The following is a 72,089-nucleotide window of genomic DNA, read 5'->3' as shown; positions in this document are numbered from 1 at the left end:
TGGTCATCAAATACCTAAGGGCAGCATGGTCGGTGTGCACTATAACTTTGACCCCCATAAGGTAAGGTCGAAACTTTTCCATAGCAAACACAATAGCCAACAACTCTTTCTGGTGACTGTATAGTTCCTTTGAGCCTCATTCATGGTCTTGCTTGCGTAGTACACCGGATGAAACATCTTGTTGATTCTTTGGCCCAAAACAGCCCCACCGCAACGTCACTAGCATCACACATGAGCTCGAAAGGCAAGTTCCAATTTGGTGCGGTAATGATGGGGGTAGAAGTCAACTTGAGCTTGAGAAGCTCAAATTCTTGCATACAACTCTCGTCGAACAAGAACTTTGCATCTTTCTCTAGCAACTTGAACAAAGGGTGTACCACATTAGAAAAATCCTTTATGAACCTCCGGTAAAACCCCGTGTGCCCAAGAAAACTCCTCACCCCTTTGACAGAAATAGGGGGAGAAAGCCTTGAAATCACCTCTATCTTGGCTTTGTCAACTTCAATTCCTCGCTTCGAGATTTTGTGACCCAACACTATACCCTCTTTAACCATGAAATGACATTTTTCCAATTGAGTACGAGGTTTGTGTCTTCACACCGGGCCAATACTCTATCCAAATTTTTCAGACACTCATCAAAAGAATCCCCAACCACACTGAAATCATCCATGAAAAACTTCAAGATATCCTCCACCATGTCGGTGAAAATAGTCATCATGCAACGTTGGAAGGTTGCCGGAGCATTAAACAATCCGAATGGCATTCGAGAGAAGGCGAATGTGCCATAGGGACATGTAAAAGTTATCTTCTCTTGGTCCTCCGGGGCAATTAAAATTTGATTGTACACCAAGTAACCATCTAAGAAGCAATAGAAAGCACGCCCCGCAAGACGATCTAGCATTTGGTCAAGGAATGACAATGGGAAATGATCTTTTCGGGTCACCTTGTTTAGCTTCTGATAGTCCATACATACTCTCCACCCAGTGACCGTGCGAGTAGGAATGAGTTCATTGTTGTCATTGGCCACCACAGTCATACCACCCTTCTTCGACACAGATTGCACCGGAGAAGTCCAAGAACTGTCAGAAATAGGATAAACCACACCGGCGTCCAACCACTTGATAACCTCTTTCTTCACCACTTCTTGAATTGCCTCATTTAATCTTCTTTGATGCTCCAAGTAAGGCTTTGCATCCTCCTCCAAGATGATTTTGTGCATGCAAAATGCGGGGCTTATTTCTCGAATGTCAGCTAGAGTCCATCCAATTGCCCTTTTTTGCTTTTGAAGCACCGCCAAAGTGGACTCAACCTGCATGTTAGTAAGGCAAGAAGAAAGAATAACTGGTAAAGTAGAATTTGAACCCAAGAATTCATACCTGAGGTATGAAGGAAGTGGCTTCAACTCCAACACTGGTGGATCCTCAATGGATGGCTTCGTTGGTCGAGTTTTCCGGTTTTCAAGACCAAAGATAGCTTCCTCGGCTCATAAGAATAAGAGCCCATCCCATGTAGGGCATTGACACTTTCCACTCTACTAACATCATCATTGACATCCATGTTCAAGAGCACTGCTTCAAGCGGATCTTCCACGTTGATCATAGCACTGGTATCATCCACAATCACTGCTATGACAAGGTCTACAAATGAGCACACCCCGGTGCTATTGGGCTGCTTCATAGATTTGCAAACGTGGAAAAAGACCTTTTCGTCTCCCACTCGAAAAGTGAGCTCACCCGTTTCAACATCAACCAATGCCTTCCCCGTTGCAAGGAAAGGTCTGCCCAAGATAATAGGAACCTTATAGTCCACCTCACAATCCAAAATCACAAAGTCGGCCGGCAATATGAATTTGTCCACCCTGACAAGCACATTATCAATAATGCCCAAAGGTCGCTTCATCGATCGATCCGCCATTTGAAGTCTCATTGAAGTTGGCTTAGGTTGCCCAGTACCCAGAGTTTTGAAAACCGAGTAGGGCATCAAATTTATACTAGCTCCCAAGTCACAAAGAGCTTTAGCAAAATTCGCACTCCCAATGGTGCAAGGAATGATGAAAGCACCGGGATCTTCAAGCTTTGAGGTCATTGAATGCACTATAGCACTAACCTGGTGAGTCATCTGTATAGTTTCACAGTCCATAGAATGCTTCTTTGTAACCAAATCTTTCATGAATTTTGCATATCCTGGCATATGTTCAAGTGCCTCCACCAGAGGCACATTAATAGATAAGCTCTTCATCATGTCAATGAACTTTTTAAACTGATTGTCAATTTTCTGCTTTGCGAGCCTTTGAGGATAAGGTGGAGGTGGCCTTGGCAGAGGAACCTTGGCTTTTGGCACCACCGGCTCGGGCATGTCAATCACGTGTTCCCTAGACGGGTTCACGACATCATGGGTTTCTACCTTGGCCTCACCAGTATCAATCCTTACATCATTGTTCACATTCTCTTCAACCACATCTTCAACAATCAAAGGTACATCAATATCCCGCAACTCAACATCTTCATCCACGACTTGCTTTTGCTTTGAGGCATTCACATCACCGACTTTCCCACTTCTTGTTGTAACTGCCATCACATGATTGTTATTTCCACCCTTCGGGTTCACTACCGTATCACTTGGTAGAGCACTCTTCGGGCGAGTATTCAATGACTGAGATATTTGGCCTAATTGCACATCCAAGTTTCGGATAGAGGTGTTGTGGGAAGCCAATTGTGCATCGAAATCCGCATTCCTCTTCATCATCTACTCGAACATCATTTCAATTCTACCCATATCATTACTAAAATAACTAGGGCCCTGAGAAGAGAAAGGGAGTGGATTTTTCGGTTGTTGGTACATTGGGGGCCTTTGAAAGCCTTGCCCCATGTTGCCTTGGTTTCCATTGTTGTTCCACCCGCCTTCATTGTTGTTGCTGCCCCAGTTGTTGTTATTTCCATTCCAGTTGCCTTGGTTGTTGTTCTTATTATGCCAATTGTTGTTTTGGTTGTTATTCCAATTGCCACCACTTTGTTGTTGATTGCCCCAATTTCCTTGGGGTCTCCATTGTTGATTTGAAGAGTTGCCTCTATTGCCTTGACAGTTGTTGACATATTGTACCTCTTCACTTTGGTCATCATAACCATTATTTTGACACCCATCATATTCATCAACAAATTGCTCAGAATTTCCTTGATTTTGTTGCCTCCTTTGCCTTCTCTTGTTGACAAGCATACTAACACCCTCCATGGCATTCACTTGGCGAGGATTCTGAACTTGTTGCAACTGTACCTTAGCTAATTGATTCATCATGGTGGTAAGCTCAGCTATCGCTTGCCCGTGATCATGTAATTCCTTGTGTAAATGGATAACCGTAGGGTCACCTTGAGGCACATTTGCTCTACTCTACCATGCTGAAGATGTGTATGCCATTTCATCAAGTACATCACATGCCTCCTCATAAGAAAGTTTCATAAAATTGCCCCCGGCCAATTGGTTAATAATGCATTGATTTGTAGTATTTATGCCTCGGTAGAAGGTTTGTTAGATCATAGCCTCGGTCATATCATTATTTGGGCACTCCTTCACTATCGTTCTATATCGCTCCCAAATCTCATGCAAAGGTTATGTTGGTTCTTTCTTGAAGGCTAATATTTCATCTTGAAGTGCCCCCATATGACTAGGAGAGAAGAATTTGGCACTAAACTTATCCGCCAACTCATCCCAAGTTGTGATGGAATGGTTGGGGAGTCTCTCAAGCCAATCCAATGCCTTTCCCCGAAGTGAGAACGGGAAAAGTCTCAATCTCAACGCATCCTCGGACATATTCGTCTTTGTGCTCCCCCAGCATGTATCTACGACCTCCTTGAGATGTTTGTAGGTATTTTGATTTACAGCGCCGTGAAGTACCCACGCTGCTCAAGTAAGGTCAACATCACATTGGTTATCTGAAAGTTGCCCGCCCGGATTCGGGGTGGGACAATAGCACTTGCCTAGCCCTGGTTCGGTAATACTCTAGGAGCCACTCATGGGGGTGGCGGAGGAGGGTCTGGAATATTATCATTTGGATTAGCATTTGCATTGTCATTTTGGCCTCTCTGTTGTCCTTGAGGTGCAAGAGGCACCTCATCTTGCTCAAGATCTTCTACCTCCTCCCCCGCTATCACGTTTCCAAGAGGGTCATTTGCGTTGTTTAAAGCCATGTTGGTACTTGAGTAATATCAAAAACAAGTAAGTAACAAAGAAGGAAAGAAGAACAAAACTCAAAACTAACTAAATAGATAGCCGACACCGTTAGCTCCCCGGCAACGGCGCCAAAAAGTGATTGCTTCAAACTCCACACCACTAAAAAGTAGGAAGAGAGGGTCGTAATAGCTTTTACCCGATATGAGGGTCGGGATCGATTTCCACATGGAGCTAGTAATGGAGTTGAGTATCTATCTAGACTAAAAGTGTGTATTTGTTCCAAATGTCACTTCCATACATTTTTGGGTTTTTAGATTATAAAACTACTATTACCAAGCTATTAATTGAAACTAGATTGTGCTACGAGATAATTGTTAAGTTGTATCTAATGGGAAGAAGGGCACTAGGGTCGTGACATTACCTAGGTGGCTAATTGATGGGTAGAAGATATTAAAGTTCGATTGACATAATTGGGGCTTATGCTATAAACGTTGCACAATTTTATCCACTCTCACGCCTCTCGGTAGAGAGAGTGATTTCGCCCAATTGACCCTCTCAATACCAAATGGGTAGACAAATTAGATCAAGCAACTAGGGTTCAGGTAGGGTGATTACTCTCTCGAGGTTTAACCCATTAACTGGGACTATCAATTCTTTTGAGTCCATCCCAATTCCTTGTTGGGTCAATTTTGGAGACTTAGGCTCTCTTTCTCAAGAAGAGCCAAGTCAACTTAGCACAAACCAGTGTTTGCAACCACCAATTCATAGATTAAACCATAAAATTGACCCAAATAACAAACACCCATAGTCAATCTTACAATAGATGGCAACACCCATCAATTACCCACACTAGGGTTGAGCCACAACCCTAGCTAATGGGTTTAGCTACTCATGCTTGAAAAGAAAATAAAGAAATAGATGAAGAACAAGGCATATTAATTAAATGCTAATGTAAATACAGAGAATCTATCGTTAATTTGAAGCTAAGATGATAAAAATGGCTACAAATGATGTTCCCACGAGTGCAGCTCAGCTCTGATATATCTGATGACCTAAAAAAATGGTAAAATATTCTATTTATACTAGGCTAGAAAAACTAGACAAAAATACCCCTGTGCGGGCCGCATAAAATGGACTGCGGCCGCACTAGGCTTTTGGACTTCAATTCTGGGCTCTCTGAACTTGGGCTCTGCGGATCGCGTAGAATGGACCGCGGCCGCGGAGGCAGCTATCGCGGTTCGCACATCCATGACCGCAATTGGTATTTCCCATCTCTCTGAATATCTCTTCCGTAGACCGCACAAAAAGGTAGCACAGCCGCGGAGCCTTTACCGCGGACCGCGAAATATGTATCGCGGCCGCGTTACCTTAATCCAATTTTTGCCAACTCTATGAACCTCCTTCCGCGGACCGCAAAAAAAGGTAGCGCGGCCGTAGAGCCTTCACCGCGGACCGCAAAATGTGTATCGCGGCCGCAATTCCTGAAGCCTGTTTTTTTCTTCTCTGAATCACCTAGTGCGGCTGCATTCAACTTTGTGCGGTCCGCACTAGACTTGTTTGCCCTCAGTTTACTGTGTCTTTGATACTTGAGCAGGTTTTACTCCTTTTGAGCCCATCTTTGACATTTCGTCACTTTGTCGATCAAACCTGCAATCAAGCACAACTTATGAGCCTTTTGGGACAATTTTGTAACAATTTATAATCAAAGCATAGGCAAGAAGGAGCATGAAACTCGTTAAAATCCCTACTTATCAAATATCAGACATGTCAGTATAAGATAAGCAATACAGTTGAAAACTAACGATAAGAATTTAATACAGTAAAACAAGGAATTCAATAATTGAAACAGAGGCAAAAACAATCACAAGGAAATAACCGGGGATCTCTCAGTATTCCGAGAATCTCTTAGTACCCTCAATATATACCAGGGATCTCTTGGTATCCCGAGGATTTCTCAGTATATGCAATGTATGCTAGGGATCTCTTGGTATCCCGATGATCTCTCGGTATCCTCAATGTATGTTAGGGATCTCTTGGTATCCTCAATGTATGATAGGGATCTCTTGGTATCCCGAGGATCTCACGGTATCCTCAATATATACTAGGGATCTCTTTGTATCCCGAGGATCTCTTTGTATCCTCAATATACGTGTTGGGGATCTCTAGGTATCCAGCACTTCAGCTCAAATCATAAATGCGTACAGGGGATCTTCAAGGATGTCGTCCCATAGTCCCAAGGTAAAACACACAAAAATGGCACAAGGAATACTCAAATAAACTAAACTTCATAACAAGGTAAACACAGACAATTGTAACCTAGCATGCTTCACGTAATACAAATAAGGCAGTTAAAGCAAATAAAACAATTAAATCAATTAGACATACTTCTCTAACTAACAGCAGGTTTAAAGGTGCAAGTAGAATAAATAGAAAGGGAAAACACAATTAAATTTACTTAATGAAAACCGGATTTTCAACAATCAGCACAAGTACACACTCGTCACCTCACGTACAAGGCATTTCAATTATCACAATATCAATCCTAAGGGGAAAGTCCCCCACACAAGGTTAGACAAGTCACTTATCTCGAACCGGCTCAAAGTCAACCCGAAACCACGCTCTTGCCACGAGTACTCGACTCCAAATTGCCCGAATCTATTCAATTCAATTGCATAATGTAAATAACACTTCAAGTAACTGATTCTACAAAGAAATTCTAAGCTAATACGCGAAATTAGGTAAAATGACCAAAACACCCCTCGGGCCCACGTCTCGGAATCAGGTAAAATTTATATTTTCAGAATCCTCACGCTCTCACAAGTCTAACCGTATCAAAGTTATCCTAATCCAATGTCAAATCCCCAATCAAAACTCAATTTCTTGGTCTAAGAACCTTTCCTCCAATTTCCACCATAATTTCGAAATTAAAGGATGGATTTAAGTGTAGGTTCATGGAAATTAGTCTAAACCAAGTAGGAATCACTTACCCAAATCACCCAGGTGAAAATCTCTTCAAAAATCGCAATCTCCCGAGCTCCCAAGTCCAAAATATGAATTATGGCTCAAACCCTTGATTATGGGTTTTAAAAAAAATCTGCCCAGGTAATTCTTTAATCGCGATCGCGGAGGACCAGTTGCGATTGCGAAGAACAAAAACCACGCACCTCAGATTTACTCTACGAGAACGCTGAACCCCGTCTGTGAATATGATGCTTAGCTCCCTCGGACTTACGCGAACGCGGTTGGATTTACGCGACCGTGTAGAGAAACATTTAAGAATCCACTGCTACCTTATTTCTTCTAAGCGAACACGACCTAGTCCATGCGTTCGCGATTTAGCACTACCCAAGGTTACGCGTTCGCATTACTCTTCACACGAACTCGAAGAGCAAAGTTTCCATCTGCCTCATCTAATCCTTCGCGATCGCTATCCCCCTTACGCGATCGCGATGAAGAAAAGTCTGCAACATATACCAGCAAAATCTGATCCTTCTCCACGTCCAAAAAATGTCCGTTGAGCATCCGAAACACACCCGAGACCCTCGGGACCTCAAACAAACCTACCAATATATCCCATAACTTCATTCAAACTTGTTTCAACCTTTGAACGCTCAAAATAACATCAAAACACCTATTTTTCATCGGATTCAAGCCTAAAAATTCCAAAAACTCTAAAAATACGCTTTCGATCAAAAAGTCTATCAAACCTCGTCCAAATGACATGAAATTTTGCACACATGTCACGTTCAACACTACGGAGCTATTGCAACTTCCGGAATTCCATTCTGACCCTCAGATCAAAATCTCACTATCGAACCAGAAACTTCAAAAATTTGACTTTCAGCATTTCAAGCCTAAATTAGCTACGGACCTCCAAAACACAATCTGAACATGCTTCTAAGACCGAAATCACCCAACGGAGCTAACGGAACCATCAGAATTCTATTCCGAGGCCATCTTCAGACTGTTCTAACTACGACCAACTTTGCAACACTTAAGCTCACATTTAGGGACTAAGTGTCCCAAAACTGTCCGAAACTCAAAACCGAATATTCCGGCAAATCAAAATAGTAGAAATAAACTTGGGGAAAGCATTTAATAGGGGATCAGGGCATTAATTCTTAAGATGACCGGCTGGGTCGTCACATCCTCCTACACTTAAATATTCGTTCGTTCTCGAATGAGTATAAAGACATACCTGAAGTAGTGAAAAGATGAGGGTAACGGCTACGCATATCCTGCTCGGTCTCCCAAGTCTCCTCCTCGACCGGCTGGCCACGCCACTGAACCTTTACTGATGCAATGTTCTTTGACCTCAGCCTTCTAACCTGCCTGTCCAATATTGCCACTGGCTCCTCAACATAAGATAGATCCTTGTCCAACTGGACTGAACTAAAATCCTACACGTGCGACAGATGACCGTGACACCTCCGGAGCATCGACATGAAATACCTGGTGGACTCCTGCCAGGATGGGAGGTAAGGCGAGCTCATAAGCAACCTCCCCAGCATGCCTCAATATCTCAGAAGGGCTAATAAACCTCGGACTCAACTTCCCTTTCTTCCCAAATCTCATAACGCCCTTCATAGGCAAAACCAGAAGCATAACCCGCTCTCCAACCATATAGGAAACATCATGAACCTTCCGGTCCGCATAGCTCTTTTGTCTGGACTGGGCTGTACGGAGTCTATCTTGAATCACCTTGACCTTCTCCAAAGCATCCTGAACTAAGTCCGTGCCCAATTATCTAGCCTCACCTAGCTCAAACCAGCCCACCGGGGATCTACACCGCCTACCATTTAAAGCCTCATACGGTGCCATCTGAATGTTGGACTGATAACTATTGTTGTAAGCAAACTCCGCCAATGGCAAGAACTTATCCCAAGACCCTCCAAACTCAATCCCGCACGCATGGAGCATATCGTCAAGAATCTAAATAGTGTGTTCGGGCTGTCCGTCCATCTAAGGGTGAAATCATGTACTCAACTCCACCTGACTACCCAACTCATGCTGAACGGCCCTCCAAAACCGTGATGTGAACTGAGTACCTCTATCTGAAATGATGGACACTAGAATACAATGCAGACGAACAATCTCCCTGATATAAATCTCCGCCAACCGCTTGGAGGAATAAGTAGTACACACAGGAATAAAATGAGCGGACTTGGTCAGCCGATCCACAATTACCGAAATAGCATCAAACTTCCTCAAAGTCCGTGGGAGCCCAACTACAAAGTCATGGTGATCCGCTCCCACTTCCACTCCGGAATCTCTTTCTGCTAAAGCAACCCACCCGGTCTTTGGTGCTCATACTTCACCTGCTAACAGTTGAGACACCGAGCTACGTATCTAATTATATCTTTCTTCATCTGCCTCTACCAATAGTGCTATCTCAAATCCTGGTACATTTTCGCGGCACCCGGATGAATGGAATACCACGAACTATGGGCCTCCTCTAGAATCAACTCTCGAAGTCCATCAACATTGGGTACACAAATCTGACCCTACATTGCCAATACCCCATCATCACCAATAGTCACATCTCTAGCATCACCATGCTAAACCTTGTCCTTGAGGTCAAGCAAATGAAGGTCATCATACTGTCACTCCCTGATACGATCGAATAAGGAAGACCGAGAAACCATACAAGCTAGAACCCGACTGGGCTCTGAAAGATCCAATCTCACAAACTGGCTGGCTACGGCCTGAATGTCCATCACCATAGGCCTCTCTAATGCTGGTAAATAAGCCAAACTCCCCAAACTCTTTGCCGACGACTCAAAGCATTGGCCATCACATTGGCCTTGCCCGGGTGATACAAAATAGTGATATCATAGTCCTTTAGCTACTCTAACCACCTCCTCTAGCGTAAATTTAGATCCTTTTGCTTGAACAGGTGCTGCAAGCTCCGATGGTCATTATAAATCTAACAGGAAACCCCATATAAATAATGGCACCAAATCTTCAGAGCGTGAACAATGGCAGCTAACTCAAGGTTGTGAACATGGTAGTTCTTCTCATGTATCTTCATCTGTCTGGACGCATAGGCAATCACCCTATTGTCCTTCATCAACACCGCTCCGAGGCCAACCCTCGAGGCATTGCAATAGACCGTATAAGACCCCAAACCTGTAGTCAGTATCAAAATTGGGGATGTGGTCAAAGCTTTCTTGAGCTTCTAAAAGCTCGCCTCACACTCCTCCGTCCACTGGAACGGAGCACCCTTCCTGGTCATCGGGGCCGTAATCGATGAAAACCCCTCCACAAAACAACGGTAGTAGCCCGCCAAACCGAGAAAACTGCGGATCTCGATAGCTGAGGATAGTCTGGGCCAACTCTACACGGCCTTTATCTTCTTCGGATCCACCTGAATACCCTCACTTAATACCACGTGGCCTAAGAATGCCACTGAATCCAACCAAAACTCACACTTCGAGAACTTAGCATATAACTTCTTCTCTCTCAGAGTCTGAAGCACAGTCCTCAAGTGCTGCTCATGATCTTCCCGACTTTGGGAATACACCAGAATATCATCAATATAGACAATAATGAATGAGTCAAGATACGGCCGGAACACACTGTGCATCAATGCATAAAGGCTGCTTGGGCATTGGTCAGACCAAATGACATGACAAGGAACTCGTAATGACCATACCGAGTCCTGAAAGTAGTCTTCGGTATATCTGGCTCCCAAACCTTCAACTGATGGTAACCTGAGCGCAAATCAATCTTATAAAACACCTGTGCGCCCTAAAGTTGGTCAAACAGATCATCAATACGAGGAAAAGGATAATAGTTTTTCATTGTAACCTTGTTCAACTGGCAATAATCAATACACATACCCATAGAACCATCTTGTTTACTCACAAAAAGACAGAAGCACCCCAAGGTGATACACTGGGCCGAATAAAACCCTTATCAAGCAATTCCTGTAACTGATCCTTCAAATCCTTCAACTCAGGAGGAGCCATACGATACGGAGGAATTGAAATGGGCTAAGTGCCCGGCAACAGATCAATGCCAAAATCAATATCTCTATCAGGTGGCATGCCCGGAAGGTCAACTGGAAACACATCGGGATAATCCCGTACTACTGGAACCGAATCAACTGAAGGGGTATTAATATTGACATCTCTCACATAAGCTAAATACGCGTCATACCCCTTCTCAACCATATGCTGAGCTTTAAGAAAAGAAATAACTCTACTGGGAGTGTGATCTAAAGTACCCCTCCACTTAACACGCGGTATACTTGGCATAGCCAGCGTCACGGTTTTGGCATGACAATCAAGAATAGCATAATGGGGTGACAACCAGTCCATGCCTAAGATAATGTCAAAATCTACCATGCTGAGCAACAATAAATCATCTCTGGTCTCAAAACCTCTAAGAGCAACCAAACACGATCGATAAACGCAGTCTACAACAAGAGAATCTCCCACAGGAGTAGAAACATAAACAGGGGAACTCAAAGAATCTTGAGATACACCCAAATGCGGAGCAAAATAAGAAGACACACAAGAGTAAGTGGAGCCTGGATTGAATAGAACCGATGCAGCTCTGTGACAAACCAGTATAATACCTGTGATGACAAAATCGGAGGCAACAGCCTCGGTACGGGTAGGAAGGGCATAGTATCTGGCCCAACCTCCCCCTCTAGGGAAAAATCTCTACCTCCCCGACCTCTACCTCTGGCTGGCTGAGCAAGTGGGGTAGCAACTGGAGCTGTAACCATAGCCTGAGAACTCTGCAGGGCACGTTATGGCTGAGAAGTCTGTGGAGGTGAACTCCTCCCAAGTTTAGGGCAATCCCTCACCAGATGGCATGTGTCACCACACTTAAAACAAGCTCTGGGAGGACGTGGTAGTGGGAACTGCGTGGTACGGGTACTCCAAGACCCCTGAACACCTAAAACACTATGTGAAATCTGAGATGCCAACTAAGCTGGCTGACCCACAAAACCTCTACCATATCGTACTCTTCCTCCAAAATATGGACCAGTAGGTCTCTCCAGTCTACGAGGTCTCCTTACTTCCCTATACTCTCTCTCCTTACCTCGTCTGTCCCTTCTCTCCTGTGCCCACCTGTCCTCTACTCCGCGAGAGGTCCTCACCACCCGCTGAATTGGGACCACAGGCTATGTTGCCATGACACCTGGAACCTGAACAATGAGATCTCGCTGCTTTGGAGTGCAGGCGGTGGGAGTTTATACTCCTCCCCCGACCTGAGATGTAGCTGCAGCAAGGGGAAGCAACTCTGCCTGAGCCAAAGTGGTGTACATGCTCATGAACTATGATAAAGCCTCCTGAAGTGCTGGAATAGTAGTAGCAGTAGGCGTATCAGGTGCCTGGACTCCGTCTGGAACTGCTAATGGCACTTCGGTGGTAGCTCACACAACTGCTCTTGTTGCACCACGTGTGCGTCCTCGGCCTCTACTCTGGTCCCGACTTTTGGAGACTCTTGCAAGGCGCGGGTGCCTGATCATTTCAGGTAGCGCGTGTCCTCACCATCGATGAGAGAATAGAATATAGAAGTTCAGAATTCGTGATGTCAAAAATCTAGCATGATAGGGAAATCAAATGAAGTGGAATTTTTCCTAACAGTTGCATAGCCTCTCGTAGATAAGTACAGACGTCTCTGTACCGATCAGCGAGACTATAATAAACTGGCTTGTGATGTATGACTCCTATGAACCTAGAGCTTTGATACCAACTTGTCACGACCCCGGTTCGCCCTCCGTGAACCATCGTGACGACACCTAGTCCTCTACGACTAGGTAAGCCTAAATTATGGAAGATAACCAAAGTACGGAATAAAAACAAATTAAAACAGAATGAAGAGTGATAAAACAGTATTTTAAAGTGCCGCTCGGCATACACAATATTTAACTCTCAACCAATACATACTTCCAAAACCCAAAAACCCATGAATCACAAGCTAAGGATCACTACACAGTACTCTAACTCTGTAATATCTAACAAGGAAAAGAAATATAGAAGGACAATGTATAAAAGCTAGAATAGAAAGGGACTCCTCGGTCTGCGGACGCGGTAGATATACCTCGAAGTCACTAGAGCAGTCGCCTCGCCTCAAGGGTGATAGGACTGAGTCGTAGTACCTGGATCTGCACATGAAAAACATGCACAAAAGGAGCATGAGTACACCACAGCGGTACTCAGTAAGTGTCAAGCCTAACCTCAGTGGGGTAGTGACGAGGAAGGTCAGGGCCCTACTGAGATAACAATAAAGAATATCAGACATGTCAGTATAAGATAAGCAATACAGTTGAAAACTTACGATGAGAATTTAATACAGGAAAACAAGGAATTCAATAACTGAAACAGAGGCAAAAAAATCACAAGGAAATAACCGGGGATCTCTCAGTATCCCGAGGATCTCTTAGTACCCTCAATATATACCAAGGATCTCTTGGTATGTCGAGGATCTCTCTGTATCCTCAATGTTTTCTAGGGATCTCTTGGTATCCTCAATGTATGATAGGGATCTTTTGGTATCCCGTGGAACTCTCGGTATCCTCAATATATGCTAGGGATCTCTTGGTATCCCGAGGACCTCTTGGTATCCTCAATGTATGATAGAGATCTCTTGGTATCCCGAGGATCTCTCGGTATCCTCAACATATGCTAGGGATGTCTTGGTATCCCGAAGATCTCTTGATATCCTCAATATACGTGTTGGGGATCTTTCGGTATCCTGCACTTCAGCTCAAATCGTAAATGCATACAGGGGATCTCCCAAGATGTCGTCCCGTAGTCCCAAAGTAAAACACACAAAAATGGCACAAGGAATACTCAAATAAACTCAACTTCATAACAAGGTAAACACAGACAATTCTAACCTAGCATGCTTTATGTAATACAAATAAGGCAGTTAAAGCAAATAAAACAATTAAGTCAATTAGACATACTTCTCCAACTAACAACAGGTTTAAAGGTGCAAGTAGAATAAATAGAAAGGGAAAACACAATTAAATTTACTTAATGAAAACCAGATTTTCAACAATTAGCACAAGTACGCACTCGTCACCTCACGTACAAGGCATTTCAATTATCACAATACCAATCCTAAGGGGAAAAGTCCCCCAAACAAGGTTAGACAAGCCACTTACCTCGAACCGGCTCAAAGTCAACCCGAAACCACGCTCTTGCCACGCGTACTCGACTCTAAGTTGCCCAAATCTATTCAATTCAAGCGCATTATGTAAATAACACTTCAAGTAACTGATTCTAAAAAGAAATTCTAAGCTAATACACGAAATTAGGTAAAATGATCAAAACGCCCCTCGGGCCCACGTCTCGGAATCGGGTAAAATTTATATTTTCATAATCCTCACGCTCTCACGAGTCTAACCATATCAAAATTATCTCAATCCAATGTCAAATCCCCAATCAAAATTCAATTTCTTGGTCTAAGAACTTTTCCCCCAATTTCCACCATAATTTCGAAATTAAAGGATGAATTTAAGTGTAGGTTCATGGAAATTAGTCTAAACCGAGTAGGAATCACTTAACCAAATCGCCCAGGTGAAAATATCTTCAAAAATTGCAATCTCCCGTGCTCCCAAGTCCAAAATATGAATTATGGCTCAAACCCTCGATTTTGGGTTTTAAAAAAAATCTGCACAGGCAATTCCTTAATCGCGATCCAGAAGACCAGTCGCAATTGCGAAGAAAAAAAACCACGTGCCTCAGATTTACTCTACGCGAACGCGGAACCCCGTCCGTGAACGCGATGCTTAGCTCCCTCAGACTTATGCGAATGTGGTTGGCTTTACGCGACCGCATAGAGAAACATTTAAGAATCCACTGCCGCCTTATTTCTTCTACGCAAATGTGGCCTAGTCCACGCGTTCGCGATTCAGCACTGCCCAAGGCTACGCGTTTGCATTCCTCTTCACGCGAATGCGAAGACCAAAGTTTCCCTATGCCTCATCTAAGCCTTCGCGATCGCGATCCTCCTGACGTGATCGCGATGAAGAAAAGTCTGCAACACATACCAGCAAAATCTGATCCTTCTCCAAGTCCAAAAATGGTCTGTTGAGCATTCGAAATACACCCGGGGCCCCTGGGACCTCAACCAAACCTACCAATATATCCCATAACTTCATTCAAACTTGTTCCAACCTTCGGAATGCTCAAAACAACATCAAAACACCTATTTTTCATTGGATTTAAGCCTAAGAATTCCAAAAACTCTAAAAATATGCTTTCGATCAAAAAGTCTATCAAACCTCGTCCAAATGACCTGAAATTTTGCACACACGTCATATTCAACACTACGGAGCTACTTCAACTTCCGAAATTCCATTCCGATCCTCTTATCAAAATCTCACTATTGAACCGAAAACTTCAAAAATTCGACTTTCAGCATTTCAAGCCTAAATTAGCTACGGACCTACAAAACACAATCCGAACACGCTCCTAAACCCGAAATCACCCAACGGAGCTAACAGAACCATCAAAATTCCATTCTGAGGCCGTCTTTATACTGTTCCGACTACGGCCAACTTTCCAATACTTACGCTCTCATTTAGGGACTAAGTTTCCCAAAACTATTCAAAACTCAATAACGAACATCCCGACAAATCAAAATAGTAGAAATAAACTTGGGGAAAGCAGTTAATAGGGGATCTGGGCGTTAATTCTTAAGACGACCAGCCGGGTCGTCATATCCTCCTACACTTAAATATTCGTTTGTCCTCGAACGAGCATAAAGACATACCTGAAGTAGTGAAAAGATGAGGGTAATGGTTGCACATATCCTGCTCGGTCTCCCAGGTCGCCTCCTCCACCGACTGGCCCTGCCACTAAACCTTTACTGATGCAATGTTCTTTGACCTTAGCCTTTTAACCTGCCTGTCCAATATTGCCACTAGCTCCTCAACATAAGATAGATCCTTGTCCAACTGGACTGAACTGAAATCCAACACGTGCAACGGATCACCATGATACCTTCGGAGCATTGAAACATAAAATACCGGGTGGACTCCTGCCAGGCTGGGAGGTAAGGCGAGCTCATAAGCAACCTCCCCAACACGCCTCAATATCTCAGAAGGGTCAATAAACCTCAGAGTCAACTTTCCTTTCTTCCCAAATCTCATAACGCCATTCATAGGCGATACCCAAAGCAGAACCCGCTCTCCAACCATACAGGAAACATCACGAACCTTCCGGTCCATATAGCTCGTCACAGTGAATATGAGGTATTGGTTATTTTGTGTTTGTACTTATTGTTCCTTGACATTCTATGCGCTTTGTTTCCTTTTGTGCTAGGATTATAGAATTTCTTTGTGTTGATTTAATCATGTTAATGAGTTGATAATGGGAACGGGTAGTGCACCACAATAGTATCAAAATGAATTAATAATGGAAATGAGTTACACGCTGCTATAGATATTGATATAATATTGGGATCGGGTTGCACGTACCAACAAACATTATGATAAATATTAGGATCGGATTGTGCGCCGCAACGTAGTATGATGTGTTTTATGTTTGTAATTTTAAAGTTATATTCTAGTACCGTGGTATGAGGGTTTTGAGATGATGTTATTCTGGGGCCCTTTGTTAGTTCTCCTTCGGGTCCCGTTCTTACGATTTTATCTATTTCCTGTACATTTCTTGTTATTTTATTTATATTTGTATAGGTTTATCGTGAGTATCTTGTCATCGCCTCGTCTCTACTTCGTTGAGATTAGGCTCAACACATACAGAGTACATGGGGTTGGTGATACTCATTCTACACTTCGACACTTGTTGTGCAGATTCGGATGTTGGTCTTAGCGGCGCCTAGAGGAGATTACTCAGATTCGACTCACTCAAGAGACTTGAGGTAGAGCTGCAGGGCGTTCGTAGTCATTAAATTCCCCTTCTATCTTGTTTTTACTATTTATCTTGTTTCGAACAGATGTTCTTCATTCAGACCATATTTGTAGTATTCTAGTCACTCATGTGCTTGTGACTCCGAATTTTTGGGATTAGTATATACTGTGTACTTATGTATTATTCACATGTATTTTAGGGTATTTCAGTTGTTAAATTTTATTATTATGTTCTAAATTATTAAAATTGGTTAATTCTTTAGCTAACCTTGGCTTACCTAGAAAGTGAATGTTAGGCGCCATCACGGCCCCATGATTGGGATTTCTGGCCATGAAAAGTTGGTACCAAAGCACTAGGTTGCCTAGATCTCACGAGTCATGATCAAGCTTAGTAGAGTCTTGAGGATCGATACAGAGACGTTTGTACTTATCTTCTAGAGGCTATAAGGCTTTAGGAAATTTCACTTCTTTCTTTATCTATCATGCGAGTATATCATTGAGTTTAAATCATTCTATTCCTATTCTCTCACATATGGTGAGGACACGCACATCATCCACAATTGGTTAGGAGCCAGAGGCCCAGGTTGCTACCACTAACAGAAGTAGAGGCCGAGGTCGAGGCCTAGGCAAAGGTAGATCTCAACCTAGAGCACGTACATTAGCACCTATAGTAGAGCCTCATATCAAATAAGAGGAGGAGATCCCTATTCAAACTGCGCTAGTTGGACTAGCTCAGGTCATAGAGGGGTTCATTACCACCTCAGTACTTCAGGATGCCCTAGTTTCTTGGTGGGCCTTATGGAGAGTGTGTACTAGTGATCATATCCAATTAACACTTAATTAAGGAGTATGAAACGATTGTTACAATAATAAAACCTAACGCGAGTGGGGGTCGAATCCTCGGGGAGTTTAAGATGACGTTAAGGTAAACAATCAAGAAAGGAACTCGAAATAACTAAATTTAGCTTTCAAACAAAAGTGGGTAATTGTTATCTGAATTAGCTTCTAAGGGATTAACTAACTATTGAGCAAATAATGTTTGAAATATTTTTAATGTTTTTATCGAATGAAGAAAGACCTAGGGTTATAACCTTAACTTAGATGTAAACCTAATGGGTAGAGTAATTCTATTCTTGCTTGGTAGATTGGGGTTTGTTGTGACTCTCAATGCTCAAATACCCACTCTCTACCTCTCGGTTAAAGAGTGATTATGCTCAAATTGGCATTCTCAAGACCAAATGGTTAACAACCAAAACAATTGAATGTGAGTCCAAGTTGGATTATCCCTATCTCTAGTTCAAATCCTTTAATCAAACTAACCAAAACTTCAACTAGTTTAATTCTTGTTAGCTAAGTTTTCCTAAACTAAATCCCTCTTTCACACTTAAAAATTAAGTCACATGTGCATGAATCAATATTTGCAATGATTAATTATATTTATAAAGCATAAACAATACTAAATAACATCCACCCAATCAATAGCAAGCACTAATATTAAACACCCATAAGTTTTACACACTAGGGTTGGATCACAAAACTAGAGAAAATCTAGCTACTCATGGTAATTGACATAGAAAAATAATAAGAAGAAGTAATTACAGATATAAAACTAGAATTAAAGTGGAAAATTAATAGATCTTCTCTAATTGTAGTCATAAGTTGCCCAAAATAGCTAAAGATAACTGCTAGTTGTTGTTATAGTATGAAAGGTGCCCTAAAAAAGTGTTTCTCATCTATTTATAGGGCTATGAAATTTCTAAAAAAATGCCTTCGGAGGGTTCTGTGATCGTACAATTACATATGCGGTATGCATTTTGGTAGGTTTCTCTTGCAAGTGCTTTTAGTTGAAGAAGATCTACGGCCGCACATAAGCTTCTGCGGCAGCACAAAATTGTTGCAGACCATACTTTGAGGAGGCTTCAGACTTGTTCTTTTTCTTTTTCTCTGATCTTCCAGTCTTGACAGTGCGAACCACAAGTGCGACCACACTTTTTGATTTGTGGACCGCACTTCTACCAAAATCCTCTGAAGCTTCAGAACTTCTTCTGTGGCCCATGTCATTATTTGCGAGCTATATTTGCTTTTTCGGCTGTATATGTAATTCTGCGGAACACACTTTTCTTTGTAGTTCTCCTCCTGACTGATTTGAGCTGAAATATCTCATTTTTGAGTTAGATTTCTTCGTTAAGCTCACATTTCTCTAGCATACTTGCAATTCACCCATATTCATTAGATTTGGGACAAAAATATTCACTTTCAAACTGAAACTGGATCAAGAAGGTACTAATAAGTGGTTAAATTCACACTTATCAACTCCCCCAAATTTAAGTCTTTGCTTGTCCTCAAGAAATTAGATTAGTTCCCTCCTTCACTCAGTGTATGATCATTTCAAATAGCCCCCTACAAGTCATTTATACCCAGTTGGGACCAATAATTATCCACACTGCTCATGCATTTTAAATAGGGTGTCAAATTTTTCAAAGGTGCAACTTGCATGTAATTCTAGTATGACATTTGAGCCTCAAGAATTGACTTCATTAATCAAGGAATTCTTGTTCTTTCATGTAGATCATGGTGGACTCCAAAATCTTCCTCTTCTACCTTCTATTTACACGTTCACTTCAAATTTTAACACTCAATTTCTAGAGCAACAAAGGTTTCACTCTTCTCTCATAAAGGAATGTCCCAAGTAAAGCTTCAAGTACCATAGGCTTGCCCCTCATGTAAATTTCCACTAATGTAAGCGTACTTGGTTCGAAATTAAATAGGACTTCTTTCGGGTTGTAATGAAGGTTTTTGGATTGGAGTAGGATACTATATGGGATATAAGTGATTACACCCTTCCATAAGCACTTCATATCTCATTTCCTAGCTCACATTTTCCAAACCCTTAGAGGAATTTCTTTTTCCTTGGGGCTAGAGAGACTTGTCATAATTCTTTATTGGCAATTTCATTCTTTTCCTTCCTTGATGTTTACACTAGAGTTACTTGACTCATTCAATTTCATCAATCTCTCCTTTTGTCCTCTTTGTGGGTTTCTTTTTGCTCTCATCACTGTCTTTTCTTATCTTTCTCTTTCATGGAGATTATTTCTTTTCTCTCTTGAAATGCCTTGATATTTGTTTTTTGATTCCTCTACTTTCCCCCCAAACTTATGCTTTGAGCCACTTACCATATATTAGTGCTAAGGAGGGTTCGGGTGCCAAGAGAAGATTAAGTTCAAAATGGGTAAAGGCTTATAACATGGTTATCAACAGAGAAAGGCTAAAGGCTCAAAGGGGTTGACCAGGGATAATGATCATAGGGTGGCAATAGAAAGGTCAAACAGTCCAAGGAAATCCTACAATCATCTTTCAACTAACCAAACTTAGAATTTCGCCTTGAAGCACATTCGAGATAACTTCTAGACTATTCACTCAAATATCTAGACTAGCACAAAGTTTCATCTCACCTCTCATGAAACTAGACCGTAAAAGAGGGTAGAGTCTAGAACCCACAACAATCACAATCAAGTTGAAGATCACTATGGTACATTCAACCTCCTAATGATTATTAAAGACAACTCAAGAGCCTCAAATCACTACTACTAGAGTTACTTCTTTCAAAACATTGACTCAAACCATAAACATCTAGCTAAGTAATAGTGCCACATGAAGCATAAATAACTCATTTTCATAAACTAACTTGATTAGAGCTTTTATTCATTACTACCTACTACTATTATTACCTAAACATGAAAAAGACTCATTCTCTTAAGAAAGTTGTCATACCATCCATCCTCAGGAAGAGCCACCCAGTTCACACAAGAAACTACCTTTAGAAAGAACCATGCCATTAAGAAACCAAATGTTTATTATCAACAAAAAAAAGGAAAAACATAAAATTGATACTACGAAAACAATCAAATTAAAGATACTACTAAATGTAACAAACTACTAAAGATAAACAAAATAAAAACATCCAATTATTACATCCTAGTGTCATCAAATGTGCCAATTATCAAATATAGAATTCTCCACCCCATCCCCCAAATAAAAAGAAACATTGTCCCCAATGCTTAACAAAATAAGATCAAAGATCAGAGAGGGCGAAAAAACTCCCTAAGGGTCTCTGTCATCACTGTGTCATCAGTAGCATCAGTCCCAGATGGCTCAACTAACTAAATAATGCCATCATCCTTTGTGGGAGATGCCGGAGAGCTAAACATATCACGCACCGTAGCCGCAGTGCTAGATGTAAGGCAAGGCTCCTCAGCCTGAGCAGTGTGATCCTCATGAGAAAGTTGATCTAGGTGAGGTTGGGTGGGGTCTAGTAGCATGTTAAATGGCAAGTCGACGGCCTCAGCTATCCTAATCACCTCAGCTTTGAGTGAGTCAACTGACTTCTTGTTGGTTGTGTCTTTCTCATCTTCTTCACCTGCTTGTTCAATCGCTCGATCACTGCACCATGTTATACCAGTGCGTCCATAATTACCTTCAAGTTGTCCAAGACCTTGGTGAGCTTCATGTCAATATCAGAAGGGTCCAACTATGAAGAAATCTACCCTGCAACTGTACTAAAAATCTCGGACAACTTTGAAGTAATTGTTAAGGCTATCCGGTGTTTGAGAAACCCGCAAAGCAAATAATGGGCATGTAGGTAAAGGCACCGATCTCGGAGCTGGAGTAGGCAATAGAGCAGGGGTAAAGATGATGGCTCAGAAATAGTAGCTCCAGCACCGGTTTAAGGCTCAACTAAAGTAGAAGGGATCTCAGAGGGACCTAGGGCTACTACTACTAGCTCAACAGATTGGACATCAAAAGTAGGATGTTGAGTGCTCTTCTTCGGGTTCCTCGGGTCTTGAAACTTGTACAGATCAAATGGACCAGTTGGCTTGACCTTCGTATCAAACGTCCTGGACTCCACCTTGGAGTTAGTCAAGTACTCAGTGAAGATGCTAGGGAAAAGGTAGGAAGTGTTGCCCTACTATGCCACAAAAGAGATATTGGCCGACATCAGAGCACTCACATTGATTGGGTACCCGGCCATGGTAGAAGCTACCAGCACTGCTCTTGTCAATAGCAAGTTGTTCTCATTCAGGCATGGGCCAAGTCTGGTGCATACAAAAGTTTGCCATACTTTTGCCTCAAATCTTAGAGTCTGGCGAAGGATTGGCACTCCGGCACCTATCCAAAGGGGAGTAGGCCCAGGTGCAAGAATCTCATCAAGCCATGGTCTAACCTCCTCATTCTCCACCAACTTAGCCAAATACTCCTTTGGCTCTACATCTTCAAGACCAAAATATGTGTTCAAAGTGCGTTATTCAAATTTGACTTTAAGGTTGTGCACTTTTGTAACCTTTGTCCCTTTAACAATGTGCACCGTGTTGGTTTAGAATTCTTGGACAAGGTGTCCCTTGACATCCACCAGCTTCTCTGTAAACTGCATCCAACCTTTTCTCTTTATGAATTGCTCCAAGATTGCTGGATTGTATTTGTCTAAACCTTGATGAGGAATCGCCTCTTGTGGGTAAGAGACCTTTCCTTCCACCACATTCAGAAGTCTACATATGCTTGTAAGCTCAAAAATTGATCTTCCTAGACCACCTTCTTCTTAGTTCTTACTATGCCAGCTTTTGCACTTGTTCCCCCTTTTCCGTCATCTGGGGCATTATCGAAATTAGAGTCCTGAACAGCTGCTGACGAGCGCAAAAACAACAGAAAATTATTTCTCGCTAGTCAAAGATAGTATAGTTTAATTATTTTCTCCACATGAATTGGATTTAAATAATGTTCGAGTAATTTCTGGCTTATTTTCTATTCTAGATTATTAAAACTTTGATTTGGTGTGATTAATAACTACGATTAATGAAATAAACTAAATTATGACTAAGTGGACTTGATCACAAAGAATCAGAGAGTTGAACTAAATGGATTGCTATCAATATGAGAAATAAGGGACATGACAGGATAGGTGCCAGATAGTTATTTGAGATTTAACTCTATTTAAATTCACTTCTAATGTTCTAATGATTCTCACGAATTCACTCAATAATAGATTTAACGTAAGGTAAAGATTCATCTCTCGATTAATTCTGAACTCTACGAGATAAACTAATATGATTCACTGTGAAGATATGCAAGAATACTTTAGTGGACTAGTCTTTAGGAAAACGTCTCTCGAATATTCTCCTAACTTGGCTTAATATATTATTCAAGAAACTCTCTCGATTACTTAGAATCATTACTAAATTAAACCAAACTAAATAATAAAATGATAATCACCAAAATATTCCTTTTTCGATTAAATAAACCAATGATTAATTCAATGCTCTGTAAACGACTTCATGCAATTAAACAATAGTTAAAATCTACAAACAACACTCAAAACACCATATACATCAAAATCTCAGTGAAGAACTACTCCATAGATATGGAGAAAGTCATCACAAATAAGTTTAAGAACATGCAAAATATCTGAGACAAATTTACAATTCAAACTCTCGTTTTGCACCAATAGTTGGAAAATTGATGAAATCGTGTGTCTTCAAGTCGTGGTATCTCTCTGAAACTATCCTAGGTCGAATCCCCTTTCAAAAATCGTATTTATAGTGTATTTCTACCGAATACGGTAAAACCTGAAATAAAATACCTTCTTTGAGCCGAAATAGGATTAATTGGGCGAAATATTGCACAGGCGCGCCGGACTGGGCGAAGCACATGCCGCATTAATGTACTTTTTCAGAAACTTGGTTTTTATACTTCTACTCTTTCATTGCCTATCATAATTAGCCTGATGACCATTTGATTTTTCCATCATTAGGCATGATGTCAGTATGATGTATTAAGCCAACACTTTAGGAATTTGCAATTCAATTTCATTTGTTCTAAGGCACAACGGGCCTCACACCATCAGCCACGCAGTGATAGGCAAACTTTATGGCGTTGACAAATTTCTTCTATTTTTTATATATATACTCGGTTCTCGACCCCCAAACTCGATCTCGGCTTAACTCTCAAATTTTACTCAGACTTTAAAGTTCTCTTTTATTTATTTTAGCTCCAAAAATTCAATTTAGCCCAAAATCTCAACCTGCACTACAGAAAATGCGTAATGAGTAAGAAGTATCGATATTTTTGCTCTAACACAATTAAAGTGTATCAAATAATAGGTGCAAAGTAGCCAAAAATTCGTAGTTCTAGCCTACCATTAACATCCCACACTTAGACCATTGTTCTCTACACATTAAATTGGAACGACCTTATCATGCAACTCTCCTAACTTGTCATGCCAAAAAAATTTAAAGCAGACTAAGCACCATATCGTAACATTCTAGTCTCACGAATCAACTTACAAGCACCATATATTTTTCAAAAACCTACTCACGTACTCTAACACAAAAGCCAAAGATATTACTTTTCCTTCACATGTCATGTGTCGTCACATTGATGACTACCATAGGGCGAAGAATGACAAGCCCCAAGAATATCACTTTGTTCCTCCTCCGACACACATCTTCTAATTACCCCATATGTGCAAATCTGGAAAAGGTATGATTCATCCCAATATCAGTCTTAACAATCTCTCTTGAGCTTCTTTCTTTGGTTTGAAGAGAACTTATCCGAGATGATACCACTCACAAGGAAATTTGCCAAATTCGCGAACAATGGTACCTCTTTCATTGAAAGTACCAAAAGTTACTCGTCGGGGAAAGAGTCATTGATTTCAAGGCTATCATGTGGCCTCCCCTCCTCCTCCAAACGAGACAAGTGGTCCGCCACTTGATTTTCACTTCCCTTCTTGTCTTGGATATCAATATCAAACTCTTGTAACAAAAGTACCCATCTCATAAATCAAGCTTTAGATTCTTTTTTGCTCATAAGATAGCGAAGCGTCGCATGATCTGTGTGGACAATAACTTTGGCACCCATCAAGTGCAGGCGGAACTTCTCAATAGAAAATGTAATAGAAAGGAGCTATTTCTTTTTAATGGTATAATTGACTTGGGCACTATTCACTTATTAGCATAGCAAACCGGATGAAAACCTTTGCTGATACGTTGCCTTAAAACAGGCCCAACCGCTGCATCACTTGCATCATACATAAGCTCGAACGACAAACTCCAATTTGGAGATGAAATGATAGGAGTAGTTGTAAACTTGAGCTTCAATTGTTCAAAATCTCTTATACAATCATCATCAAAATAGATCTTAGCATCCTTCTCAAGGAGTTTTCACAAAGGGTTCACCACTTTAGAAAAATCTTTAATAAATCTCCGGTAGAATTCCGCATGGCCTAAAAAACTCCGCACACCCTTCACCAAGGTCTGGGATGGAAGCATAGAAATAACCTCAATCTTCACCTTATCCACTTCAATACCATTCTTTGAAATCTTATGGCCAAGGATAATGCCTTCTTCAACCATGAAATGACATTTCTCCCAATTGAGTACCAAATTTATTTCCCCACATCTAGCCAACACTTTGTCCAAATTAGCAAGACAAACATCAAATGAATCCCCAACTACCAAAAACTCATACATGAGGACCTCAAGGTAATCTTCCACCATGTCCATGAAGATAGCCATCATATGCCATTGAAAATTTTCCGGCGCATTGCATAACCCAAAAGACATCTGCTTGAAAGCAAAAGTACCATATGGACATGTAAACATGGGTTTCTCTTGATCCTCCGGGGCAATGAGAATTTGGTTGTAGCCCGAGTAACCATCAAGAAAGCAATAGAAGGCACGGACAACCAACCTATCAAGAATTTGATCCATGAAAGGGAGAGGAAAGTGATTCTTCCTTGTGACTTTGTTGAGCTTACGATAGTCCATACAAACTCTCCAATAGGTGATTGTTCTTGTAGGAATCAAATCATTCTTATCATTGGTAACAAGCGTCATGCCCCTTTTCTTTAGGACACATTGGACCGTTGAAGTCCAAGAACTATCAAAATGGGGTAGAAAACCCCGGCACCCAACCACTTGATAATCTCCATTTTGGCCACCTTTTGCATAGCTTCCTTGAGGCTTCTTTGATGTTCAATGGACGGTTTAGCACCATCCTCCAATTTGATCTTATGCATGCAAAATGGGAGGCTTATACCCCGAATATCCGCCAATGTCCACCCAATCACTTTCTTCCTCTTTTGCAACACCGCCAATGTGGAATTAACCTGCACGTTAGTCAAACAAAAGGAAAGAATGATTGTTAAGTAGAACAAGGGATAAGGAATTCATATCGAATGTGCGGTGGCAATGATTTCAACTCCAAGGTAGGTGGCTCTTCAATCGAAGGTTTTGTAGGAGGGGTCGTCCTATTCTCAAGATCAAATGACAACATTCAAGGTGCATATTTGTAAGACCCCATCCCTTGCAAAGAATTCACACATTCCATGAAACCATTCATCTCATCATCGTCAAAGTTGAGCTAAACGGATTCCGACATATCATCAACATTGATTGTAGCACTTGTGTCATCAATAATGACATCGGTCACTAAGTCCACAAACGAGCACACCTCACTACTATTCGGTTGTCACATGGATTTTCACACATGAAATATCACGTGTTCATGACCCACCCAGAAAGTGAGTTCTCTGGCTTCCACATCACAAAAGGGCCTTACCCATAGAAAGGAAAGGCCTTCCAAGAATGATAGGCACTTCATAATTAACCTCACAATCTAGAATCACAAAATCCGTCGGAAGAATATATATCAACTCGAACCAAAACATTCTCAATCATTTCCATTGGCCTCTTCATAGCACGATCGGTCATTTGCAACCTCATAGATGTGGGTCTTGGTTTGCCAATCCCCAAAGTTTTGAACACCGAGTAGGGAATAAAATTTATACTCACCCCAAGCTCACAAAGAGCTTTAGCAAAATCGGCACTTCCAATAGTACGAGGAATTGTAAAAGAACTGGGATCCTCCAACTTAGGAGCCATGGAATGAAAAATTGCACTCACTTGATGAGTGACCTTGATAGTTTCAAAGTTCATCGACCTCTTCTTGGTCAAAAGATCTTTCATAAACTTGACATAACCGGGAATTTATTCCAAAGCTTCCACCAATGGCATATTGATAAAGAGACCGTTCATCATTTGAATGAACTTCTTGAATTAATTCTCACTATTTTTCTTAGCAAGCCTTTGAGGATAGAGAGGTGGAGGCTTTGGCAAGGGTGCCTTATTCTTTTGCACTATCGGATCCGGTATGTCAATAATGTGTTCCCTAGACGGGTTCACCTCTTCTTGATCTCCTCCACACTATCATCAATATCAATCCAAATATCATCATGTATTTGGACATTATATCGGGGGATTTCCACCTCTTGGATCACTTGGTCATCTTCTACAAGTTGCTTTTCATTTGAGGTGGGTACATTCCCACCTCTTCTACTTCTTGTGATAACTTCCATAGCATACCCCATATTATTACCATCTTTTGGGTTCTCTACCATGTCACTTGGGAATGTACCCTTAGGACGAGTATTAAGAGCTTGAGAGATTTGCCCCATTTGAGCTTTAAGATTACGGATTGACATGGTATGTGAGGCGAGTTGGGCATCCGAATCCACATTCTTTTCCATCATTTACTTGAAAATGTTTTTGATACGACCCAATTCATTGTTTGAAGAGCTTGAACTGTGGGAAGGATAAGGAGGTGGGTTGCTCGGTTGTTGGTACATTGGGGACTTTTGAAAACCTAAACTTCAATTTGCATGATTATTATTGTTTCCCAATTTCCTTGAGTGTTGCATCCCTAATTCCCATGGTTATTGTTGTTATGTTATGCCAATTACCTTGGTTGTTAGAACTCCAATTCCCTTGGTTATTTTGAGACCGGCATTGATTTTGATTGGAGCCTTGAAAATTGCTATGTTGCCCTTGGTAATTGTTCACAAATTGTACCTCTTCTTCTTGTTCTTGATAAGAGTCATCTTGGTCATAGCTACCATCATCATGTGCATAATTCTCCACTTGGGATTGAAATTCGGGACCCAACGCCACCTGGGCACATGCCTCGCAAGCTAAACCCAATAAGAACAATGCGAATATGACTGAATATGGAAAGAGAAACACATAAAAGAACTATCAAACAAGTTCGACACCCCTATCAGTACCATACTACAAATCCATTCCACAAGGGACAATCAAACAGATGAACTAATCATAAAGATCTCATCCTAATATAACTCCATCACGGCACGTAGCCTAGTTCAAACATATCAAACCACACGAAAATGCAGATCCCATCCTCAGCTCTAAATCACAATTAAAATACACATTACACCAACCAAAACCTTTCACTAACTCAATTCCAAAACAAAATCACAACATGTAATGGACTTCCCATACCGGTAGAGAATCTAAATCACAAATTGTAACCAAACCATCCAGAAATCACATCAAAATCTACTGTAATGAGTAACAGAAAATTCATTCTACTCTCATAACCTTCAATAGTGGACAAACTGAAATGATAGACACAGGATACCACTGTAGAATTCTCTCAATAGAGGTAAACACATAAGTAGAGTACAAGAATCACAAAACTCACCCATATATGAGGCAGATAGGAGGACTCATACCGATAAACAAGACTGAATCAAAATAAGACTGATACTCATCTATGACAAATTGAAACCATACCCGTAACAATACCATTCGGTGCAGCAGCCTCAACCCTACCATGGAAAGCATATCAACGGGCCGGGCCACCCCCACTAGAGCGCTCTCTACCCACCTGTCCTCCACTCTTAGTTGGTTGTGCAGGTGGAGTAGCAACTGGAATGGAGCTCATAGCCTGAGAGTGCTCTGATGAAATCCACCTCTCCCGAGTCTAGGACAACATCTCATGATGTGCCTAGTATCACCACACTCATCACAACCCCTCTACGGGCATGGCTATTGGTACTAAGTCTGTGCCATGTAACTGGAATAACCACTGTAGGAACCTCGTGCAAGTGGTTCACTAAAAGATGACTTCTCCATATAAGTACCCTGATGTCCCTGACTAAATGGAGCACCACAAGTAGTATGAAGTACGGACAGGACTGGCCGGATGAAAAAATGCTTGAGCCTCCGCCGTGATTGGTCCTAGCTGAAGAGTAGAATCTATTGAATCCTACAGAACCTCGAAACCTCTTGGACTCCTTATCCTCCCTCTCCTCACATAGAATACTCTCTAACCTCCTGGAAATCTCCACAACCTGCTAAAATGGAGTATGAGTCTCCAACTCTGGAGCCATACTGAATCTATGACCATAACTGAGCCCCTCGATAAATCTGTGGACTCGCTCTCTAACTGTAGGAACCAAAGTAGGTACATGACGGGATAGTTCACTCAACCTGATGGCATACTCTGACACCGTCATAGTACCCTAACGTAGCTGCTCGAACTCTGTACGCCACGCATCCTGGAGGGTTTGGGGAACAAACACCCTCAAGAACATCTCTGAAAACTGAGTCCAAGTGAGGGGTGCAGCATCAATTGGCCTACCCTTCTCAAAAACCTGCGACCACTGATACGCTGCCCTTGAAAGTTGAAATGTAGTAAAAGCAACTCTGTTCACCTCCACAATACCCATGGTCCGGAGAATATAGTGACACTTCTCTAGGAAACCATGCGTATCCTCGGTAGCTATGCCACTAAAGGTAGGTGGACCATACTTCTTGAACCTCTCAAGCCTCTTCTGCTCCTCTTATGATGCCCATGGCCTGACCTCAGGCTGAACTACAATAACAGGTTGCAATGGCACCACACCCGGAGTATGACCAACATGAGCCTGCTGCTTTGGGGTATGGGTGGCAGGAGTCTAAGCTCCTCCCCCAATATGCGAAGTAGATGGTGTAACTGGCATCAATCCCACCTAAGCCAATGTACCAAACATGCTCAGGAACTACGCTAAAGTCTCTTAAAGTCTATAAGTAACAACAGGCTACTCCGGTGCCTGTCCCCAACCGGAGCTACTGATGGCTCCTCAACTGTTGCTCTGGCAGGTGATCTAGCTGCGGAATGTGCCCCTCCTCGTCCTTTACCCTAGCCCCGGCCCCCATCTCTCGCGGCCCTAGCAGGGGGCGTGTATGTCTACTTGGATAATCCGATGGTGCGTTTCCTCAACTTCTATGAGAAAATAAAGTTACAAAGGTTATAACTTCGAAATCAACAACCCGCATGACAAGAATGGAAAAAGTGGATATTTTTTAATAGTTCTGTAGCCTCTCAAAGATAAGTACAGACGCCTCCGTACCGATCCGCAAGACTCTACAAAACTTGCTCATGACTCGTAGAACCTATGAACTTAGAGCTCTGATACCAACTTGTCATAAACCAAAATCTAGCCTTAGGCGTCATGATAGCACCTAGTCTCTAAGACTAGGTAAGCCGATTACTTACAATAATTAAGCCAATTTAACAATGATATTTTAAATCAGAGATTTATATAAATACCAAAATAAATGTGAAATAAGCCTACGTGGAAATAATCATTACAACCTCCCAGGACTAGATAATACAGAATCACGAACTCTAGCTGAATACATAAATAGATCTCAAAAATCAAAATAAAATATTGTTTGTATAACAAGCTGACAGTACAATAAAAGGAAAGGACTCCAAGGGACTACGATGACCAAACAGCTCTACCTTGAATCCTCGCGATCAATAAGCTAACTCTGCCTAAGTCTAATATCTCCAATACTTAGATCTGCACAAAAATGTGCAGAAGTGTAGTATGAGTACACCACTGTTGGTACCCAATAAGTATCAAGACTAACCTCGGTGGAGTAGTGACGAGGTATAAGTCAAGAATCCTACAAGTCAAAATAATTTGTGCAATATAGAAGTATAAAGCTAATAATGAAAACAGGAATCAATAAATGACAACAAGAATCAACATGTGATATAAACAGTAAAGTAATTAGAATACTGTTAAAGTACTAGTGAAACCAAACAAGGAAGTAAAATGACAACCAATTAATCAAGCCGTTCTAACACAAGTCTCACAACGAATTACTTCGAGATACATTATCTCATAATCACAAGTCATGAGTCCCAAATCACGAATCATATGCTCATGGCACCTTGTGCCAACATTACTAATCATAACCGCACAGACAAATCACGTGCAAATATCTCAATCTGCCCAGCATGATTAGAGTCTCACAATCACAATATTCCCGGTGTGGTCATAAGCTCACTATCACAATCCGCCTGGCATGGTCACAAGCTCAATATCACAATGAAAGTAGATAATACAAGAAAACATGGGCTTGATCAATAAATGTCACGTTTCTTACTCATGAACTATTATAAGTGGCATGCTACGTTGTATGTTTGTGCGAGTGTCCTATTACAACCCATGTCAATAGTAATATCAAAGGCATTGAGTAACTCATTGAAAGAAACACAACAAGTCACGTAAGGTGTATGACACACACAAGGAAACTCACACCATCACACGAATATCATCAACATGATGCCCCCAGGTCATCACACATCATCCCTGACATTGCCACCTTATCTCTCCATATTGATAACATCATAATATCATGCCGCCCACACATTTACACATTAGCCACTCGTATTACTCTGATAGCAACCCATATTACTCTGATAGCCACCCGTATCACTCTGCCCTAATAATAATACAATAGTCACCCGTATCGCTCTGCACAAACATCAACAATGAAATGCCACCCTTATGCTTCGCATAAAAACAACATTGAGATGCCACTCTTATGCTCCGCATAACAACAGTCAATCTACACAACAAATTTATATGTGCTAACATCACAACAACATGACATATCAAATCGTACTACAAGTGCCCATTGGCCACAACCTCTTAATAACAACAATACCAATATCACTACATCACATAGCCCACAACTCAAACACAATGTGTAAAAAAATATCAATAACAACAAAATGAACGGGAAAAGTAACTCAATAATGAACAATACCTCATTAAACAACAACTTCAACTAAAAAAGATTAATGACTTTCAATAACTTCAAATAAAGCATGTGAGAGTAATAATGACATGTGCTAACAACTTCAAATAAAGCATGTGAGAGTAATAATGACAAATAAAGATATAACATGTGCCACAATTTCAAATAAATACATAAAAGAAGCATAGGAGTCTAAATCTATCAATTTTTACATATAAGCCCGGGTAAGCACTTGTCACCTCGCGTACACGTCTTTCACATAATTCAAATAACATAATCAACCCAAATCTTATGGGGTAGTTCCCCCACACAAGGTTAGGCAAAATACTTAACTTAAAGAAGCTAAATCAATACTCTAAAATGACCTTCTCATGTTAAACAACCTCCGGACGACTCGAATTTAGCCAAAATAACTTAATATCATATACAAAAACCATAGGAAATAATTCTGGATAATAAGGCTTCGATCATTAATGAAAACTAAAAAATCAACCCAAAAAGTCAACCTCGGGCTCGTACCTCAGAATCTGAAAAAACTCACAAAATCCGAATACTCATTCTGAAACGAGTCCAACTGTACCAAAATTATCTAATTCCGACATCCAATCGACCTTCAAATCATCTTTTTACATTTTTGAAAGTTTTTACGAAAATCCTTATTTTCTCCAATTCAAATCGCTAATTTAATGATAAAAACAAAGATGGAATCATGAAATATAATCAAATCCGGGTCAAAAACACTTACCCCAATCCAACACGTGAAAATTCCCTCCAAATCGCCCAAATCAGAGCTTTCTAACTCAAAAAGTGATAAAATAACCAAAACCCTCGAAATAGAGTAATATAAGTTAGCCTATGCATTTATACACCGCGATAATGGAACAACACACGCGATCGTGAAGAAGAAACAACATTTCTCCCACAAAAGCACTACGCGAACGCAAAACCAGGGACGCGAGCGCCATTAACCACTACCTCAGCTTTCGTGATCGCGGAAATCTATATGTGAATGCGAAGAACAAAGCACCGGCCTCCTCAGCATGGTCGCCCACTACACGATCGCGCAGACCCTGCCACGAACACGCTGAATCAACACCCACAAGTTCGTGATTGTGGAATTCGCTATGTGAACACAAAGAAGGAAACAATGGACAGCCACCATACAGCCTACGCGATCGCGGCTTACTCTTCGCGATCATGAAGAAGGACATCAGATACCAGAAATCAGCAGTCCAAAACATGGAGAAATGGCCTGTAGCCTATCCGAAATACACCCGGGGCCCCCAGAACCCCGTTCGAACATACCAACAAGTTCCATAACATATTGTGGACCTTCTCGAGGCCGCAAATCATATTAAACAACATCAAATCTATGAATTACACATCAATTCAAGCCGAATGAACTAATGAACCTTCAACTTCTACAACTCGCGCCGAATCATATCAAATCAATCCAGAATGGCGTCAAATTTTGTATGCAAGTCCCAAATGACACAACGGAGCTATTCTAACTCCCAGAATTGCAATCCAAACCTAATGTCAACAAAGTCAACTTCTGATCAAACCTCTTAACCTTTAAAACCTCCAACTTTCTAACTTTTGACAAAATATATCAAAACGGCCTACGGACCTCCAAGTCCAAATCCGGACATACGCCTAAGTCCAAAATAACCATATGAAGATATTGGAATCATCAAAGCACCATTCCGGAGTCATCTCTACAAAATTCAAACTCCGACCAACTCTTATCGCTTAAGCTTCTATAACAAGAATCATTCTTCCAAATCAATCATGAATCATCCGAAAACTGAACCCAATCACACACACAAGTCATAATACATAATACGAATCTTCTCAAGACCTTAAACGACCGAACATAAATAATAATGCTCAAAACGACCGGTCGGGTCGTTACACGTGGGTAGTTCTAAAGCTTGTATTGGATTATTTGATTGATAATTGACTAGATTCGGTTTGTTTGGAGGCTTGTTCAAAAGTCAAAGAAGTGATTGATTGTTGACTTGATTCCGGAAAGAGGTAAGTGTCGTGTTTAACTTTGACTTGAGGGAATTAGGACTTCTTTGGTCTATTTGCTACGTGAACTAAGTGTGGGGATGGTGTATATGCGAGGTGACGAGTGTATATGCGTTGTCATAGGCTAAAGCATGTGGGTTGGGCTATTTACTTTTATGTAGTCATTTATTCCATGTTATATCTCGTTACAATCTTTGATTGCTACATGTCCTTACTTTTTATTCATGTCGTTCTTGTTATTTGTCACATAGTTGTTACCTGTTTCAATTTTATTCATTTCTCGATCAATATCTGCTTACCTGCTATATGTTCCTACCTGTATTAGTTGTATATCTTCATTGATTCTTGTCCCTACTTGCCTTTATTGCCTTTAACTTATTTGTTGCACTTTATTATGTTATCTCAAATTGTGTGAGTCCTTTAGCTATTCTTGTATTAATGAATTGTCAAGGTTTGTGAATATGACGTGTTTGTTATTCTCTATTTTGTACTGGTTGTTCCTTGATGTTCTATACATTTTATTTCATTTTGTGCTAAGATTATGGAATTTGGTTGTGTTGAGTTGTTCATGTTAATGAGTTGATATTGGAAATAGGTTGCGTACCGCAACAATATTGAAATAAATTGATAATGGGAACGGGTTGTACGCCACAACAGATATGGATATGATAATTGGGATCAGGTTGCATGTCGTAACAGATATTAGGATTGGGTTGCGCGCCGTAAGAGAGTATGATGCGTTGTATATTTGTAGCTCTAATGTTATATTCTAATATCGTGGTATGAGTATTTTGAGATGATGTCATTCTGGGGCGCTCTAATAGTTGACCGTCGGGTCCCGTTCTTACGAGTTTATACGTTTGCTCTATATTTCTGTTGTCTTTTATTGATTATTCCTATAGATTTATCATGAGTGTCTTGTCATAGCTTCATTACTACTTTCGTCAAGGTTAGTCTCGACACTTATAGAGTACATGACGTCAGTTGAACTCATACTACACTTCTTGTGCAGATTCCGATGTTGGTCCTAGCGGCGCCTAGAGATTGCTCAGATCCGACTCATTCAGGATACTTGAGGTAGAGCTGCACGACATTGGCAGTCCTTGAAGTCCCTTTCTATCTTGTTTTTACTATTTTTCTTGTTTCAAACAGATGTACTTCATTAAAACCATATTTGTAGTATTCTAGTCGATCATGTTCTTGTGACTCCGGTTTTTTGGGATTAGTATAGACTGCGTACTTATGTATTATTCTCATGTATTTCAAGGTATTTTAGTTGTTAAAATTTATAATTCTGTTTTAAATTGTTAAAACTAGTTATTTCTTTAGCTAACATTGACTTGCCTAACAAGTGAATATTATGCGTCATCACGGTCCCGTAATTGAAATTTCATGACGTAATATTTTGTCCCACCCCTTTATTAACCTCAAAATAATAAAGTTACTACTCCATTTACTCACTCTTAACTAAAGGATAAAAACTTTATCTAGTTATTTCAATAAAGTTGACAAGACGCAGAAGATTTGAATAGATTAAGGTTCGCATTTAAAGAATACATTTTACTGGCTTCCATTTAATTAATAGATTGTGTTATTTGGAAGATGACTATTTAATATAAAATATGGCTTTGTAATATTTATTGAAAAATGCCAACAACTAAATAATAGTATAGTAATTATTATTTTTATTTTTTAAAGGACAATAAATTGCTAGAAAATCCTAATATTTGAAAAATCAGACAATTATCAATAGATTATTTTGAAATTTAGAAAAAAAATGCGCAAAATAGTAGTATTTAACTAATTGCAATAAAACGATAAAATTCTTATAATCTATAAAAACAAGAATTATTATCAATTAATACATTAAAGTTAAAAGTGTGTAGAAATGCTATATTTTACAATTAATGACTCGGAAGCCTACTGAGGTTATTTTTAAATATGGAGGCCCTAAAATGAGTGTCAAAATGAGGTTTGTGGCACAGATACGGGTCTACAGCTACGGTTACGTATGCGCATGTGCGCCTGGCAGACCCTTATATTTCGAGGTTTAACTTATTTTTTACTATTTTAAGTTTTGGAGCTCGAAAAGAGATGATTTTGAGGGTAAGTGATTTCTACCTATATTTGATTATATTTCTTGTTTTTTCATGGACTTACACATTTAGAACATGGATTTTTTTAAAGAAAAATTTGGGATTGTTATCTACAACTTAAGAGGGTGTATTTTGGGGATTTGATGGCTGATTAGACTCGATTTTGGAATGTAACTACAAATTTAGACTCGTAGGGTTATGGGTAATCGGGATCTACCCCTAGACACTCGGGTTTTGACCATGTGGGGTTTTATTGACTTTTGGAAATTTGATTAAAGATTGACGCTTTATTTTTTGGAATTGATTCCTATAGCTTTTTTTGACGTTATTGAGTTATTTTTACTAGATTCAAGTCATCTGAAGTTGGATTTGAAAGGAAAGTTGGTTGTTGATTGATTAAAGCTTACCGGGTGGAGGTAAGTCTCTTGTCTATCCTTGTAAGAGGAAATTCTCCCATAGATAATTTATTTGCTAATCTATATATTTATATAATTGAGGGACTTTGCCCGGTGACGTGGCATGTTTTATTGACTAAGAATTGCCTTTATCTTTTATCTCCCTTTTTTAGCAATCCACTAGCCCTAGGCATGCCTAGGGTCCCTAGGGTTAGCTTGCTGGGTATTGGACTTAATGGGCTAATCTGAATTGAGCCAAAAATTGGGCTCTAAAACTCCTAAAATTGTGATCCACCATCTTAATTGACTCCTTTTAAAATAGGGATTTTTACCTTCCTATACCATATATGAAACCTTATTACCCTCAATGTTTAAGGTTTGTGTTTATTACATTTCAGCATACCAAATTACCATTTATATACCATAATTAATTTAGAGGTATAATTAATTGGCAGTTTCTTACTCCTTAATTAAAGGTGTCCATATATCCCACGTTTCTCTCTCCCCTTAATTACTAAGATCTGACCAGCCCGTTTTCCCCCTCCCATTTCTTTCTCTTCTCCGTTTCTATTTCTCATTTCTTTCTTATTCTACTCTGTTTTGCTTTTTAATCCATTTTTATAAACATAAAAAAAGTATACTAAATAAGTTGTTGGCTAGGTGATGAATCTCATTTTACCTAGTAATTCATGTAATAATTGCTAAAATTGTAGTAGCTAAATGAAGCTATTTTGCCAGCATAAGTTGACGGAAGCTGTGTTGATTTGATAGCTATACACAGTACACTTGTGGGTGGTTCTTCAATTACCGGAAAAAATATCGAAGAGTACATGGTCAGCACCACCGTCGCTACTCCTTTTTACCATCGCTATTGGAGATTTCAGAAGGTGTGTTGCTTGTGGTAGACTTGTATGTAGTCGTCCGATTGCCAGAAAAGTTGCCGGAGTCGGAAAAGTTCAATATACCAATCCAATAAATGGTGACGATTTTTGTAGATGAAGAGCAAATTTTGTTGTCAATATTTTTTTTCACGTAAGATTGTAGTTTAATTGTAGTATAAATGTAGTAATTTTGTAGAAATTGTAGATAAATTGTAGAAAAATTAGAAAAATTATAGATAAATTGTAGACTGTTTTTTGCAGAAGATTTTGTAGAAGCTTTAGTCGTTTTGGATTTGTGAAAACAGAAAACAATGCATCTACAATCAGAATACAAATAATCTACAATTTATCTACAAGATATCTACAAACTGGATACATTGAATTTTAATATCCCAATTCTCATTTCAATTGTAGCATAATTGACATTTTCGACATAATTGTAGAAGATTTGTAGAAGTTTTAGTCTTCTCAATCTACTATTTATCTACACTTTATCTACAATTGATCTACAATTCTACAATTTATCTACAATTTCTGGAAATATGTCTTCTTCTTCTTCTTCTTCTTCTTCTTCTTCTTCTTCTTCTTCTTCTTCTTCTTCTTCTTCGAGTTTCAATCTGAAATTCAGTCAAAACCAAGTCTAATCTTCACCAAAACCCCTCAAAATTGAGATATAAACTCCTAAACATATTCCGAATTATTTACAACAACACCCAATCCAAACAAATAATGATTTTTGAAAACCCAAATTTGATTCAAAGCTTTCAAGCTTTTTAATGGCTATCAATGGTGGAAAATATATGGAAGAACAGATTTTTTCAACTTTGAGTTGTTGAAACACGAAAATTTGAATTGTTCGTTCTTTTTTTTTTGAGAATTTGAATTGTAGTTCTGGAGAAAAATACACATATGAGAAATCTCCTTTCCCTTTTTAAAAATTAAATTTAATGTAGAGCAATTAACACCAAGATTCTCTCCTTAATTTTAGCACGTTTTTAGGGAATATTCTGCCCTTTCAATGCCTAATAGTCGAATGGTATATAAATTGTAGTTAAAGTGTGGACTGGGCGGATAATTAACAAACTATGCACATTTAGGGTGATAAGGTTTCATATATAGTATAGTTAGGAAAAAATCCCTAAAAAATATGGCGTCATGAGATCCTAAATATGAAAGAAATAAACTTTGCATTCTACATGTAGTCTATTATCAAAGCTGAGTAAAATACTCAACATTGATTACACATAAGATCTAATGTAGATACTAAAAATAAAACAGGAGAAATTCAAAAATAGCCAGATTTACAACTGGTCGTTCAAAAATAGCCCAGTTTCAAAAGTAATCAAAATTTAGCCACTTTTCATGTAAAGATAAATCTGAGCGAAAACACTGTTCAAAACCCGGAAAATACTCCAGTATAATATACTGGAGTTCCAGCATAAGTATGCTTGAACTCCAACATATTATACTGGAGTTCCAGGATAAGTATGCTGGAACTCCAGCATAATTTCCAGCATAAGACACTAGAACTCCAGCATAATATACTGGAGTTCCAGCAAGTATAATTGTCCAGTATAATATACTGGAGTTTGGAGCACCGATGCTCCAGTCTCCAGTATATTATACTGGAGTCAGCAAAGTATACCGGTCCAACATAATATGTTGGAGTTCATACACAGGTGCACCGAACTCCAGTATATTATGCTGGACAGGTCTCTGTTGCAGCAAAATAGTGGCTATTTTTCATTGACTTCGTAAACGCTAGCTATTTTTGAATGACCAGTCCGAAAACTGGCTATACCGTGCTATTTTTACAAATAAAACTAGCCATTGAAGCCCATAAATATAAATGTCAAGATTTGCATTACGCTTCATGTCGATATAAGCCCATTTTATTTGCACTGTCCAGTTCCATTGATTGCATGAATAGCCCAAAGTGACTATAATCCACTGCTTGCACATATAGCCCAGTTCCATTGTAATTCCAGTCCTGCTCCGCTGATTGCGTACTCAGCCCCCTTTTTTCTTGCAAAATTAGCACTGCCCATATGATGTTGATGTTAAAATCCATTTGATGATCTTTTGGTTCCATTCCTAGTGCCATACCAATCCAAGTATCCAATGTGTCCTCCCAGTACCAATTGCATAAATACGAATGATCCGAGCTGGTCATACTTTTGATAGGAAGCACTGCCCAGAAATGTTTACTTACAATGTTTTTGCATTCATTTTTGCATGAACTCATTCTGTATATTATTGAAGTCTTTGGATGGAATCCCTCCTGGTTATCCTAATATTATGTCGCATTGAGATATACACCCATTTTGTCATTTAATAAGCCCAAACTATGTTGCCAAAAATGGTCTATCGATTGCCATGTCCAGTAATGCTCCACCATGCTGTTTTTGTATCGCATTTCGTGTGCATTTCTTGTGTATTTGCGTGAACCTTTTGCATGATCTGATCTCTGGATTGTTGCATTAAAGTGCTGCATTGAGATTATGCACCTCATCACAGCCATTTTACCCAAAATTCTTCGCCAACTCCAGCAGTTTGAATGATCTTTCATGTGACTAACCTGGGCAACAAATATGCCCCTTCCTGTCCTTATTACTATGCTTGTGCTCATCCATGATTCCCCTTCAATGGAATGAGTATAAAGTACTAATACCACCAATTGAAGGTTCGTCAGTAGATAAGGCATAGTTACAGTAACGTTCCCTGCAAAAAAGAAAACCATGTTAGTTAAAAACTTCATCTCCATGTTCTCCCCCATAAGGATTTGAACATGGCAAATGACTGTGAAATCTTCCACATAACCAAGATGTTCTTCATTGCATTTTACCCGGCTCCCTCTATATTCAGATGGCCTATTAGAGTGATTTTCCATTTTGATCAATAAACCATCAATTCCACACGCATTCTTAAAAAATTCCTTTGTGCACCAGTGTTGTATGCAACTTAACCAGGATATTTCTCTGAAGTTTGCGTGTGTTTTCCACATTTTATCTGAGTGAATTCTTATGCAGCTCATTTCCTGTGCCTTTGAGGTGTTTATCAGTGTTTGAATATCATCCCATAACACCCCATTTGTTCCCAGGTTTGGTTGCCAAAAGCACCTGCATACCACATAATTTCTGGGCAGCAGTGTGCTCCTCCTTGCTTCTATGCTTGTGCCTATCTTCAATTCCCTTCCAGTAGAATGAGTACTAGGTACTAATACCACCAACTGGGAGTTCCTCAAAGAATAAGGCATAGTTACAGTAGCTTTTCCTGCAAAAAGGAAAACAATGTTAGTGAAAAAATTCATCACCATGCTCTCCTCCATCAGGATTTGAGCATGGCTACTGAGTGTGTGAGCTCCAGCATCCTCTTCTTCTACTCTTACTCCTTCACCTCCTACTTCTTTGCAACTTTTACTCTTAAATATGGACATTGCATATTATCTTCATTCACTATGCTTATTCCTTGCGAGTCTAGCTGCCAAAAATCTTGGCATTCAATATTTTCAACATCAAGAGCATAGTTTGCAAGATGATCAGCCAATTTGTTCCCCTCTCTGAAAATATGTGACACCTTGACATTACACCCTTCCATTAGTTGCCTAATCTCATCGACATGTTCAACAATACACCAAGGTGGCTTCTATGATCCCTCAATTATGTTCTTCATTAACATTGAATCAGTTTGAAGCCATATTTGTGTGTGATTCTGTGATCTACACAGCCTCAATGCTTCCACAATTGCTACTGCCTCTGCTTCATTATTTGAGCCTTCAGTGATCTCCCTTCCTAGTGCATACCTCAAGTCTCCAGCTTCATCCCTCACACAAAAACCAATAGCACTTCTCCCCGAATTTCCCCTAGATGTTCCATCTGTGTTAACTTTGATCCACCCTTCCAATGGAAATTCCCAGGTGACTTTCTCAAACTTCAGTCGTGGAGTATAGTTTTCCAGCATGAACAACAAGTCATGCCATCTGTGGGGTACATGAAGACCTAGTTTTCTCACCTTGACCAAAGATTGCAATGTTGTTGAAACTTGGTAGATAACTCTGCTTACTGAGACTGCCTCTCCATATTTAAGGATATTCCTTCTCTTCCATAATTACCACACAATACACAAAGGTAAAGCCTGCATTATTGGCTTAATTCTAGGCAACACCTTAGCAGTCCAGCATTTGGTAATGGCTTGGCGCAAAGACAATCCCTCCATTGCTATTCCTGCTCTTTGAATAAAATACCTCCACACTGTAGTAGCAGTTGTTGATGTGAAGAACAAGTGAACTAGTGTTTCCTCCTTAGGTTCAGCACAACACCAACACCTATATGGCATAAAGTATCCCAACCTTCGCATAAAATCATCAAGGGGCAGTTTAGCTTTCCATACCTTACACATAAAAAATGCTATTTTGAATGGTAAACCTTTTACCCAAATCATCCTACATGCACTCCTAGGATCTTCTCTCCTCCTTAAGTACTCCCAAGCTGATTTAACACTGAAATGGCCCCTAGTTTCAAGCATCCAGTAAGGAGTATCAAGGACATTGTCCATCACTAGAGGTCTAATTTTCTGCACTATGTGCAATGCAAATTTTTCAGGCAGTACCTCCAGTAATCTATCAGCATTCCACCCTCCTCCTTTCACCACATCATGCACATTATGAATGTTTTCATCCATTCCAAAATCTGGAGGAGAAGGAAATACAAAGCTCCCAAACCTGTCCAGTTATCAAACCAAAAGAGTGAGGATCCCATCTTTGGATGCCAAGTGATATGATGCTCGATTATATCTCTGCATTCCAATATTTTCCTCCACACATGTGATCCATTTCTCCATGGAACTACTACTGCATTGAGTTTCTTGCAGTACTTTTGACTCATAAAAAAGCTCCAAAGACTTGGTTTTATTCTGAAATTCAACCATAATTTGCAGAAAAGTGCCTTAGATACATCATGCAAAGATCTGAATCCAATTCTCCCTTCATCACATGGCATACATAGGGTGTTACATGAAGCCCAATGCCTATTGTTACCTCCCACAGAGCTGCTCCAAAAGAATTTAGCAAAAATTTTGTGGAGCTTATTTATAACATAACTAGGCTTGATCACAAAGGTGTTAAACAATTGCAGACTTACTTGTCTTATGTTATAAATAAGCTAGATACACTTACTTCCATCACTAGCCTTAAGGAAGTTGCATCAGAAGATGAAAAAATAATTGTGTCGTTTGCATATGCTAGATGGTTTATTTTTGGGCTCCATTTTGGCAAAGCAAAGCCACAAAAATATAAATTCAGATGTAGGGCATTCAAGCCTCCTGAAAGACCTTCAACAGCTAGTATGAATAATGTAGGTGAGAGAGGATCACCTTGCTTGACACCCCTTGATAATTTGAAAAAACAATGAGGTTGTCCATTGACGAGCACTAAATACCAGTTATTTCCCACTATATCAAACACCAGGCCAATAAATCTCTCACAAAATCCAAACTTCCTTAGCATCTTGGTCAGGAATAGCCATGAAAACCTATCATAGGCTTTTGTCATGTCGAGCTTAATCACAACATTAGGACCAACTTTAGTTCTAAGACTAATATCTGTGATAATCTCCTGTGTTAATAGCACATTCTCAACTATGCTTCTACCTTTTACAAAACCAGCTTGTTCTTTTGATATCAAGTTAGGAAGAAACTTCACCAATCTTTCATGAATTACTCTTGAAATTTTTTTGTTGATGAAGTTACTAATGCTTATGGGCCTCAAATCAGAAAATGTAGTAACCTCCTTCTTTGGCAGCAGGACCAGATTTGTGTGTGTCATAAATTTGGGACGTTGTTGGCCACTGAAGAAAGCCAAACCCATTGCATATATATCCTCTCCAATAATCTCCCAACATGAATGATAGAAGGCACATGTAAAACCATCTGGCCCTCCTGCAGATTCCCCATTCAATCCTAACACTGTAAGTTTAACCTCTTCTCTTGTAGGCATGCTGATCAGCTTTCATTCTGCTCCATATTAACCAAACAAGGCACATAATCAATAATGTGAAATGCAGTAGGGACTATATTTTCACAAAATTGATCTTTGAAAAAATTGACTGCTTCTGCTGCAATTTGTTCTTCCTCATCAATCCAGTTACCACTGTTGTTTTGAATCCTCTTGAGCTTCAATATTTTTCTTCGGCCATTGACTTGATCATGAAAGAACTTTGTGTTCCTGTTACCATCCTTAAACCATGTCATTCCAGATTTTTTTTTCCAGAACTCCTCCTCAATTGCAAGGTATCTGATCATTTCAGCTTGAACCTTATGCAGCCTTGCTCTATTAAACTGAGTAGTATATGCTTCGAATTGCCTTTCATGTACTAAGACAACTTCTTCCAGGCTTGCGATCTTCTGAAAAATGTCTCCATATGTTGCTCTACTCCAAGTAGACAATGTTTTCTTTAACTTCTTTAATTTGTGATTGAAGAGGATAAAAGGACTAGAACTTAAATCAGCACTCCAGTTCTCCCTCACCACATCCTTAAATGTATCATGCTCAACCCAAAAATTCAGAAACCTGAAAGATTTATTGATAGGAGCAGCTTTGATGTCACACTTCAATAGCATAAGTCTATGATCAGATCCTATTTTGGAAATATGTGTAACCTCCAAACCTGGGAAAGTTTGTTGTAGTTCCATATTTCCTAAGCAACGACCAAGCCTTTTGAATATTCAATCCTCCTCTGATCTTCAATTCCACCAGGTAAAAATACACCCCTTAAAGACTAGATCTGATAATTTGCAGGTGTTGATGTAGTGTCTAAAATCATCAACTTCATGTAGAAACACTGGTAGCCCACCAAACTTCTCTTCCTCATCCCAAATCACATTAAAATCACCTCCCACAAGCCATGGAACAGTCATATCAGTAGTCATTGCATACAAAGAATCCCACAACTCTATCCTCTCAATAGCATTACATTTGGCATACACCAATGTGAGTATGAGTTCAACATAAATTTCAATGTGGACTAGCTTCAAAGTCAATTGATGAACCATATTATACAGGATTGTAACCTCAAACACTTCATCAATGAAAGACCATATTTTGTTTGACACATTTACCACTGCCTGTGCCAACCCTATTCTCCTTCTATATCTCTCTATCTTACTGGACTATTGCATAGGTTCAAGAATCCTAATAAATTCAAAATGGTGACGTCTGTGCATTGTGATCAGCCTCTCCAAAGTTTGCATCGTATTTACTGATCTCACATTCCAAATTATTGCATCCATTACTGATTCTGGGATTTAGTAAGTGTTCTTCTCATTTGTACTCCACCTGTTGGGGCGGTGGAGGTCTCCTTTACTTGCTTCTTTCTTCCTTTGGCATCCGATTTAACTTGATCAATGTGCCTTGGAGAAAGATCACCCTACTTAGCTATATTGAGGAAATTCTAGGCAGTCGACTCATCATCCATATCCTTAGCTGCATGTTCTGAACGAACTGCTACTTCTTTATCACCCAATGAAGCCATAATATTGGAATTCTTTGGAATGGATATTGTAGACACATGATTTTTGACCCTCCCCAAGATTTTTTATATTTTAGCATGTAAATATTTAATTTAGGCCTAATATAGCTATTTCAACTAATTTTTACTCTTTTACTTTATTTTATTACAAAAAAAATAAAAATTACAAAAAATAGTTTCATTAATATTTTGTAGTCATTTTTAATCTTGAAAAATACCAAAAAGAAAACAGTTTCATTTATGGTTTATCTTTAATAGTTTATTTTAATTAATTGGGAGTAGTCTTACATTTTTTAAATGCTTTATACTATTTTAAATAAGGAAAACTTAGGTCCTTAGTTAATGAAATCCAGATCTTCTAAGGAGCCCAATTATTAGTTAATTTAAGACAATTTTAGCTCAATTTTGGGCAAGAAAATGGCCCAATTTCGGACTAGCCCTTTAGCAATCCCCATTGCCCCAAAATTAACCCTTAGCCCAACGCCCCTACCCTTTAATTAAAGGGATTTTTACCTATCTATACCATATATCAAACCTTATTACCCTCAATGTTTAAGGTTTGTGTTTATTACATTTAAGCATACCAAATTGTAAGCACGTAATTTTTGCCCAATATGAGAATTACTCCCAAAAATCCAAAAATAAAATGATTTTTCTTTGGTGTGCAATTTTGTGATATTTTGTGATATTTTGAATAATTATTTGTATTTTTCTGTGCGTGTTTATTTGCTAAATTAATAAAAAATACAAAAATATGTCGCTTTTTGCATGTAGGATTTAATTCTAAAATTGTTAGTAATTAAATTTGTTTTACAAAAATTAAAAATTACAAAAATAGGCATCGTTTGCATTTTTAGCATTTAATGTCCAAATATACAATTTTATGCTTAATTATTACTTAATTGTGCATTAATTGTTATTGGGAGTTAATTTGCGCTTTTATAACTTAATTTAATTCTTAATAATAGTTTAAGTATTTTTATAAATTAGTTTTAGAAGAAATAAAAGAAGAAAAGAGAGCGAAAATATAAAGAAAGTCGGAATTAGGCATCTTCTTCAATTTCAAGCCACAGGCCCAAAAATGGCCCAATCTTCCCTACGACCCAGTCCATTTCGAACTGGGTCGACCCAGTCCATAACCCAAAAGACCCAAACCCATTTTGTCTTACATTTTACAAAAAAAACAAAACAAAACAAAATGAAGAAAACCCTAAAAATTGCAAAATCATCCGCCACCCTCCTATCTTCTTCTTCTTCCTCAAGTTCCAAGTTGCCCTCCCATGTCCGCCCGTCGACCACCCTTCGTCCAACAGTTGACGCAGCAACGAAGCTGCTCTCCGACCACCCATGACTACATCGTCTTCATCTCCTTCTTCTTCGTCCGAATTCCCTAGCCCTATCCGCCATTGACGAGGCTCGTCGAGCTCAAGCTTGAGCTCGACGTCCATGGCTGACCATGCTGCTTCTTTTCCTCCTTCCGAGCACGTCGAGCTGCTGCTGTGGTTGCTTAGATCTTTTCCGTCCAAACACCACCTCCGAACGACCCCAGCCACGCCGGAACAACACAAAACGAACCAAGATGCCATGGCTGTCCGCTCACGCATCTGCTACTGCTGCTAAGCAGCTGCTAGTGCTTCCCGTCGTCCTCCTCGATGGACTGCTGCTTCTATGGTTGTCGTTGATGCTGCTATCACTGCTTGGACGCTGCTGCTGGGTCGTCGCCGCTGCTGCTTTGTCGCGGCAGTGGCTTCAGCTGCCCTCGACGCTGCCGCCTCACCTTCGTCCTCTTCACTTCGGCCTCGCGTACACGGATGAGTTTTGGTCGATGTCGTTCGTCGTTGGTTAGTCATTCGTTGTTTCAATCCGGTTAGTAGTTTTTGAATTTTATTTTGTCCGTATTTTGCTTTGATATTTTTCGAATCTAAAATCGGCGAATGTTTGTTTTATTCATGTCTATGGTTAGATATTTGATTTTTGGTTTTGTTCATGTTCATGTTGTTTGTTAAATTAATTTTCAGATTTCAAAATAGAAGTTTAATTAGTTGTTTTCATATTCATTTCATGTTTGTATTATTGTTTAAATGAATATTTGTTAGTTTGATGTTTGTTAGATTCAAATTGAAATTTAATTAACTATTTCTTCAATTTGTTTCATGTGTTTATGTATTGTTAGAAATTGTTAATATTGTTAAGTTCAAGTTTAAGTTCATAATTGTTTCTTCGTCGATCTTGTTATTTGTTTAAAGAATTTAGTTGTGTTAAAGGAATATATTGTTTTAATAGTTTAATCCGTCATGTTTGTTGTGTTAAAATAGATTCATTCATGTTCATACTTTGTTTGGATGATCTTGAATCCGAATTTTGTATAGTTTGATTTCTTGTTTACCATTTATGATTATTGCTTGAATTGTTCTCATAATCTTGTTTAAAGTTTAATATAAGAATTGTTTGTTGTAATGTTGTTAGAGTTGATTTTAAGTTCAATATGATTGAAGTTAGAAATCTAAATATACTTGTTTGTTGTTGTTGTTAAATCCGAAAATAGGTTTGTTGTTGCTAAAAATATTGTTCAATCAAAATTTAGTTGTTCTTGGTTGTTCAATTTGTGTTCATATGATTTGTGGTTGAAATCATGTTCATGTGATTTGTTATTGAAATGTTGAAGAAATCATGTTCATGAAATTTGTTGTTTGAACATTGTTAGAAATTAACCATATTGCCTATATTTTGGTTAAGTTTGATTAATTGATGTGTTATAGCTGATGGGTAGTTTGGTAATTTGTAGTACATTCAGGGGTAGTTTGGTAATTTTCAGTAAGGTCGGAGGGGTAGTTTAGGAATTGTACATTTTGTAATTGTTTATATGAAGCATGGGGGACAAAATAAAATGGGGTGGTTTGTGATATGGTTATTTAATATAAAGAGGGGACAAGATTTAATTTAAAGGCGGAATCTTGCATTATTTTATGTTAGGCAAGGGGGACAAAATGAAATGGGGTGGTGTGATATGTTTATTTAATGTAATGGGGATGAGTGGGAAGATAATGGGTTGGGTAGAGAAAAAGTATTGATTTTAATTAATTGAAAGGTTTATGGGATGGGTTATAAGATGAAGTCTTGAACACAAGACAAGATAGACAATACAGAGAGAAAAAATAGAGAGAGATAGAGAAAAATACACAGATACGAGAGAGAGAAACAAATCTGAAAATAAGAGAGAGAAAATGGCTGAACATTTAAGAGATAGAAAATTTCGAAAAATATTTAAGCTTTCAAATAAAACAAAAAAACCTAAGAAAAAATATTCTGCTTTCTTTTGTTGTTTGAAATTAGAATTAATTGTTGTTTCATCAAAGCTGGAAGCTTTTGTTTTTTTGGGATTACTACTCCACCGGTCTGTTACTGGGTTGTTACTGTTGCTGGGCTATTGTTGCTGTGTTGTATTGATTTTACTGCTGCTGCTGATTCTCATATTCATTTTCTTTTGCTTCCAATATCAGGTACACAACTGAAAAGCTGGTTATTGTAATCCGAAATATGAAGCGTGAATACATATGAAGAATGAAAATTTGAAGTTTTAATTTCGTTTTTTTCTTTGTTCCTTTTGTTGATTGTATTTAAGCTATTTCATGAATTACTAAATAATGACTGGAATAAGAAAATAATATCATAAGTTAGTCTGTAATAAATCGGTTCGGCAAAATAGGTTAATTCACTAGTTATGAAGGCTTCAAGATTATAGGTTGATCATGAACAAGTAGCTAAATTTAGCTAATACACGAATTTAAATTAAACATCGTAAATTAGGCATTAAGGCATGACTTGAGCTTAAGCAAGATTAGAAGAACGTTTAAGTCTAATAAATTTTCTAATAAGCTTTAGTAATTATGGTTAAATTTAGTTTCAAATGATTGTGAATAATTAATCTCAATAATATTTTTTTAAAAAAATAACAATGCTGAGTTTTAATCTAGCTATATTTGTTTATTTTGAATATTAGTTGTTGAATTTTTATTTAATTTATAATTTTCGAAATTAAGAATAAAATTCCTTTTTCATCAATATTTGTATGAATCAAGCAATTAGCGTGTCATGTTTTCTTAAATAATAATAATAATAAAAAAACGTAATTAATTAAGATTTTCTTTATTCATTTTAGAGACTAATTTTAAATAGCAAAATGTAGTCGCTTTAAGATTTATCCATTTAGGAAAATAAATGAGATGAGTCTCGCTTAATAAAATGTATAGATTGCGGGGCCCTCAATAAATGTACATTTAATTGCTTAGAATTAAGAAGGAGTCGTTTAGCAAATTTCACGACCCTACCCCAAAGTAATAAATCGCTAATTGCTTTAGGCGCGATATAATAATAATACATTCTTAAACACGGGTATGCATTTATGCGACCCAAATCCAAATCCCAAAACATTGAATAAAAATATGTTCCGGATAGTGGATGCATTTTATGTGACCCAATCCAAAGACATGTTTTTAAACGATGTTCACATTCTTTAAAAAATATAATAATGAAAGCGGTAAAAAGATAAAACTTGCACATGAGTCCATATTTGTATAAAATCAGATAATCAAGCCAAATATAACAGTTGAGCGACCGTGCTAGAACCACGGAACTCGGGAATGCCTAACACCTTCTCCCGGGTTAACAGAATTCCTTATCCGGATTTCTGGTGCGCAGACTGTAATACAGAGTCATTCTTTTCCTCGATTCGGGATTAAAATAGGTGACTTGGGACACCCTAAATCCCCCAAGTGGCGACTCTGAAATAAAGAAATAAATCCCGTTTCGACTGTCCTTTAATTGGAGAAAACTCCCCACACACCCTCGCGGGCGCGGAAAAAGGAGGTGTGACACAAATTACCATTTCTATACCATAATTCAAATTAGGGATATAATTAAGGGTTCATTTATATTAGGCATAATTATAGGATTGTATCTTCCCACTTTCTCTTTCCTTTCATCTCAACTATTCATAACACACACACAACTCATGATGCTCCTATGCTTCCTCTCGTTGATCATCCCCAACTGCCCACCACCGTCGAAGAATATCATATTTTCAGATTCACACGAAAATTTTAAATTCTTTGATCAAACCGCTTGAATTCCCACTGGAAATAATAATGGCAGAGAGTTCGAAATTCTTTGACCTCTTTTTTTTTTGGGCAGTGGTTGAAGGTTACTGGTTAACACAGTCGATTGAAACTCGAAGAAGAAGAAGAAGAAGAAGACATATTTCCAGAATTTGTAGATATTTTGTAGTCAAATTAGAAAAATTGTAGATAAATTGTAGAAGATTTATAGAAGTTTTAGTCTTCCCAATCTACAATTCATCTACAATTTATCTACAATATATCTACAATTCTACACTTTAACTACAATTTAACTACAATTTCTGGAAATACGTCTTCTTCTTCTTCTTCTTCTTCTTCTTCTTCTTCTTCTTCTTCTTCTTCTTCTTCTTCGAGTTTCAGTCTAAAATTCAGTCAAAACCAAGTCTAATATTCACCAAAACCCCTCAAAATTGAGATATAAACTCCTAAACATATTCCGAATTATTTACAACAACACCCAATCCAAACAAATAATGATTTTTGAAAACCCAAATTTGAATTCAAAGCTTTCAAGCTTTTTAATGGCTATCAATGGTGGAAAATATATGGAAGAACAAATGAAGATGAAGATGAAGATGAAGAACATAAATCTCCTCAGAATCACACGCAGATCTGATGCCTTCATTTTAGCGCGTTTTTATAGCAAAATCTACCTATTTTTGGATTGGTATATAATTTGTAGTAAAAGTGTGGACTACACGGGTAAATAACAAATTAACGGCAAGTCTTATTTAACAGTTATTTTACTTAAGTAGGACTAATTAATAAATTAGATTGTATTTTAGTCTTGTTCACGGGATAATAATAAAACTTGGGCTCGAGCAATTTATTTTTAGGTCTAATTTTGGACCTAGCCCATAATTCCTAGGCTCATACCGCTTAACCTAAGAAACTCTACAAATACCTAACGCCTATGGCATAAGGAAAGGAGTCGTAGTAACAAAAATGAGACCACCACCCACGCCGTTCTTCTTCATTTTGATAACCTAAGAGCATATTTGTTCTTCTTCAACACCAACGTTCTGCTTCTGACGCCTGCTTCTTCATTTCTTTGTAACGACGCCTGCTTCAAACTCACTACACACACACACACAAAAGTCAGGATTCTTCTGAAAAATCAGATTTGGAATTCTAAGTTACAAAGAAAACCGCACAACTCCGAAAGATCTGTAAACCAGGAAAAGATTTCTAGAAAATCTAGATTTCCAAAGGGGTTTTTGAGGTCAAAATTTGCTGCCTGGTTGCTAAAGTTTTCCGGTTTCGTGCAATTTCAGTCGAAGTTTCTGGTTCGAGGTTCCAATTTGGCTCGCGGCCCCTGTTCGAATTTGTTGCTGCAGTTTGTTTCATCTTCCTTTCGAGTTCAATTGTGGGAATTCTCGTTAGATTGTAATCGTCGAAGATTCAAAAATATCGAAAGCAGTTCAGTTTCATTTGTCCTCCTCTTCTCTGTTATTTGATATGTTACTTTCGTGGTTGCGATTGAAATATGTTGCTGGCCTATCCTATTCGTTGTTTGCTATTTTCATATGAGTTCATCAAGTTTATTATGCGAATCAGTTCTAGTTTGGAGACTAGTTCGTCAAGTTTTTAACTCTTCTTTCTGGGTGATTTCATTTCATTGTTAGAAGACTATAGTTAATTAAGGGTCCATTATACTAATGTCAAATTGTTGGTATATCTGATTGTGGGCATTCATTGCTTTGTCTTTATCTCTATTTAAACTTTAGTATTTTCTAAGTGGAATTTGCTTTCGTTGCCTTTACTAGACGTTTTAGCATCAATACATAACACTGCTATTGCGATAATTGGTATTATATTGCAAAGGAAGCTAAGGTAATTCCAGTTTTAAGAGGCTTATAGGATGGAGTTTCAGGATTGCGATACTTGGGTTAATAATTTCCATTTTTTTGCATTTTGGAAACATATTTCACAAAGCCAAGGGAGTAGTTTTTGGTTCATAAATTGTTTAGCTTATGTCCTATTTGTGTAGATTGATCTTACTGTTATAAGAAGTTATTATTGGCATGTGAAAGATATTAAATTTGTGTTATGACTGCAAGTGCTTAATAGTGGCTTGGCAGTGACATAATTGAATCGAATAGCGAGGAAATAGGTAAGTTTTACAGAAAAGAGATATGGTGTAAGAATGCATAGCTCTTTGCTTGCAAAAAATTAAAAAATAAAAAATCTTGTTTTTATTCCTACGGATGTTCGATCTTGTGCAGTAGTTTATTCAGTATGTATTTCTGTTTTACATTCACTGATGCATCAAATGTCCATTGTGCACGACGTTAGAGCATTTGTTTGGCATCAATCACGTAGGGACTTTGATTTGTGTTGCTGCTTTTATGTTATGTAGATGGGTTATGATTGTCTTTGGATGTGCTAGTCTATAAAAGAGCTTGCACAAACATGTCGTGAATCTCATTCGGGTGTGCATTTCATGTGACCCGGCCACAATTTAATCTTGTTAATAAAATAAACATGTTGTGGATCGTGGGTACGGTTCCCGTGACATGATTCACAACGTATAATCAAATAATTAGTTGTATAACAATTGGATTACTAAAAGTGGTTTAAAAGGAATAAATGCACATAAAAATGTTTTAAAATCAGATAATTATGCCAATAATAACAGTTGAGCGACCGTGCTAAAACCACAAAACTCGGGAATGCCTAACACTTTCTCCCGGGTTAACAGAATTCCTTACCCGGATTTCTGTGTTCGCGGACTATAAAACAGAGTCAATATTTTCTCGATTCGGGATTTTAAACCGGTGACTTGGGACACCATAAATTATCCCAAGTGGCGACTCTGAATCTAATAATTAATCCCGTTTCGATTGTCACTTAAATTGGAAAAAACTCCCTTACACCCTTCCGGGGGTAGGAAACAAATATCACAACCTGATCCCCACGATTGTTCTTAGCCTGCAGTTGTGTGAGCTTCAATCGAATTGTGATTCCAGCTGCATCCTAAACTATAGGTTTAGTCATCTATTTTTTTGCTACTTTGGCACTGTCTTTTGATTTAGAATTAGCAACGATATCAATTGTTACATCCTCTCTAGTCCCTCCTGGATCTACAACATTTATATCAACACCTTTAGCAATCACAGCTTCAGCATTTTTTCCAGCATTGATGTTCTGATCCACATTGATGGTTTCCTGCTCTTTGGGGTCAATCTCTTTATTGGTTAAACTCTAATCTTTAGTGCTCCTTGAAACATTGTCATTACCAATTACACTTTGCTCCTCCTCTACTATTGTATCACCACCAGTTTCCCCATCACTTTGCATCTCATCTGGAATTTCACCTTCCTCTGAGTCCTCTTTAGTTTGATCAGCCCATAACCTTCCTCCAGTCCATTTTATCCTCTCATTGCTCCTAAACTTCTCAAACTCTGCATCAACAGTTAGTTCTTTGTCATTATTCTTTGCCAAATCTCCTTCCACTCTAGTATCCTGTGATTGAATATCTTGACATGAGGTGTTATTTGCAACTGCATTGCCATTGAAAGTTCTTTATGTACCCATTGTGCTGTGGTCTCCTTGCTTGGTTGTTCAGCTGTCTTTTTCCCTTTAGGCCTTGATTCTTCACGATTGTTTTGTACAACCACCTCTGCTGGAATAGGAGTAGTAGTTGGAGCCGCAGAGTTGACACTTTTCCAAGTTCCAGTTGGATTCCTATTGGTCATTTTGCTTGTATTTTCAATCCCAGGAACTCTAGGATTAAAAACAAGTGCTGATAGATTTAAAATCCCAGTTTCCTTAGGATTAGGAGCCCTCCTTTGTGCATAATTTTCTTTCGCCAACACTATCTGATTATTTTCACTAACATCACTATTCTCCACCTCCAAAATTTCAAGCTTATTAGTTGTTTGCACCTATTGAGCCTTCACACCAGTCTGCGTCTTTACTGGCACAATTTCCTGCCCAGTGTTAGCCACAACACCAGTCTGCTTCTCCTTAACTTGCACATGATTGTCTCTCACTTCTTTCCACTTCTTTTTTGAATTTCCAACTACATTACCCACAACCTTACCACTAGAGAGAATCATCAAAGGTTGTTGCTTAGCATTGTTCTGGTCAGCTTCCCTCACAGGTTGTTTTGCATTATTTTTTTCCACATACAATTCTGGATGTAGTCTCCAGCATTCAAACTCATCATGCCCTTGCAACTTACAAGTCTTACAATATTTAAGCATCATATCATATTGGATCTTTACCCATTCTGTTCTTGTCTCACCAGTTGATTCATTCTCAATATCCATTCTAACCTTTATTGGCAAATCAACGAGAACATTAACTAGCACTTTCACTCCCGCAAAACTAGGTCTGGTTTTATTGATAGTAGCCATATCTAGGTGCAAAGGCTTCCCCACAGCTGAAGCTAGGGAAAATAAACTTTCCTTCACAAAATATGTAGGTAGCAAACCTGGAAATGATATCTGTGACAACTCCTTTTTACCACCTGAGAGGAGATATAAGAGAGTTTTTCCAATTAAAGTGACAATCGAAACGGGATTATTTGTATTAAATTCAGAGTCGTCACTTGAGATAATTTATGGTGTCCCAAGTCACCGGTTTAAAATCTCGAATCGAGGAAATTTGACTCTATTTGCGGTCTGTGAACACAAAAATCCGGGTAAGGAATTCTGTTAACCCGGGAGAAGGTGCTAGGTATCCCCGAGTTCCGTGGTTCTAGCACGGTCGCTTTGATCATACTTGGCTTAATTAAATTGTCTAGTTACTTATTTTAGAACCTATGTGCATTTACCTCTTACCACTTTTAATTACTCGAATATTCGTGATTATGCAATTATCTTAAAACAGGTCACGCGTACGTGTACCCATTTGTTTGGCGCGTCAAAAATCATGTCACGCGTACGTGTCCACAATTAGTATTGCTTTATTAATATTAAAATTGTTGTGTCCAAAGTTGCGCGAACGCATACCTTGATTTTAATTTTGGAAATCGTGACTATATCACGTGAACGTGTACGTAATCACAATAATCTTTGAGATTGTTGTGAGGCCAAATTTATGAACAAGATATTATTGGGGCAAAAAGCCTAGGTAACATGATCTATTACTTGGCTAGATTCCTTATGGTCCAAGAATCACCTTATGGCCCATTATTATTTTTTGCCAAGAAAGAAACAACTCCAATTTTTTCATTTACTCGATTAAAAGCATTTATTCAAGAACCCAAGACTACATGCATCACAATCGAAATAAAAACTAATTAAAACAATTTAAAAGAAAACTAAGACATGCTACTCAAACAACGTAAAATCACAAATCAACCAACACGCGCACCGGGTTATCATAACACAATAAAATGAGAATGAAAATTGAGAAATGGACTTTTTATTGATGAACAAAGCTGAAAATTACAAATCAATCGGACCAAACAAAGCAACAATCCTTGGATCGAAACACCAAAGTTAACGATCCGGAACCTCGAATCAACATCGGAAAGCTCGAAACCAAATCGACCTCAGTCACACGATAAACTAAAACCTCCAAATATTTGACAAATATCTACCGTTGGTACACTGGTGCGAACTCATTCTCGTCCGCACCCTCAATTTCTCCTCCACCGTCTATTTCCTCTTTATCACGATTTGAATGCATGGAATTTGCACAATGTAAAAATGCAAAATGCCCCCAATTGCACGAAATTTAACTGAAATGGTTCAGATTTGACTCAACGTAGAAAGAGATCGTTTCTGAAGAAAAGCAAGGGGAATTCGGAGGCAATTAATGGATCGAAGATAAAAAACGGCTATTTGAGCCCTTCAATTAGTATTGAACAAGTACTGATCCCAACAAAGATGATTCTAGGGCTTTTCACCCTCTCTCCCCCATTCAATTCTTTCAAGATTTATAAAGACAGCTTCAGCAAATTTTAAATTGCAACCGGTTTGAGTAGCTTACAGCACTGCTTTCAAAATCTCATTTTGGTAAGGCTTCCGTTTTTTTTTTTGTTTCTTTTTTTAGCTAGAGCCGTACGAATTGAAAACTAGGGGTAGAGTTTTTATAATTGAGTATTTTATATGGAGCTGGGAAGGGACGATGACTGTTGAAATAGAAGAAAATAGATGGTTAGGATTAAATCTTGCATTAAGTGGCATAATTGATTGGGAAGAATGGGCTAAGGGTAATTGGGTTGGACCATGTCTTTTGGGTTTGAACTTAAGCTAAAAAGACCAAATAATACAATGTATCTATAAAAAGGTAAAAATCACTCTAAATTAAAATAAACTAATATAAATCTAAATACTACGAGTGAAACTATTTTTTTTTGTATTTTCAAATGTTATAATACTATAAATATAAATATACTAATTGACTTTAACCTAAAGATGAAAATATTTATTTTATTTTTTTGTAATTTTTATTTTTGTGATAAAATAAAGTAAATGAGTCAAAACTATTTAAAATAACAATATTAAACCTAAACTAAATATTTTACACAAAAATGTGTAAAATCTTGGGGAGGGTCAAAAATTACATGTCTACAATATCGACGCCATAACTTTTGGAGTTTCTTCACCAACTTTAAATTTAGCATCATAAATCAAAGGTCTAAACTGATACTCATATTCTTTCTTGTCCTTAATGTAGTGAGCATTCTTCCACGTGAAATTTATAAAGTCTTCCCATAATGTCATTCTTATTAGCACATGCCTATCCCTTAGAACACCAATATTATACTCTCCTTTGATACCACATTGCCCAGGGATCATGCGACGAAGTTGCTGCAATTCTGGCCAGCCATAAGATAGCTTCCAACGACAGCATACTGTAAACCTTCGATCACGTTCATTCTTTCCACTTTTGCTTCTGTAAATTTGACAACCGGTTCACCATTCAATAACGCAGCCCTACGAATGGGAATTGGCTCGACTTCTGAAACTCGTTTGTGCATGGCAACATTGATGGTTGTAGGTTTTAACAATTTTGAGTAATCCAAAGGCTGGGAATTGTTGTTTGTTGTCGTGGGAGGTTGGGCGAGGGTGGGAGGAGGCTGACCAGCCGGATAAGATGGCTGGCTGCCAGCCAAATTGGCCATGGCAGCGATCACTGTAATAATCGCCTTTGAGTCGCCTTCTTGATCGCCAGAACTCTCTCATGTAGGGTTTTTTTCTCCACTCTTTTAATTTTTCCCTTTTATTTTATACAAGAAAACTGGCCCGCGCTTCCCGCGGTTGAACTTCATAAGTTATGATTTTTTTCCCCTTATTCCTGAACAAAAGTAACCAAAAGTTAAAAAATTTCAATTACTAAATCTAATTTCAACTTCTCTTCAATGAATAATTTAAGATACAAATTTATAATTTATATTCAGAGGTATTTCATAAAACTTTTAAAAAATGAAGCCAAAAATTCAAATCAAATGTGATCTTGTGAAAATAAAGAGTAGCCATGGTAATGTTATATCACAATAAATTTCTTCTTTTACATTAGAAATATGTTTACAAAAATAAAATTTTATAATATTTTTCTCTAATTTTCATCAATATTAAACATTACTAAAGTAATTAATTTTAAGGTGAAATTACTTTTTTCATTATGATATATTTTTTATGAATATATATGTATATTAAAAGACCTCTTAATTTAAGAATAAAAGAAGAAAAAAAAAGACAAAAGGGGAATGCAAAAATAAAGAAAGTGGCAGTACTCCGTATTTAATAAATTCCTCAAATTGAGGGAATTCACAAGAACACAAATCTTGGCCACAAATGGACGTGGATGATGGAATCAAGGTGAGGAGATTCTGTAAAACTATCTCCTCTCCTATCTTATTTTTCATCTCTTTCCTTATTCCTTTCTCTTTTCCGTTTTACCATGTATTCGTTTCCTTCTTTATTAATGTTCTCTTTCATTTCTTCTCTTATCTCTAGCCTAAAATCAGCAACATCCTCTTTTTACTCCAAATTATCTGCAAAATTCCCACAAACCTCCTTTTTTATGTTTTTTTTACTATCCCAATACTTCCATGACCCTCCTATAAATTCATAACAAATAGTATTGGTAATTAGTTACAAAAGAAAAAGGAGGAGAATCGAATTCCCATAAACTCTTCCGTTAACTTTTTTGGATTTTCTTTAGTACAAGAACAAAAAAAAGGTCCCCTGCAATTCTAAATACACTCTTCTCCGCCACTCTATCAAACTCATCTCCAAAATTCCTAGCCAAATCTTTTATAATTAACGTCAAGGCAGCATGCGGCTAAAGCGGGCTTCTGGAAAACAGTGGAGAACCCTTTATTTGCACAAGACTCTTTTTTCTATCTTCGTCCCTAATTCTTTTGAGGGCAAGTAAACAAAAGTGAGACAGAAGTCTCATAAAGGAGTGGAAAGGATATGTACTCTTGCGTAATATTTATACATTTGTCGCAAGCTGCAAGCTTGCAATTATATTTACATAACTGATGATCAAAGTAATGAGATTTAATGAGAAAGGGAACGTGGGTATATGAACCAAGGAAATACTAAATGATACTCATCAGGAGTGGAAAAAGGCATTGACAAAAGAAGGGAACGTGGGTGTAAAAGAAATAAATGATAAATAGTTGAGGAATGACATAAATAGGATGTGTTTAATTTTCTGCAGATTTTATAGATATAAAATAGGAGGAAAAGCCAAAAAAGGGAGAAAAAAGATAAAGCAGTTTCTTGACTTGTGAGAGTGCCACTTTATCTTTTCTATGGCCAATGTTATATATATATATATATATATATATACTAATTTCTGTGCATGCGCATTACGCGTGTATCCTTTATTAATTAGTACAACTTTTAAAAAAAAGAATCACGTAAAATATTATGTTTTGGGTTATAAAATAAAGTTGAAGAAAATAATTCAAGAACATTGTAATATCGTTCTATGAGATTTTATTTCATCTATTTTTTTTTCTTGATCTCTAATATGGTGCAAATTATATAAGCGTGAAAACGTTACACTTTCTTTAAGAAGGAGAAAAGAAACAAATGAAATTGAAACAAGATGATAAACTCTAACCAATTAGACAAGTGATCTCTCCAAAGTTAACATCTGGAAGTGAAAAACGAAATGTTCTGTTCTTTACTGGTCATTACCACTAACTGATGTGTTAAAATTACTTTCAAAATTTTGAAAGATGCATTTTCAAACTATTAGAGAAGTAAATCCGATATCGAAAAAAAAATAAGAGGGAAGGCAAAATTGCCTCGGTGATGAACACCTCAAGTATATAGTGAATATATTCACCATAATTTCACTTAAAACCAACTTTGCGACTTGGCGGAAGTAGAGAGCTGCGGGTTCGGCCGAACCCAGTAATTTTTGTTCAAACCATGTATTTATCTTAAAAAATTCATTGAATACGTACAACTTGTTAATTTAGAACTTAGTAACTTATAAAAGAATTACAATTCCGAACCCATAAGATTCAAATCCCGGCAGGGATGACCCTTCCCAAAAGTACATAAAGCAATTGCTTTAGGCCCCACATTTGTGGGGGTCCTTTTTTTTTTACTCCAAAATATGGGGCCCCTTTTTTGCTACACCTAATAGGCTATATATAAGTTTTAAGAAAATTTATGTGAAGTGAAAAGGTTTGATTTCTTTCTTTAATAAATATAGAGAAGAAGGATTTACAACTATTATAATTTCTGTCAAGGAAATTGCATTTAAAATGCATATCAAATCCGAATTTCGTAAGAAATGTGTGATATATTTGAAGAAACAATTTGATGAGAATATTGATAATGAAATCTCAAAATCTCTCGAAGAGTCTTTTAGAGTTGATTACTTTTTATACATAGTAGACAATGCTATTTTTTCACTTCAAAATAGATTTGAACAATTCGAAGCACATGAAAATATTTTTGGTTTTCTATTTAGCAGTAAAAAACTGAGATCGCTAGACTATGAAAATATAAAAAAAATATTGCTGAATGTTCCTTAAAGTATAATATCAATCCGATATTGATATTTAGATTTATTTTCTGAATTAAAAGCGTTAAGAAAAATAGTAAAATTAGAAGATAACAGTTTAATTGATATACTCAATCAAATAAAAAGATTTAATTTTTTTTCAAATGTCTATATTGCTTATAGAATAATGTTAATTACTTTTTTACCGTTGTTTCAGCGGAAAGAAGTTTTTCAAAATTAAAATTGATAAAATCTTGTCTAAGATCAATAATAGTTTAGGAGAGATTAAATAGATTAACTATATTATCAATTGAGAAAGACTTACTAGGAGAAATTGATTATAAGAAAATTATTAATAATTTTGCATCTAAAAGAGTTGGACAAATAGAAAAAGTTAAGGCCCCTCACAAAGTTTGGTTTTAGGCCACAAAAGTTGGGGCCATTTGCATCTATACCCGCTTTTTGTGTCACGTTTTAACTTGTGCCCGCTTTGCAAAAAAAAAAATTGTAAGCATACCCGCTTTTTCGAATAACTTCAGCATACGGAGCTGAAGTAGCAAATGTAATCACGCAAAACTTTAGCATTTTAGTAGCCGGGCCTGAAGTTCAGCTCTAGAGCTAAAGCTTTTGTTTTGTAACTGACGAACTTTAGCTCTAGAGCTAAAGTTTTTATTTTGTAACTGGCGAGCTTCAGCTCCAGAACTGAAGTTTTTGTTTGTAACTGGCAAACTTCAGCTCTAGAGTCTTAGTTTACACGTCCACTGATTTTAACCAAAGAAAAAAGACTGTTTCTCTCTTAGTGCTTTTGTGTGTGTATGTGAAGTGAAAAAGAAGTTTCAAATGGACCTAATTCAGGGTTCTTTTACTAACGCTGCTCTGATTCTATAAACACAATTTGTACTGTAAGTCCATTTATTATAAGAGAACTACCCATAGGTCATTAAGCAGCAGTTGCAGTTGCAGTAGCAGCAGCTTGATTCATTACTCTTCATTGGTCATGGACTTCAGAAAGAGGTTGAGGGCGGATATAACTTTGAGGAGAAGGAGGAGGAGAAATGAGACTGAAATTGTTTAAAAAGTGGGTACAAGTTAAAAGTTTTTAAAAATAATAGGTATAGCTTAAATGAGGGAGACCAACTAGGACGCCCCGTATAATTTTTACCAAAAATTGTCGGACCGCCCCTTATTCCTTGCTCTGCCTCTGGCGACCTATATATATGGATAAAAAGAGGTAATATTTTTGCAACTATATAAGCACTTAAACTTCCCAAAAGATAATGAAAGTAGACTGCATATATATTGCAACCAAAATCACATATCATACGACTGAGACATCATTCACAAACCAGAAGAATTCCCACAAGGATAGCTAGGACGATAAAAAGAGAATTATTCTTAAATTCTTCTCTTTCTGGGCAAAAACAAATAACGCAATAAGTTGCAAAATTTAACGAAGATGCAGTGTGTAAATAACGTATCTTCGCAATGCGTTTGCCTCTCTAAAGTTTTTATAATAATGTAATTGAAAATATTATTCTTAATTCAAAAATCATTTTAGTTCGCTATCTAAAAAATAAAAAATTCTTTAGCTAGTGAATTTTTTTTTACTCCATTTTGATATTTGATATTAACCATGTCAAATATCTGAGTTATTTGAATTATATATAAATAACCTTAACATTTAAACCTTCTAAATAATTATAGATAATCGTCAGATATTAATTAAGAAACACTACATGAAAAAAAAACTAACATTTTCTCAATTCTCGTAGTGATAATTTTATTTTTGCACTATTCTCATAGGTGTCATTGGAACCTAAAAATAGCCACAGAGTGAAATAATAACTCATATTTATGGCAAAGCACAAAGGTTGACACGATATAAACGATTCTTTGATTACGACGTGACTCTTATACTACAACTTGGACTCTTATTTGGTATGATTTTATCTTTCAAAAAATATTTCTATTTTGACATTTTAATTTCTAAAACTTTATATATATTATTATAATAATAATAAAAATTATCTTTAACTTTGCGAGACTATTGGTAGATGTGCGGTTTCTCTCGGTGCATGTTAACTAACGTGCGCCATCCATGGGAGGAAAGAGAGTTCGTATCCCATCCCAGAAGGCAAAAATGGCTTTAGAATCGTCCTCGCGAGCAGTATCACAGTGAGGAGGGTGAAAAGAGGTTCAATCAACTATACAACAAGTGAGGGAGGAATCCCTAGCAGGAAGTGGGTCAAACAACACCGAACAGAAGTTGAAGGGGATTGAAGAAATTACAACAGCACAAGCTCAAAAGCTATGGGTAGAGGTAATTCAAACATCCAGTACAAGTAAACAGTCGTGGGCAGATGAGGCAGAAGCAGAATTCGAAGGTCTGAAGGTGAAGGCATCAATTTGGGATAACTTTGATATCTCAAAGATTTCAAATGCAGGTTTCAAATTAGAGTACGTAAACCCAGAAACACATGGCGAGTCGTTAATTGGTGAGATTGTATTAGATGATATCAATACAGAAATTGAATATTGGAAATCAGCAATTGTGTGTTATGTCCTTGGTGCGCATCCCCATTTCGTAGTGTTGAATGGTTACATTCAGCGAGTGTGGGCAAAGTATGGAATAAACAAGGTAGCTATAATGAAGAATGGTATTGTTCTGGTTCGTTTTGACTCTGAGAATGGGAAGAACGAAGTGATACAGGGAGGCATATACCATTTCGACAATAAACCCCTTATTGTGAAAGAATGGAATCCTGATGTAGAGTTTACACGAGAGGAATTACATACAGTTCCTATTTGGATAAGGCTCCCGGGGCTTGACTTCAAATACTGGAGACCAAAAGGACTCAGCAAGATAGGAAGTCTAATTGGCAAACCATTAATGGTGGACCAGAATACGGAGAGGAAAATTGGACTTAACTTTGTGAGACTATTGGTAGAGGTGAAGATTGATGGAAGCTTGCCTAATGTGGTAATATTTAGGAATGAAAAAAGGGCACTGGTAGAACAGAAAGTTCTGTACGACTGGAAGCCTACACTATGTAGGCTTCTGTCATAAATATGGTCATGATGTGGAGAATTGCAAGAAGAAGGAAAGGCCTACTAATGCACCACCAAAGAAGCATAATACAAAAGAAGAGGGAACTATAAAAGAAGGGGTCCAAGTCCAAGTAGAGAACTTTATGAATAAAGATCAATATCAAGTACCAAATAAGCACGCACAACAAAAAAAGCAGGGAGGGGAACAACAGAAGGTTCAGATATGTATAAGTCCAGGAACAATGCAGAAGGCACCAGAACCACTAGGTTGGGTCACTCCTTTGAACACTAGCAAACAGCTAGTCAAACAGAAGCAAGGGAAGCAAATTATGTATAAGAATAGTTTTCAGGCTTTGAAACAACAGGGGAAAAGGGAACAAGTTCAGAGCAATGCAGTTAGAAATGAAGGAGGGAAAGTTATACCTCTCTCTGGGAATGGTTAATGATTACGTCCAACTATGCCTTATAAAAAGGACACGCGGACGTTGCAAATATAATCTAAGTATTTAGCCCAGTCGAACCCACAAGGAATTAACCTATCAATTACTCTCGTTAGACTTACTAAATTCCACGGAATCAACTTTCCAAACGTTGTAAATAATAATTGAGGGTATTTCTACTAACTACGAATGAAAGTAAATAAGCAACTGAAAACTAACTATGATTAAGTGTAAACAATTAAGAGAAGGTTCTAAGGTTATGATTTTCCCTATTGATGGAATTCCTTCCAGTTATGTTTCACATAGATTCACCCAATAGTCTCTGTCAATCATGAGCACTCTTATTACCATAAATCTCTCCCGAGTAATCACAACAATTTACTAGACGCACTCTCCCGAGTTACGCTAGCTAGCTTTATTTATTACAGCTCACTTTAGATTGCACCCACGACTTCGTTATCCCTAATCCCGCCTTTAAACCCATGGTTATTGATCCCTTATATATTTTGGGAGTGGTGTTGTTCAACAATTACCTAAATATGCACACTCTCTCGAGTTATACACACTAAATAGGCACAGCTAATTGAGGATCCTGTCAATTAACTACAACAAGCACATAGTTGAACAAATAGAGATTAAACCGGGCAAACTATATTAACATAACAAGAAGTTCATCCTTCAATAGGTTCCATCAAAACCCTAGACTAGGAAATTAGCTACTCATGACAAAACAAGATAAAACTACGAAATTATTCATAATGGGTAATTGCAATAATAAAGAGAAGATAGAAGAACTCTAATGTTTTACTACTCTTCACACACTTGTTCTTGAGTCCAAAGTAGTCTAAAAACAATCTTAAACATGTCTTGGGCGAACTTCTAAGGTTTATAAGGGTTTGGCATAAGTTTTCCCCGAGTTACACTTTGGTCCCCAAATTTCTGGCGCGTGAACAGTTCATCGCGGTCGCAGCAAGACCGTGGCTCGACCGCAGTGAATGCTGAACATTCTACCTCGAGTGCTTGATCTATCGCAGTTCCACCGCGGTCGCGGTGGAATTCACTCAGTCCATTTTTTTTGCTTCTTTGTGCTCGGGTACTTCCTGGTTGGGCATTTTCTTCACGTTATTGACTCCAAAAAACTCCGATGTGCTTCCTACTTAGATTATTCCCTACAAAGCAAAAGAACACCATTTAGAGCATTTTGTTATCAATTTGCCTATAAAACAACAATAAAGCATGATAATATTAAGGTGTAAATATCATCTATATAGCCTAATATCAACACCTCACACTTAAATCATTGCTAGTCTTCTAGCAATCCACCACACTCTATCAAAGTTGCTTCCCTAAGCTTTTCCCTTAACGACTTACACCTTGAACAATTTACCAAAGTTTCACCTAGTAGTGAACAACTTTTGCCTCAACAGTAGAATCTCTCGTACCATGCAATATTCACACTTACTCAAACTACTCTATACAAGAGTCAAGATTTACCTTTCTTTTGTGAATCACATGCCCTCACATCACACAAGAGATTAGTTCCACAATCAATATGATTAAAAACAATTAGGAACTCAGATGGACAAAATTCACTCACTCTCCAAAAGAACATTCACATGCCACAAAGATGCACCATAGACTTGCTCGTAGTGTAATACTCTACTAATCGAGCCTATCCAGTCTAAGATCAATTAGGACTTTATTTGGTTGTAATGTAGGCTAAGGGATGGGTAGGATATATTTGGATATAGTGACTAGCCTCCCTAAGCACTTTTAATACACAACACATTAACATTCCAGATCATTCTTATGTCAACCAGACATTCCCCACAATTCATTTATAACAACCCATTCCTTTAGGTGCATTTGCATCAAACTACCACTTATCAACTGTCACACCTCCTTTTTGCGCGTCCGCCCCGAAGGGTTAAATGCGCGGGTGGAGTTTTTCCAATTTAAGTGACAATATTCGAAATGGGATTATTTATTTAATTCAGAGTCGCCACTTGGGAAAGGTTTGGCTTTTGGTGTCCCAAGTCACCGGTTTATCTTGAATCCCAAATCGAGGAAATTTTCGACTTTTCCAAATGAAGTCTGCGAACCAGAAATTCTAAGTAAGGAATTCTGTTGACCCGAGGGAAGGTGTTAGGCACCCTCGAATCCCGTGGTTCTAGCACGGTCGCTTAAATTGTTATAATGGCTAAATATCTGATTTAAATACATGTTATGACTTACGTGCTTTTATTAAGTTTAAACTGCTTTTATCATTATCACTTATTTTTATAGAATTGCAACGTCGTGAAAATGCATCTCGAACCACGTCACAATCAATGCGCCCGTGATCGTCAACACATTTGGACTTCGTTGAGATTTGGATTTGGGTCAAATCAATGTGCACCCGAATTTAAGAATATGGTTTAATTAAGCCGCGCCTAAAGAGTCTAACGCGTTATTATTTTTGTGGAAGGACATGAAATTCGCTAAACGGCCTATCCTGGACTCTAAATAATTATTATGGTTATTTATTGAGGGCCACGCAATTTTGCATTTTTGTTTGGCGAGGCTCGCCTCTATTTTAGAAAAGGATATCCTAAAGTGGCTACATTTCTAACTATGTTCAATCTAAAATAGAAGAAAGAAGATACATGTCAATTCAAGTATATGCTTTGGGCCTAAATCTTATCAATTTCTGATTAGTTATTTGTAAAGTAAAAGACGTCCTACTTTTATGAGAAATGTTCTACTTTGATAAAGAAATTACGTGACAAATGCTATGCTCATATCCAAAACATCTCTTGAATTGAATTCAAACTAGACTCATTTAGGCTAGGTTAAGGGAATTAACCCACTAAGCATTATTATCACTGGGGGTTCGAACGCGCTCCTATATACTGCCTAGCGGGTTTTGACGAAAGAAACTAAAATAAAACAGAACATCATTGTGTAAGGTGGAAGTATCCTATCCTATGCATATCATTATAGCTAAAACAAGAATCTGATCAGTCACTGTGTCAAATATTTGTACATCCTACGTACCACACCATTACTTAACCCATATCAACAAACAACTATAAACTAAGATACAAGAGGCTAAAACTCAGCTTAAGCATTAACTAACTGGCATTTTTACTATTGAATTATACACTGATCAATTCATACGAAAGGAGTAATAGACCACGAGCATTACAGACAGACATTTAAACTTCTTGGAATTCCTTTCATTTCATGCTTTCGAACGGTTACAGTTTACACCCACATAGGATTTGAAATGTGTACCTGGAATGCTGAAATGCAAAGAGGAAGAAGAGAATGACAGGGAAAGGTCAGCAGCAGCAGGAAACCAAATAACAGCAGCAGCAGCAGGTAACCAAATAGAAACAAAATCCCAGTGCAAGATGCAGTTATAGCCAATGGGCAGAGGCAACAAAAATGACAGCAACAAGCAGAGAAGTGGGCTCAGGATTCAAACGGTCCAACTCCAAAAGAAGGCAAACCAATAAGAACCAAAACAAAAGAAACCTAGCTGATACTTGAGGGGAAATCAGCACTTATTTGAAACAGGTTAAACAAACTGGGAATCGAACAATTAGCAGGAAGAAAAGACAGTTTCTGCTTTCTGTATATCCACCCTCTATCTCCTTTCTTTCCAAAATCTAAAACCAATCTTCAGTTTTGAAATTATACTGAAGTTATTAAAAGAAATCTTTTCCAGTTCCTGTTTTCAGAATTTGAACTCTCAGATGTTCCCTCTCAGTGTCTCTCTCTATCTCTGTATGCTCTGTCTGTATGTATATATATCTGTATGTATTTCAACTCTCTCTTTCAAAAATTCCTCACAGTGTGTGTATTTTTCTTCTCTCCAATCTTCCCAGTTCTCTGACCTCTAATCCTCTCTTTATAAGCCTTCACATTACCCCTTTTAACAGCCTGTTTAGACTATCACCATACCCCTCCCATGTGCCTTCCATTTTCAGTTCCACTTTAGCTAATTAAGTATTAACCCCATCATTCCCCTGGCAGGCTTAAACTTTCCCATTTTATTAACTAAAAGCAAGCATGGGCAGCAGGATGTAGTCTGACAGCACATGCTGTCAAACCATTTTTAAATCCAAAGCCCTTTTATGCAGGAAACAGGTTGTGCACAATGCACATGCTGTGCACAAGTGCACATGCCATCAACTCAGATTTCAATTAACAATCTACCCTCAGATTCAAATATAGCAACTATAAGTGAACCTACTTGATCCTTACTTTGATTCAAACAAAGTTGCAGCAAGCAACAGGTGCAATCGTTAACATTTGAACTATTGAAATTAATTGACGACATTTGTCGACTCGACTATACTAGTTATAACTCATACAGTCGTAACCAAAAATCAAACATTTAACAGTATCGACAAGGTTCGCATTACACTGACTGAGCAGAATTGTGCTTCGAGGAATCAGTTAATCAGTACAAATTTGGAATTCAACTAACTGCTCAACAAATACATACATACACACTATCAGGACAAGTAGAAAAGGACACTTAATCAAACAACAAGGGTTCAGGCAAAGTAGACAGGACACAATTAATAGAAACTCAAAACAAAACAGACTTCAACAATCACGAACAGCTTTTAAAACAAATCACACGGACTAAAACAAGTAAAGGAAAGAAAGCAAACTCACCTTAAAACTCGAAAAATCAAAAGTTTTGAACTCGGATTTGGACAGACCTTTCTTAAGGCTGAACGGACTTTAATCGAAGTGTTTCTCATATGAGAAACACCTCGATTAAGGTCCATTAGGCCTTAATTTCTTTGGCTCGAACAAAACACGGACCAGTGACGAAGAATCACAAAGTTCCAAAACTCAGATCTGGGATTCATGCTTCCTTGATCAGATTCGGACCAAACCAAGTATGGTTTGGTCACGAGGGGGGTCTGGAGAGTGTCTGGTGTGAAGCTGGGGTTAAACGGTGTAGATCGAGTTTTGACTCGAATCTTCAAATGAAGATTCGAGGACCTAGAGGATGATTCGAACTAAACGGTCAACAGGTCTATGTTCAGGGTGGTGAGGGGGTTCTATGGTGTTCAGGGCGAGGTCACCGGCGTTCATGCCGCCGGTTTTCATGGTGGAGGATACAGGGGCGGCTCTAGGGTTTGATGGGGATGAGGTTGAAGACGGGAGCTGGGGTATCAGATGATGGGGGGGCAGGGTAAGGTTATAGGCTTATATATGGAATGGGTGGGTTGATCTCAACCGTTAGATCAATCTAGGTCTACGGTCTGGATCTGAGGGCTTAAGTGGAACGGTGTCGTTTCGAGGGTAAAGGGTTTGGGTTGGTCCGGGTGGAAACGGGTCGGGGCCATTAGTGGGTTATGGGAAATGTGATCTTGGCCGTTGATCAATCTGAGATCAACGGCCCAGATCAGGCTCAAACATTACGACGTCGTTTAGACGTCTTTGGTGTCAACTGGACAAGGGCCGGGCAAGCCTGGTTCTGGGCTGTTTGTTTGGGCCAATTTTAATAAATTGGCCCAATCCGGAAGAAGAAAGGATCTTTTTCTCTCTTTTTTTTTTAATTTTTATTTCTTTTTCTTATTTATTTTAAAAACAAAACTAAGCAAAAATCAAATTAAAATTAAATACACACTCAATACAATTATTTGCACACACACTAAAGATATTTCAAAACAGGTAAAATCAAACAAAACAAAATCACGGACAAAGATGCCTGTTTATGCCTTTCTATTTAAACCATGTTACAGTTCAGATTATGCATGACACGTACATTTTTTTTGTATTTTGTTTTAATAAAGTAAAAATGGGCCAAGGTCATAAATAATTAACGAAGTGCCATAAAAAAATTGTACAACAGGATCAATTGTCGTTATTTTTCATTTCTTTTGGAGCGATTGTCCCGTGAAATAAAAATCACGTGCTCACAGCTGCCCCTCTTTGTTCGGAAACACGAAGAGTTTTCGTGCAAAGATAAAGTGAGCGTATATGAGCGATTTTTGCCTATGGACCACTCCGTATGAAGCATGATTTTTTTGAAAGATCTGACCGAATCCTGCTTCAAAGATTTCCTACATATCCTGGGCTAAACAGGAATCAGGTCAATGTAGTTCGAGAAGTTTTGGTAGCTGGGACTACCATGGGATTGCAATGCTTGCTGCTACTGCTGTTGCTGTTGTTACTGCTGCGTCACTGACCGCCTTATTACAACCAAACGAAAATTGGAAACTGAACTAACTACTTATATGCATGTCAACTGCTAGTTACAAGATTCCTATCTATGATTCTTTTACGACTTGATCTTGGGTCTTAGCTGATTCTCCTTGTAGACTCCGACCTGAATCTTGATGCTTGCGAGTTGCGGCGACTTGTTTAATCTCTAAGATACTAAGTGAGACGCGATCGGCAGGGTTCAGGACCTTAATCAAATGTTGGAGTCAATCCGCCTTCCATTTTTTCCGATATCTCGGGACATCTTCTCTCTTTTTCTTCTTTTTCTTCATTGATTCCGAACTGGGACTCATCTCGTGGGTCATTTCGATCCATGTGGGTCGAGGTTAGACCTACGGGAGAAAACAAACGAACGAAATTTTCTGCCCCAGTTTCACTAGGAAAATTTCGTTAATTATTCGCCAGGAAGTTCATAAAATTGATGAAAGAGGATATGCATGCTCAGTTCAGGGTTGGAGCCCTAATACCGACTAGCTGGGGAAAGGTTCAGTTTAGGGTTTAAAACCTTAACGCCGAATGAAGGAAAAATTCAGTTTAGGGTTTAAAACCCTAATGCTGATTAAAGGAAAAGTTCAGTTTAGGGTTTAAAACCCTAATGCTGACTAAAGGAAAATTCAGTTTAGGGTTTAAAATCCTAATGCTGATTGCATAGAAAAGCTCAGTTTAGGGTTTAAAACCCTAATGCTGGCTGAAAGGAAAAAGTTCAGTTTAGGGTTTAAAACCCTAATGCTGACTAAAAGGAAAAGCTCAGTTTAGGGTTTAAAACCCTAATGCTGGCTGAAAGGAAAAAGTTCAGTTTAGGGTTTAAAACCCTAATGCTGACTAAAAGGAAAATTCAGTTTAGGGTTTAAAACCCTAATGCTGATTACATGGAAAAGCTCAGTTTAGGGTTTAAAACCCTAATGCTGGCTGAAAGGAAAAAGTTCAGTTTAGGGTTTAAAACCCTAATGCTGACTAAAAGGAAAAGCTCAGTTTAGGGTTTAAAACCCTAATGCTGGCTGAAAGAAAAATTCAGTTTAGGGTTTAAAACCCTAATGCTGATTGCATGGAAAAGCTCAGTTTAGGGTTTAAAACCCTAATGCTGGCTGAAAGGAAAAAGTTCAGTTTAGGGTTTAAAACCCTAATGCTGACTAAAAGGAAAAGCTCAGTTTAGGGCTTAAAACCCTAATGCTGGCTGAAAGGAAAAAGTTCAGTTTAGGGTTTAAAACCCTAATGCTGACTAAAAGGAAAATTCAGTTTAGGGTTTAAAACCCTAATGCTGATTACATGGAAAAGCTCAGTTTAGGGTTTAAAACCCTAATGCTGGCTGAAAGGAAAAAGTTCAGTTTAGGGTTTAAAACCCTAATGCTGACTAAAAGGAAAATTCAGTTTAGGGTTTAAAACCCTAATGCTGATTGCATGGAAAAGCTCAATTTAGGGTTTAAAACCCTAATGCTGGCTGAAAGGAAAAAGTTCAGTTTAGGGTTTAAAACCCTAATGCTGACTAAAAGGAAAATTCAGTTTAGGGTTTAAAACCCTAATGCTGGCTGAAAGGAAAAAGTTCAGTTTAGGGTTTAAAACCCTAATGCTGACTAAAAGGAAAATTCAGTTTAGGGTTTAAAACCCTAATGCTGATTACATGGAAAAGCTCAGTTTAGGGTTTAAAACCCTAATGCTGGCTGAAAGGAAAAAGTTCAGTTTAGGGTTTAAAACCCTAATGCTGACTAAAAGGAAAATTCAGTTTAGGGTTTAAAACCCTAATGCTGATTACATGGAAAAGCTCAGTTTAGGGTTTAAAGCCCTAATGCTGGCTGAAAGGAAAAAGTTCAGTTTAGGGTTTAAAACCCTAATGCTGACTAAAAGGAAAATTCAGTTTAGGGTTTAAAACCCTAATGCTGATTGCATGGAAAAGCTCAGTTTAGGGTTTAAAACCCTAATGCTGGCTGAAAGGAAAAAGTTCAGTTTAGGGTTTAAAACCCTAATGCTAACTGGCTGGGGACAAAATTCGAGAACAACCACTAACTTCTTTTTTTTTTTGAATTTTCTTACTTTAGTATAAGAAATAAAAAGGGAGTTTCGTGGAAACTTACCTTTCGATTGAATTCCTTATTGCCAAAATGTTTCTTGCACCCATGTACCTTCTTCTTTGGGCGACACCTGCTTCTTGCACGATTGTCTTGGATTAAACCTGTTTGAACTTTTCAGACAAAGAACAATTGTTAGTTCGGAAATGACGGTCGGTTTGGTGACCTTGATCGTTCCCAGTTGCTTTCGTGCGTCTTTATTTCTGTTGTGAAATTCCGCCATTGATTCGATTCGAATGGCGAAACCCTTTAGACTGCTCAGGCTTGTATTTCCAGATTCTGCGATGATTTGCCTTGTAAGGCCTCCTTTTCTTTTCTCTCTTTTGTCCCGTTTTGATTGAAGGTTCTCAACGG

The 72,089-nt window shown here is 38.3% G+C and overlaps 1 protein-coding gene across 1 annotated transcript; it reads right to left on the bottom strand.

Moving 5' to 3' along the window:
* Nucleotides 1-43,356: 43,356 nt before the first annotated feature.
* LOC142181824 (uncharacterized) lies at nucleotides 43,357-44,046 on the bottom strand. Its single transcript, XM_075255379.1, has one exon. The coding sequence runs from the start codon at nucleotides 44,044-44,046 to the stop codon at nucleotides 43,357-43,359; it is 690 nt and encodes a 229-aa protein (XP_075111480.1).
* Nucleotides 44,047-72,089: the final 28,043 nt, after the last annotated feature.

This window comes from Nicotiana tabacum, chromosome 6, assembly GCF_000715075.1.
Source record: "Nicotiana tabacum cultivar K326 chromosome 6, ASM71507v2, whole genome shotgun sequence".
NCBI lineage: Eukaryota > Viridiplantae > Streptophyta > Magnoliopsida > Solanales > Solanaceae > Nicotiana > Nicotiana tabacum.
This window is presented reverse-complemented; position numbering and strand designations above follow the sequence as displayed.

Coding starts and splice junctions, on each gene's coding strand:
- LOC142181824 (XM_075255379.1), bottom strand. CDS start 44,046: ATGGAACTACAACAAACTTTCCCAGGTTTGGAGGTTACACATATTTCC.